Consider the following 69,074-nt stretch of genomic DNA (forward strand, 5'->3'; position numbering starts at 1 on the left):
GCCCCCACAAGGGCTGCGCCGGGCTGGGCACAACAGGGGCAAGGCTCGCACTCATCAGGTTCTCTGTTTCTCTCTCTCCCACACACAGCCTTACCCACACCGGAGACCATTAATTATCACTGAGTGTTTACCGAGGGTTGTGCTGGTGCTGGATTCAGGCCGGGGCACCTGGCCTCTCTGCCTGCCTGCCTGCCTGCCTGCCTGCCTCTCCCCTCTGGCTGGGCAGTTGCCAGGCATTCCCTCAACACCTGCCTGCCGGGGCCAGCATCGTATGATGAAACCTGGGCAGAGATCTGCTGAAGGCACTTTGGGAGGCCACAAGAAAAAGCCCCAAACTCTTGAGGAGGTTTCTAGAAAGGAGCTGAATCTTCAAGGATCATGAACTGGTTAAGTGGAGAAGGGGCGAGAGAGGCTATCCAAGAAGCGGGAGCAGCAGACAGAGGCGCAGCGGAAGGGGCGGGCCCAGTGCGACCCGCCGGTGGGCTGGCAGAGCCCAAGGCCCGCGGAGGTCGCAGGTGTGGCAGAAGGGGCGTGAGAGCAGGGAGCGCCTGCGGAGCACCGGCCTGAACCGGGGAGCAGGCCGAGAGCCCGGCCGCTCTTCCCCGCCATTGAGCCTGCTTCTCCCCTGCAGTGCTCCCACCGGCTCCAAAAGCAACATTTCGTGACTCACGGCCGGCCGTTTCCCAAGGCTAGGCAGGAGCTCGGGAGCCGGAGCCGAGAGGCAGCCTGCTCGCGGGGGCCCCTGCCGTGGGAGGGCGGGACCCCCCACCGGACACGCGTTCTTCTCTGAACGCCCCACCCACCATGCAGCCGGTGCTCCGGACAGCGTGCCACTGACGGAGGGAACGGCCAACCCAAACCAACCACAAAAACACCCGGGTGTCCTCAACCACAGTGACACCAGCCACGGGCTGGAAGGCAGAGACAGGAGAGGTTGGTCTGTCCAGGACTGCGGGGCACAACCGACCACAGGCCGCTCACATTCCTGTGCGCGCGCGCGTGAGAACTTGGAACGACCTCCAGGCGTCTACTCCTGTGACCCTCTAAAGCAGAAGAACCCAGGAGCCAACCCCGGGGAGCCACAGACCACCAGGATCCTCCAACCAGCCTTGTGGCCCCGACCTTTCCAGACGGCTGTCCCCAGCCGCTGCCCAGAGGCAGACGCGCCTCCCCCAGAGCTCACCCTGCTTCCCCTTCTCCCACCCCCTTTATCTGCAGCCACATCTTCCCAACAACTTACACCTTTCTCCCTCAGACATGGGGTGCGAGCAGCCCATCATCCCCAGGATGGCTGCCACGGCGTCTCCTCCACCCAGGCCTGCAGGTGCCGGCCCAGGCCGAGGGCCTCTGGGCCGGTTTCGTTTTCTGGCTAGCATGTGCCTTAATAAACCCTTTCATGGAGGAAAGCTTTCAGCTGTGAAGGCTTTTACTTCGTTGTTTAACAGGGAAGATTCTGTTAAAATTGGAACACATGCCGAAGCTATTGAAGCAGCCAGAACTGCCAACCTTCCTGTCACCTGGCTGAGGCCGGGGTGGGGTGGGGGGCTCTTTGTGGACCCTGCTGGGACAGAGGGCAGCTGTCCCCACTCCAACCCTTCTCTCAGCAAACCTCTGACCCGGGGCTGGCTCTGCCGGCACAGGGTGGGGACCTGGTGGTGCCCTCCAGCAAGCTGGAGAAGTGCAGCGGGGACAGAGGACTCAGCTCCTGGAAAACGTTGAGTTCGCCAGGTCCTGAGGGCAGGGTGTCGAACTCATCCAATAGCCCCCAGCAGATTGGATGTGATCTCTGTGGCTCCAGGGCTCAGGACGGCTAGGAAGGAAAATATCAAGTTTCAAGGAGATGGCTGCAGTTGAATTTAAGGAAGATTCTTTTGTTTTTGTTGAGCACAGATGGCATAGCACGGGGTTGCTTTCAAAAGGACAGGCTCTCTGTCACTGGAATTCAGAGGCTGTCCGAGAGAAGGTAGTTAGTTGGGCACAAGCTTTCCTGCCTGCCCCCCCTCCCCCGCCCCCCGAGGACCCAGGACTGAAGAGGCACAGGCCCAGGCGCCCCGTACCCTTTCTGGACTGGAAGGCAGTGCTCCGGAGGGGAGTGGGGTCCTGAAGATTCGAGCATGTCCTCTGACTCCCCATCCGTTACCCTCCCTTTGACAGGAGCCCACTTGGGAGTCTTGCACCAGAGGAGGCAGCAGTCGGGCCGCCCACCGGACCTCCCTGCCAAGCCTCCCGGCTTCCGTCTGCAAACCAGCGGGCGTGAATATTACAGCTGGCACATGGGAGTGAGGCTTTGTACACCACGCACCTGTCACCAGAACCAGGCACTCACCCAGAGCCCCAAAATAGCAGCTCAGAAGCTTGCTTTTTGCTGAGTCACCCTTTCCCCTTGGCTTCTCCTGCAAATCCTGGCTGTTCTGAGTTTCCTGCAGATCACAACATTCAATCCCTAGCAAGGGAACACTCCTTCTTTGCAAAACGGGGTAGGAGGTGGGGACAGGAGAGAGGTGCTCTTCAGCTACCCCCAGGTTCTGGGGCTACAAGGGTTCAGGTGTATAGGCTGGCCGCAAGGAACCCAGGGCGGGGAAGGTGGGTGTTCTGGGGTCCAGGCAGCTGACCGTCAGAGGCATCATGTGGGCTGCTTCCCAGTGGAGCACCAGCTGTTTACAAGCAGGGCAGGAAGGCACAGGAGAACTTGTCAACAACAGGGCTCACGGGCTCAGCTTCCAGGAAGTGTGGGCACCCGGGTTCCTCCGCCTCCTGCTCTGAGCTGCTGCCTCACTCACCAACACTCTGCTTTTTGGGGCCTCTGACACCTTCCCTGGCTCCTCATTCTGCCCACTTCACACCCCTGCCCGCTTAGCGCCTTCTGCCACCCTGCGTGGTGGGCCCAGCAGCACCTCGCATCCTCATTTCACGAGTGAGGACACTGAGGCCCAGAGAGGGCCACAACACAGGCCCCGGAGTTTCGGTCCCAGTCGTTTCCCCTTCCCAGTGCATTCCCGGATACGGTCTCTAGACCTGCATGGCCGCATGTACCTTGTGTTAGCCGAGGATGGAGGGAAGCGGGAGTCACCCACCGAACACAGACCCCTAGACCCAGGGCGAGCCCACCTGGAATGGCTGTGAACCGTGGCACCGAGGCCCCCAGCCCTGGAGGACACGTGCCTCCCATTTCTTCCAGGGCCTTCGGCCCTGCTGCGTGCTGAACCCCGTCACTGCCCCAGCCAGACCTGGACTCTCGTTCCATGGCCCCACCCACGGCTACCACTAGGCGCCTTCTGCCCCTGCATCTGGTGACAGATGCATCTGCACGATGGCATCCCGATTGGGTGTCGAGTCGGTAAAACTTCTTCCTGCTCTCCCTCCGCCTAAGTCCAGCCTGGGGCTCACCTAGCCAATCCCCCAACCACCCGGCTTCACCCAGGGGACCTTAACTTAAAAGGCCCGCAGGCTCTCACTTTGATCCTCACTAACCGCATCCTCTGACCATGGACCCTCCCCCCAGGACCTGGACTTCAGAGATTCCCAGTATCCCCAACCTCTTCTCCCATTGTTCAGATGGGGAAATGGAGGGACATTAAGTCAGTGGCAGAGAGAGGAGTCGAACCCTGGTCTCCTCACTCCTGGGTCAGCAGTATTTCTCAACTGCACGGTGTGAAAAGCTTTGAGGAGGGAGCAACAATAATGAAAGGAAGCCTGAACTTGAGTTTGAGTTGGGGATGTAGGGGAGTCCCCTGAGCCCCAGGACAGGCAGGGGCCCAACGTGTGAACTCTTTTTTCTCTTTAATGTTTTGGAGTAGCACCTTTTACTTAATATTATGTTTGCTGTTGCAACAAAGTAGTTGTATGTTACTGAATGTAGCAGAGGGTTTTTTTTTTCTGTATAGTATTCTTTAAAAAAAATGGTGGCAGAAAAATACAAAACAAAATTTACCCTCCCAACAATTTCCAAGTGCACAGCATGGCACCGTCCACAACAAGCACACTGCTGTGCCCCAGATTCCCAGCACCCCACACCCTGCCGCTGCACCCACGGAGTAACTCATACCACCTCCGCCCCAGCCCCTGCCAGTCACCACCCTACTTCCTGTGTCTATGAGTTTGATACCTTGTAGGAACTGTACATAGCTCATGGAAGTGGAATTGTGCAGTATGTGTCTTTTTGTGACTGGCTGATTTCACTCAGCAGAGTGTGTTCAATGTCATGCATGTTGCAGTTTCTGTCAGAATCTCCTTCCCTTTCCAGACTGAATACTATTCTGTTGTGTGCATCTGCCAGGTTTTCTTTATCCATTTATCTATGGTTGGATACTTGGGTTGCTCCCACCTCTTGGCTCTAGTGAACAGTGCTGCAGCCAAAGTGAGCACTTTCTGAGGCTGACCTGAGTCAGCAAATAAATGGGCTGGGGGCCCCACAGAGCTGCAGGGAGCTGAGTCCCTTGCAGGACTGTCCGAATTGGGAAGTGAGACGCGGCGTGCACTGTAGCACACACAGTGAGACAGGTGCGGGCTGGGCTCTATCTGTTCTGGCCTCCGCTGTAGCTTCCTTTCCACTGCTCTCACACTGCAGGGGTGAGCATTTTCTGGGGCTGTGGGAACAGTCTTGTGTTGGCTGCAGTTTGTACACGATGGTAAATCCCATGCCAGCACCAGCCCTCTACCAGGACCCAGGGTGGTAGAGGACACAAGGCCTCCCACTGGGATTGCCAGGAAAAATAGAGGATGTGGTGTTTGGAACATATTTGTACTGAAGCATTCTTTGTGTGTGTCCTGTATTTTTATTTGCTAAATCAGGCCACCCTACCGTCTAGCCCCCTGGAGGCCTCCCTGACCAGCCAGCACCAGAACCTCTGTCTCCCGACCCGGGTTCCCTTGGAATGGATGGTGTGGGCGCTTCTGAACTCCAGGCCTGGCTCGGAGCGCTGGGGATGGAGCAGCCCCTGCTCCATCCAGCTTGCCCTTAAGTCACGTGCTTGATGAATCCCTCATCCTTTCCTCTTTTCCTTTGACTCCTGGCAATGAGTCTGCCTGAATCCCCAAGGCTGCCCTAAAATTCATATTTTAAAAGATTTTGTTTATTTTTAGAGATAGGGGAAAGGAGGCAGAAAGAGAGGGAGAGAACATTGATGTTCGAGAGAAACATCAATCAGGTGCCTCTCATGTGCCCCCAAATGGGGACCTGGCCGCAACCCAGGCATGTGCTCTGACTGGGAATTGAACCAGCAACATTTCAGTTTGTAGGATGATGCTCAACCCACTGAGCCACACCAGTCAGGGCTAAAATTCTTATTTTTGAAAAGATTTTATTGATTGAGAGAGAGAGAGACATGGATTTGTTATTCCACTTGTTTATGCATTTCATGGGTTGATTCTTGTAAGTGCCCTGACAGGCAATTGAACTCGAAACCTTGGTGTATCAGGGTGATGCTCCAACCAACTGAACTACCTGGCCAGGGCTCAAATTTATATTTTATGATCTCTCTCTTTTTTTGATTGGGCAACACCACCTGGTGATCACGAAGCCTCATGTGCCTCTGCCTGAGCCTCTCTCTCATCCGGGAGATGAAGAGTAGGTGGCTGGGGCAGACACACACAGGGGGAGGTGGGGGGACTGGATCGGCCGTCATAGTGCGAAGGAGTTGGCCCTCGTGGATGCCCTTAAGAGCCTGGCCAGGTGAGGCTGAAGCGTGCGGGTCTCCTGTGAAGGGGAGGGCAACTGTGAGATCACTGTGAGCAACCTGCTGTTCCACCGACAGGAGTCCTGAGACGGCTCCAAGAAAGGGGGCCTTTGCTGCCCCCCTCTGGCAGCTCTGGACACAGACACAGGTGCAATAAAGGGACCGAGGCTGACTCTGAGGGCCGGGAGCTCTCCCTCTCCAGCCCGCTGCGGACTTCCTGCCTTTCTTTGCCAACTGCGAGAAGTCAGGGCCTGGGTCTCCTTGGCCTACCCACTCCACCCAGGGTGGGCACCCAACAGGCCTCAGTCAACACCTTGTTCTCTCAAGGGCCTCCTGTCCGTGAACTGCCTCCCTGTTCCAGAAGCTGATAGAGAAGACCCTCCTCTGCACTGGGAGGTGCTGGCGTGCAGGGGACCAGACGAGGGGGCTGGAGTTCTGAGACAGGGGGATGCGGGGCTGGCTCGGGCCCTGTGGGCCTAGGCTCTTGGAGCTGGAGGCATCCGGGCTGTGGCCTGGCGGGCGGTAGATGGCGCCCCAGAACCTACTTATCGGAGTTTAGCGAGAACTGGGGAAGGTCAGGGGGCCAGAGATCCCCCCGACCCCTGGCCTTACGCTCACTTGCAGTACAGTCGCAGTGAGTAATTGCAGAGCCTTGGGATGCTCTGGTTCGTCTGCTCCCACACTGGCCTGGTTTCTGCACGGACGCCCGTGGTCATCCTAATGGCTCAGGCACTCGGAGGGCTGAATCAGTGCAGCGCGCCTGGAGTGTGGCATCATGGGTGGGCAGTCCCCTCCGGGGAGGTGCTGGCAGAGACCGGTCCTCAGCAGGGCAGGGGTAAGGGGAGCTGCCTCAACCAGGTCAGCCTACACTTGTGCCATCCTGGGGTCTCACCGGGGCAGGGACAGCAGAGGCAGTGACAGAAGTGAAGGCCCAGGAGCACAATCAGATATGAGACCAAGGTAATCCAGGGGATAGCTGAGCGCACCTAGGGCCGTGCTGCCCAATGGAGAGCTTAAGTACATGGCTGTTGACCTTGAGATGTGACTAGTCTGAATCGAGATGTGCTGTGAGTGTGAGACACACACTCAGTGCAAAGAATAATGTAAAGTAGTTCATTATTTTATATTACACATTTAAGTGATCACAATGGATTTAAATGGATTAAATACAATTATTAAAATCATTTTTCTGAGCCCTGGCTGGTGTAGCTCAGTGGATTGAGCATGGGCTGCGAACGAAAGGGTCACCAGTTCAATTCCCACTCAGGGCACATGCCTGGGTTGCAGGCCAGGTCCCCAGTGGGGGCCACGTGAGAGGCAACCACACACAGATGTTCCTCTCCCTTTCTCCCTCCCTTCCTCTCTCTCTAAAAAATAAATAAATAAAAATATTTTTAAAAAATAATTTTTCCTGTACTTTTTACTCTTTAAATGTGTGTCTACCAGAATCATTCACTGTGCTTCTGTTGAATGTTGCTGCCTCAGATGCACAGGGCGGCAGCCCCGCCCGCCCCCCCCCCCCCCCAGCTGGGCCCACTGTCATGCACAGGTCCCTCCGCAGGCTGGGGGGACCCTGCCTCACTCCTCTGACCACTAGGGCGTTGGGCTGGCCAGGGGAGGAGGGGTAGGCTGGGGTGCCAAGCCAGGGCAGCTGGCCAGAGCTGCTCCACGCGCCGGCGGGATGGGCTGGCTCCCAGGATCACCAGGTTTACTTCCAATGCTTTCCATATTGTGGAGTCACAGAATTTTGGCTCTAGAGGTGCCTCTGGGGACTTGCCACTTACTGCACTGGTGAGGAAATGGGGCAGTTCTCTGCCTTAAAGGACTCAGTGGGTCCACAAACTAGATTCCCTGTTCAACCCTTTCCACACAGCCTCCACTTGGGCTCTGAGGTTTAAGACCCCTCCATGCATAGCCTGGCTGGCCTATACCTGAGCCACGCCCTCTACCAGGAATGCTTCTAGTCTCTTCCTTACACCCAGCTCCCCTAGGACAAACAACTGCTTCCTCAGGGCCCATTGCCTGGGAGCTCTGAGAGCAGGGTCCCGGTGCAGCGCACAGCAAGCGAGCCAACACACTGGCAGAACCAGGTGTATGGCCAATAGATTCCTTGTTGAGTGAATGGATGAATGAATGAATGAATAAATGAATGAACGGTGTTGCATCCTGAGTGTCCCCCCACCCAGACCAGCACAATAACTCCCAGTTCCCTCCTGCCTGTGTCCCTGCTGGACTGGGAGTTGCTGTAGGCAGAGATAGTGAGCTTTCCCACACTTTCCAAAGCCTGGAGTGAAGTTCGTTCTCAGAAATCTATGAATGAAAAACAACCCTGGGCAAAATTCTTCCCTGATGCAGGGACGGATGCCCAAGCTTGCCTACAAACCTTCCCACTGTCCCAGGCAGGTGGTCTATGGGGGTGGCAAGAATCCCACAGTCCTGCCTGTGACGCAGAGCTTCACCTCTTACCAGAGGTGTGGCTTTGGGGACACCCCTCATCTGCTCCGAGTTTGGGGGATGACAACAGTGGGGAGCCAGAGAAACCTGGCCCTTGAGCACAGCCCCTGGTGTGACGTACAGAGTGGTCGCTATGGCCATCACTCTCACGACTCCTCAGGAGGCAGCAGTGGGTCCTGCGGGACATGCAGGGAGCACGGCTGTTGCAGGGAGCCCACTGTCTGGTGGCTGCACAGGACCCTCGGACCCCTTGTCCTACTCAGTGCAATGAAGAAGCCTCACACCAGCCAGCACAGAAAACATTGCTTTATTAACTGCGTTTGCCAACACATTAGGAGTGCAAAGGGCTCCCCGAGACACAGGCCCTGGCAGGCGCCGGGTCAGGAAACCCCAGTGAGTGAGCAGGACAGGATGGGGCTGAAAGCTACGTAGCAGCGGCAACACGGAGTCATGCAGGGCACGGCAGGCGCCGGCCACCCCGGGGCGGCCATACATTCTATTGCTTGTTAGGGGGAGCGAACACGGACAATGTACAAAAAGGAGAAATAGGTCTTTGCATTAATGAAAAATACATTTTTTCTCTACAAAGGAATCTTTTCTAATACAAGAAAATAAATATTGCAACATAAGCCAAAAATAATTTAAAATTGCTCTTTTCAATATATTTTCAATATTTCTCTTGTATATTAACAAATGGCACATCACTTTCTTTGAAACAAAGACAGGAGTCCCCTCCTGTGACATTCATATCGCCCCCCACCCCAAGCTGACGTGGAGCACAGTGCTGCGCATCTGAGGGACAAGGGGGCAGGAAGTGCCCTAAAGAACAACCCAGAGTCCCAGACTCCAGCCCCGGCTCTTTGGCCAATGTGGCCAGATGGGCCAGGGGCGTGGGAAGTCGCCTCCCCAGGGGCCCTGCTGCAGGCAGCCAGGCCGTTCTGCAGAGCTGGGCCCAGGCAGAGGTTGGCCACCCCGGCAGCGGGCACGGCAATGCCAAGTCTGGCCGCTGCTGGTGCCCGAGTCAAGCAGTTGATTCTCTAGGAATTGCCCCAGTGAGTCCCATAGTGTGCTCACCCATGGCACAGTGACACACGTACACTGGACACACGAGACGTGCCCTGGCATGCACACACGCATCCACAGTCCAGCCCCACGTCTGGGAACCGGGGTGGCTTTTCCAAGGAAACCAAGCCCCTCACAGATGCTCACACACCGTCACCAGGTCAGAGCTCATTTAATAAAATAAACCCTTCTACCTCTCTTCTCCTTACTTGTTGTAAAATACATCTATGATCCACAAAAATACTTTCCTTGCACATTATCCTTTCTCACTGTGATGGGGGTGAAGGTGGTGGTGGGCAGCTGGGGTCGGGAAAATGGGGATGACAGCCAGAACGAGTCACAGAGCAGCTTCACCCTCCCTGAGGGCTGGTGTGGTCAAGTGCGAGGTCTGCCCCAGCCTCTGGCCTGGAAAAGCCTCTCCTGTCTCCTTCCCGCCTTTACCTTGGGGGCGGCAGAGCCGTGAACACAGTGGGCAGCGGGCCAGAAAAAGAGTGAGGGGCCGTGGCTGATGGTGGAAGGGAGTGCAAACCAGCGTCCTGTCCTCCTGGCAGCCTGGTGGACACCCTACAGGTGGACAGGCGCCTGCTGAGGCAGGGTTAGGGCCTGTCCCAGGGACAACCTGGTGCAAACAGAGCGAGAGCCCAGATTAGAGGGTCAGAATCCAGAGGCCAACTCGAGCAGAGGCCCCTGGAGAGGGCTGGCTGCCCTGCCTACACCAGGCCCACCGTACCCCCGCCCTGGTCTCTCCCACCCCAGGGAGCCCAGACTGTGCCTCTGGGTGGAGGAAGGGGTTGGGGGGAGGGGACGTGCTGAGTCTGTTGGACCCAAGCCATCCCTGGCCCTGCCACCCTCATGCCCCAGGGAGTTTGGTTGTTCTTTAAGCTCTTCCCTTTTCTCCCTGCGAGGTCAGGCTGGGCATCCAGCACAGACAAGGCTGTGCCCCGAAGCACGGGGAGGAAGGAGGTCTGTTCAAAGGCAGTAAACAGAGAACGGGGTTGGACGCTGCTGCTGATGCTGCAGAGGCACTGGCTGCAACTACGAGGCGGCAGGCAGGCTTGGCTCCACCTGGCGGCTCAGGCCATCCCAGCGCCCGGAATGCTTGCAGCCCACCGGGTCCACTCCCGTCGGACACATCTGTCCGATCCCCTGAACTTAGTCCTTATCTTTGTTTCCTATTTTGCTAAAATTCACATGAAATTGAGTATCGATGACAACGCCACTGTCGTACCTTGATAGTTTTGAAGTCGGGGGTGAGTGTGTCTGCAAGGGGAACCTCGTGGCCAAGACCCTGGCCATGCTGGTTTCGCCGCCAGTGTTCCTACCCCCCGTGAGTCTGAGTTTTGGAAAGCTCGTGGTGGGCCCGGTCCGGGACCTGGAACTCAGCACCCGGTTCCCGGTTCCCACGGTCAAGCGGCAGAACCGCATGCTCTTCCAAGAGCTCGGGCTCATCTCCTCAGTGTGCGCAGCGAACGTGGTTCTGTACTTGGTTGCTAAAGAACTCCATTAAAAAAAAAGTCCAAGTGACAAGTTGTTAGGTCCAGGCTGTGCTGTATTATGGTCAAAATATTCTTTGGCATCCACAGAATGATTCGACTGATTCACTGGACTTTTGCAAGGTTCTTGTTGGAGAATTTCTGGCGTATGACCAGTGGCGGAAGTGACCCAGGAGTAATTCACAAAAGAAAAAAAAGACGTTTTCACTGAATTCCTTTTTTGTTTGTTCCCTGAGCTATCACCCTGGGGCCACTCCACTAAACCTCTTCAGAGCGGCTACCTGGGACCTGGGGCTGGGAGGCTGGGGGAAGGCGGGGTGGGGGGGGGGGTGCGGTGGTGGTGAGTAGGAAAGGCAGGTGGGTGGTGGGGAGGGCACAGCTGGGAAAGGGGGTTAAGGCTCAGAGGGAGAGGAACCAGGAGCCTCCAGCAAGACTCAACCGCCCCAGCAGCCAACATGGCTACCTGGGCCCCGGGATCCCACTGCTAGTTGGAAGGAGGAGTTCCCAAAAGGAAACCAAGGAAGCAGCTCATCTCATAGCCGGACTGGGAAACTTGAAAAGGCAATCGGTCTGGTCTGGGCAGCTGTCTGGGAGTGACCAGACTTCAGCCGGGACTGGCCGCTAAGGAAGGAAGGAAGGAAGTCAGAGCCCCAGAGCGACCCTCTGCAGCGGGCGAGTCGGAGCCCATGCTCTGGTCTGGGCCCTGGCCCTCCCTGGCAGCCCTCCACTGGCACTGGCGGCTGGCTGCTTGGGAGTCCCCTGAGTAAGTGGCACAGCGAGGGAAGGATTCTGGAAACCCCTTCCCAGAGCTGCAGGGCTGGGCGCTGGCAGGGGCAGAGCAGCAAGGGAGTGGAGGGTCGCGGGGTGGGCGGGCAGGCCTTAGACGTGGGTCGACAGGAACGGCTGTGGTTCCCCTGGAACCGGCGGGGCCCTCTGCGCCCTCAGTGCTTTCTCGTATAAGCTCGTTGTGCTTGTGACAGTGAGTAGACTCTGCTGGGTGCCGCTTACATGTACACTTCCTTGGGGGTCAGTGGAATGCAGCAGGACCCCCCAAATGGACTCCAGTAGGATTCGAGGGCAAGGTGGGCAGGCCCTGGCCTGGCCCATCTGCCATGAAATAATGCCCAAACGACAGTCTGTGTTACCCAGTGGCGGTGGGCTGGCGTCCTGCGCTTCCTTCACCTTGCCTGCATCTAGCCGGGAGCCTGGCAGGGCCACAAGGGCCAGGTGGGGATGCCACAGCGGCAGCAGGGGCGCTGCCGGGACCTGGCCCAGCCCTTGCAGCTGGAGCCACGGAAGGAGTCCTAAGGTCCTCAGCCAGCACAGAGGAAAGACAACGGTGTGGGATTCGAAACTCTCTCTATATTAAAAATAAAACCGCCACAGAGTGGCAGCTTCGAGGGTCTGGGACACTCAGCAGGTTGGAAATGGCAGTTGTGTCTGGGCTGAGGCCTCCTCGGGGGACCAGGGCAGGGCCTGAGATGGGGCAGGGAGGACTTAGGAGGCCAAAACTCCCATGCGGACCACCTCCTCAGCCCCTGCTTCCTGGGGACCCCGCTGCACCCCGCTGTCCTGGGCCTCCGTGTCAGAGCCGCTCATCTCCCCGTCAGAGAAGAAGCCGTCTGTCTCAGCGTCAAAGCGCAGGCTGACCTTTGGCCTCTCAGCCGCAGTAGAGGGCGGTCCTGTCCCAGCATCAGGCCTGGCGCCTGACGATCTCCGGGTTCCCTTGCTCTCTCGGGACGGCCGCAGCCGGCCAGAGGGCTTGGGGCTCGCCGTCGGGCCAGGCACTTGGACATTCGAGTCGGCAGCCGTAGGGGCTGCTTCGTCGGGGGTGTCAGGGGCCAGCAGCGGTGGGCTCTTGGGGGCTGCTGGGACGGGACAGTCCCCAGCTGTAGGACTGGATGGCAGGTGAGAAGGCATTCGCCGTGGTGGTTTCCTGGCAAGTGGTCCTTGACCTTGACCCCCCGCATCCTGGCCCCAGGGCTTCTTGGGGGGTTTGTCTGGAGTCGTCCGTGAACCAAGCCCGTCCTGTGGCGGTTTCTTCTTGGCAGGCAGGCGGGTGGCGCGGCCGCGGGCCTTCCTGGCAGGGTCGCCGGGCCGCAGCGAGGGGTCCCGCATGAAGCTCAGCAGCGTCTCCTCGTCTTGCAGCAGCTCCTCTGACAGCAGCCCCGGAGCGGGGTCCTCCCGGTGCCCGTTATTCAGGGACCACTCGCTCATGGCCATGTTCTCCGCTGTGATCTGCACCGACTGCGCCAGCCAGCTGTTGAAGAAGGTGCCATCGATGGGGAAGGAGGTGGACAGGCCTGGCGGCGGGGAGAGAGGGGGACGGTGAGATGCCAGCAGGTGCATGTCCCATCCTCTTTCAGGAAGCCCTGTCTGACCCAGCATGCCACCGGGTACCTTCCTCCCTGTAGGCTCCCTGTTCAGAAGTTACTAAGAATTTCAAGGTGGCCACAGTAGAACATTAAACCAAGCAAGGGCCTTTGATACTGCACAGGTGCACACTCATGAGGCGGGCCCTGCCCACCACCCCCATCGTGGGGTGAGGTGGGGTGAGGGGAGTGGGTGGTGGAGGAAAATGCCCTCCAGCCACCAGGGGGCGCTAGGCTTCTATGAGCATTGCCTCTCTCAGCTTCCAAAGCAAGGAACTGGGATAAAGGTGTCAGGCATGAACAGGGTGGCAAGGTATCAGGGTACAAGGTCCCTCCCAGATGTCAGGGCCTGCTCCAGCCCTGGGCCATCCCTCTCTACTCAGGTCTTGGAACAGCTGGTGAGACTGGGCTTCCCATAGGACACACAAACAGTCCCCCTCCCGGGACTGAGGAAAATGAAAACAACCTGGCGCTTCTGTGCTGTGAGTGAGGGCTAGAAGGGTGCTCCCCTGGGTCCCTGAGAAGTGCCCTAGGGGACGCATCCTGGGAGATAAAGCCCACTGCGGGGGTCCCCTTGAGGGCTGCTTGGCGTAAAGGGGTAGGGTACGGAGGTCTGTAACAGGGAAGGTGGGTTGGGCCAGCCTTTGGCCACTCCTTTGGGCCTCACTGGGTGGCCCCATGAAGGCCCTGGTACTGGAAAGCGGCCCATTCGGAAAGGTTCTGGCAGACTGGGACAAGGGTGGAGAATTCTGGGGCCCTTACTTCCAAGCACAGGGCTCCTAGAAGGGCCCAGATGGCCTGGAGGTCCCTTCAGGGCCTCTGGGGAAGTCTCCCACCCTAGACCCTGGCCGGTGGGAGGGGCAAGTCGTCTCCTGAGCTCTGGGGCACAGCCTCCAGTCTACAGGATGGGAATTTCTCGGGGTGGCCACTGGGCTCTGAAACCCTAGTCACCTTTGTGCCTGGAAGGTGTGAGTCCCCGGGCAAAGAAGAGCCTATTCACCCTCCTGGAGCTCCCATTCTGTGTAGCGGGGGCACTGTGGTCCCTGCTGGCCCCGCTGACACAGGGCGGGGCTGCAAGCGGAGTGACACTGTGAGCCAGGCCGGTGGGCCAGGCCACGTGGCCACCTACTCACCCAGCTGCCCCAGGACGGAGTCAGGCCCTGCCTTCATCTTCTCTTTCTTCTCGGGGCTGCCCTTTGGGCCCTCATGGCCTTTCCTTTTCGAGTCGCTCTTCTTGCCCTTTGTTCTCCTCCCAGACCGCTCTGCACCAGGGGAGAGAGCAGGTGGTTATCCCGAACTGCCCCAGCCAGAACCACGATCACAGCATGCCACCCCAGAAGCGCCCCCTCACCTGGCACCTCACCACCCAGCTCACCGTGCCCTGCCTCCATACCCCAGGCTCAGAGCCTCGGGGGCCCCGAGGTAACTGGGGCTGCAGGGGGTCAAGGGGCACCCAGTGTGGGGGAGAGTGGTAACCGCTGCTCTGGCAGGGCCTGGGGAGGGCACAGGCCACGAGGGTGGAGGACCGCTCTGCAGGGTCTGCGCGGCAGCCCAACCTAACGGCCCACAGGTCCTGGGAGAGCCCCAGGGGTTGGCAGGATGGATGGAGATGAGTGGGCAGGACAGGGCCTTGAAGTCCAGGCCAAGAAGCTGACGTGAAGGTGGACAGAACACCATCAAGAGGCTTTGCTCACAGCCTCCTTTAGCCAGTCTCCTGCCTCGGCCTCCTGGTCTGCTTTTGAGGCCAGACAGGACGTGGGAGCGCTGTGTGCATACGTGGCCGTCACATCCCTTCAGCCCACGGCCACACAGGTCCAAGGGGCCATGGTGAACATGGGAGCAGGGAGGGGCTTGTGTGGGGGAGGGCCAGTGGCCGGGAATATTCTCCCAGCTTCTCAGCTGCTGGCTGGAGGGCTGTCTGAGTAAGGGTTTAAGGGTGTTGGGGGTGTGGCCCAGGCTGTGGAGTCTTCCCAGCTCTGCTGTTGGTTGCCTGTGTAACCTCACACTGGGCCTCAGTCTCCATATCTGTAATACGGGGCCAGTGCAGATATTTTGGAGGTCCCCACTGTCCTCAGTATAGTCCGAACTCCTTCTGCAAGTCCCAAGACCTCGCATGGCCAACCCTGGCAGCTCCTCAGCCTCACTTTCGGTTTCTTCCATCTGCTCTAGCTGTGCCTGCGCTGGCCTCCTTCCCGTTTTTCCAACAAAACAAGCTCCAAAAATGCTCCTTCCTTGTCCTGTCTTTTACTTGGTTCAGTTCACAGCTAAATATCACCACCACCGGGAAGCCCTCTCCAGCCCTCTGGCCAGACAAGCCTCAGCCATATTCCCGTTGCCCACGTCCCACCCCAGGGGTCAAGCGCAAAAACATGGAGCCCTCAGCTTCGGGCAGAGGCAAACCAGTCTTCTGCTCAAGGGTCCTGCCTGCTGCAGCCACTCGGGGCCAGGAGCTGCCAGTGTCCCCAGACCTGATACGGGGCTGTGGGACACCCAGGCTCCTGAATGTGGTTCTGGAGTCCCATGCGGCAGGGCGCTGCACGCCTCGCCCTCTGCCTCCTCGACTGTGAGCCCCAGACGCCACCTCTCACCCTCTGACCCCTCGCCACACCACTGTCTGTCGTCTTCCCAGACAGTGAGCCCCTCTAGGGCAAGGGCCCTCGGTCGTTGAGGCGATAGCAGTGCGCCCCGCAGTGCCCAGCACGGGTCTGGCCTCCCTTCCACGCTCGGTCAGTGCTCACCACGCATCGACAGGTGAGGGGAGCCTGGGAAAGCTCCCGAAGCCAGGAAGCCGCTAGCCCTGGGCTTGGGGGCCCATGCAGAACTCTGAGCTCTGCCGTGACCCACCGTGCCCACCGCCTGCACCTGGCATTCCTGGGGTTGTGGGCCCGGGTGGGTGGTGATCCCCAGGTGCAGACGAAGCAGCCTGGCTCTCAGGCAGAAGTGGGCAGGACCTGGGACTGCCATCTGCTCTGGCAGCAGCCTGGCAGCCCTCTTCCCTGTCCACTCCAGGCCCGGCCTGGCCCAGAGGCTGAGGAGGCAGGAGCAGCCCCTGGCTCAAATCTCTCTCCATTCAGCTCTTCCTGCTGCACGTAACTCAACATGAGAGCACTGCTGTTGGGGACACGCACTGCCCCCCTTAACATGGGAATGCTCCAGGAAGGGCCCCCGCGTCTGGCAGGACACACAACAGATAAAAACGGTATCAGAGCTTCTTTGGCCTTTGATTTCCAGGACTGTTAAAGGCATGTGATGCAAGAGAATATGAAGAAAACACATGGAAAAACTGCCGGCGCAGGCCCGGATCCCAGATTTGGTCTGGAAGTGCGTGCCTGGGGGGCTCTCTCCCCTCACCGCGGTGGCTGCCTTGCTTGAGATCCACACACAGGCTCACGGGGCAGGGACACTCGCGTTCTGGCCCTTCCTGTCCCAGCGCCAGCACTGAGCCACTGGGATGTCTAGTCTGCCTGTTCATGTGCAATTTACTCCCGGACCACCATGTCCCCGGCACACCTGGGTGTCTCTGGCACTACCTGGGTGTCCCCACTGCGCCAGACAGCTCTCTGAGGGCAGGTCTGAGGCCCACGGTCCAAACTCTGACTCCTTGCCTAACAGTACATACCTGGGACCCCGGGGAGGTCCCCATCTTGGCCCAGTAACCGAATGATGGAGGGTAAGGGTGAGAGCCATGGCCCCGGGCCCCACACACATGCCCCCAAACCACGCCCACAGACACGCCCTCCTCGGGAGCCAGCCCCTCAAGAGCGCGCACCCTGAGGTGGCGGCATCCGGAGGGGAAGGCGCCTACCTCGACACAGATCCTGTTCAATAAGTTTCATCTGCAGGTGGAATATCTGCTCCTGGAGTTTGCAGATGGTGTGTTTCGTTCTCTCGCGCCTTGTCACCATGTAGCACAGATTTCTAACCTGGGGAAACACAAAAGAGATTGCCCGCCTTACTCGAGGCTGACCACCCCTGCCTAGCCTGCCCGGACATCCGGGAATCCGTTCCCAGACCCGGAGTGTCTGGGACACGCTTCTCTGATCCAAACCAGGGGGCCAAGCCCAGCCCGACCCTGCGCCTCAGCTGAGCCGGAGTGAGCAGAGCGCGCCAGGTGAGCTTAGGCTGGGGGCCCCGCCTTCCTCCTGGCTGGGTCAGCCCTGCTGCTGCCCTCCCCTAGGGATCTTGTGAGGTCACCAAGTCTATCCCTCTGCCCTCCGTCCAAGGCCTCCTTCCCATCAGAGAAACTCTACAGCCACAGGGTGAAATCCACCTCCTATCCTGAGACACCGAAGGCCACACGCATGGAAGAGAGAGACTGCCAGGACAATAGCTTCGAGCAGACAGGCTACCTGGGGCTACCTCCTGCTCTGGGACCTGAGCCAGCCCACCCCTGCGCCCTCAGGGCCCCTGGGCCCCCAGGGCCACGTTCTCTCAGCCAGAGACAGAACTCCTCACAGGGAAGGGCAGGGGCTCTGACTCGGGGACACCAGCTGGGAAGCGTCTCTGAGGCCTGGGAGAGAGACATGCCCCGCAGCTGGCCTGGGAGCACCTGTGTGTGTGGCACCTCTGCCCAGGATGCCCACCCCCACCGGCCGCCCCCTGGGCCAAGACCAGGCCCCTCCCTGGAAATGCTTCCTGGTTCTGGTGTCATCTTTGGTTTAGGTCAGAACCTCCAGCAGCAGGGACAGCTGAATAGAAGCTGCTGAACTGGACCCCTGGGTGCCACCTTGGTCCTTCTAGCCGAAACTAGTTCCCTGTCTCCAGATGGGTTCCATCTTCAAGGGTGAGCTCAGGCTTCCTGTCTGTGAGCTGCCTGGGAGTGGCCTCCAGCTTTAGAGCCCCAGCCTGTTGTCACAGCCCCACTTCTCCTGGCCCAGGGGGAGGGGAGAGGGGGACTGTGATTAGAACTCTCCGAAGGTGCATCCTCATCTCCTTCCTGGGCCTGGTTGTGAAGGAGAGCCCAGAATGCCTGCTCCAGGCCTGGCCTTGCAGGATGGACTCTCAGTGGCTCTCACGCTGGCATGTGACCAGCAGGCCACCAGAGGGGCCAGCACCTCCCCCAGGAGGCAGCCCTGGCCTGGCCTGGGAGCCCTGCTCTGGCACACTGGGGGCTCTGCGAATTCCTATGTGGGGCCCCGGGCTCGGCTGTGAGTAGCGCCATCCGGGGCCCTTTCCCCTCAGGACCTGACGCCCAGCTGGGCAGAGAGATGCTGACCACGTCCTGGCAGGACCAGAACCGGACCTGGGGGATGAAGAAGGCTTCCTGAGGAAGGGGGCCGCCAGGCTGAGAGGGAGTTGGTCACAGAGAGGGGACAGGCCAGGCAGGGGCGAGGCCGTGTGCGGCCTTGCGGCCAGAGTGTCAGGCTCAGCCAGGCTCTTTCTGTGCAGACTCCTGATGGGGGTGTCTGAGTGCTGAGCGCCCCGAATCACCCCTCATGACGCAGCTCCTCCTCCTCCTCCACCCCCACGGCCGATCCCCCAGCATGCCCGCCAGACCTTCCCGGGAATGTGAGTCCTAACCATCCGCCCCGCACCTCTCAGTCACCCCCATCATCTTCAGCTGGACAGCCAGCCATTTGGACGGACCCCTTGCTGCCCCAGGGCAATCTTCCTGACATGCAAATGTAAGTCCTCCACCGCTGCCAGCCTCCGTACCGGGCTGAAGAGCGGGACTGCCGACGTGCATGTCCGTCCCTCTGGAGCCTCAGAGGTGATCGGTTAAGATAGGGTCACACTGGTGTGAGTGAGCCCCAAATCCAGCGACTCGCATCCTTAAGAACGGCCCCGTGACGACATACAGGGAGGATGCTGCGTGACCACAGGCAGAGCCAGAGTCACGGGCCCACTGGCCAAGGGCTGCCCGGGTGAAGCTGGGAGAGGCAGGGTGGACCCTCCCTCAGCCCCCAGAAGGAATCAACCTGGGCGACTTCGGCCTCCAGAACCGCGAGGAAGCCAGTCCCTGTGTTTAAAGCCACTGCGTTTGCAGCACTTCTTTTTTTTTTTTTTAATATTTTATTTATTTATTTTTAGAGAGGGAAGGGAGGGAGATAGAGAGAGAGAGAGAGAGGAACATCAATGTGTGGTTGCTGGGGGTTTTGGCCTGCAACCCAGGCATGTACCCTGGCTGGGAATCGAACCTGGGACACTTTGGTTCCCAGCCCGCGCTCAATCCACTGAGCTACGCCAGCCAGGGGCTGCAGCACTTCTTTACGGCAGCCCCAGGAAACAAAGACGGCGTCCTACCTGTCGCAGTGAAAACACAAAACACAAAACGCAGCCACAGCCCGAAGCCTTGTTCCATCAACCTGGCCCACTGTCATCTCCCAGCCCATCCCAGCAGCCTCCAGGACAGCACTGCCCTGTCGCCTTCCCTCTGCGCCCAGCCCACTTCTGCCTGGGAGCCTGGGTGTGTCTCCAACTCCTGGCCTGAGATGCTCTTCACCCCTCCCTTCCCAGGGCTGGCCCCCGTCCCTCGGGTCCTGGCCCGAGCACCCCACCCCCCCGCAGGCCGTTGCTGTCTCCCACAGCAGCTGCCCTGTGTCCCCTCCCTGAGCCCTGGTCCGTGTCCTTCTCAGCAGCCACGGGGCCCGGTGTGCACAGGGTCCATGGGGGTGAAGAGAAGTAGGTGGGTTTGTGGCTACTTTGGAGGCTCTCAGAACAAATCAGCCAAGATGTCTAACTGAAAAACGAATCAATTGAGGTCCAGCCTGTATTTTTATTCATCTTCTCTTGCACCGTTCCCTGAAGTCCTGCAATACCAGATCACGCGTGGAGTGGCCCGAGCAAGCTCCTATTCCATCTCCTTGTTCTAAAAGCCCCTTTAACATATTGTGCTTGGATAGAGGATGTATCAGATGTTAAACTGGTAAGAACAGAAACTGCACTTGATCTTAGCCAAAAGGTTGAGAAGCCATAGGTTCCAGCTTTTAAAACTTTCCTAGAACGTGCCACTGAGGAGTTTCTCACCCTAAACTTAACCTCTAACTGTGAGAAGCCAAATGAGGTGAGGCCAGAGTGGCAAATTTCTCCCCAAAAGAACCAAGAATCATACTTAATTACTTCCTTTTAGAACCTGTGTGAAGCGGTTCCCTGGGTTCTGTCTTCCGTGTGAAACTGCAGAGGAAGGGTCCCTGAGGCATGCCCAGATGGTTGCTGGCATCCAGGCCCCCTGGGCGGCTGATTAAAAACACAGATTCCCAGGCCTGGGGGCCTAGCAAACTCTCTCCAATACACACACATCACCTGCGACTGTGGAGTCAGAGCTCCTGCCCCAGGCAGGGGCCTCCAGAGTCAGCTGCCCAGGCTCCTGAGTGAGACAGCTCACCGCAGCCCAGTAAGGGAGTATTAGAACTTCTACTGGTATGTCCTTTGATCCTACTAGGAATTCTGAATGTGTTTGTTTTATAATAAGCAGTGGCAATAGACATTAAAAATACAACACATTACAGATAAATGCTCCATTTTTTTTTTCCTGAGAAGGGCACCCTACACAACTGGGGATGCCTGGAGGTTGCTGCTCCAGAAGACGAGCGCGCTTCCTGCTGAGAAATCCCCAGCGAGGCCAGCCTTCGGTCGGGTCGGTCGGTGCCGCCCGGAGAGGCCGGCTGAGCTCGGCCCACACGCACTGACAGAGAGGGAGAGACAGCTGGGGTGTGTGGGGGTCTGGTCAGAGCGCCGACAGGAAACATTGCTCAGGAACAAGGCACGGCCAACAGCCACGGCCGAGAGGGCCAGGAGATGGGGACCGGGACACGGCCACTGGGCCCAGGGAGATGGAGGCTGTCCGCCCTGATGGAAAGTTCTGGAATGTGGTGGTGGCAGGAGCTTGGCCAGAGTCGGAGGCGAGGACGTGAGAGCAGTGAGGGATGACGGGAAGGACAGTAGGGGATGGGAATGCAGAAACCCACGACCAGAGGGAGACGGGGAGGGAGGGGTCGCGTCCAAAGATAGCAGAGGGTAAAAGAGATGGGACTGCGGGTGGAAGCGTGGAGACCAGGAGCAGAGGAAGACAGACTCCTGTGCTGCAGGGCGGGGGCTGGGATGGGACCCTCAGGGATCGGGGAGCCAGGAAAGCCAGGGAGTGGGCAGAGGGAGCTCCTAGCATGGAGCTGGAGGGTTCTGCTCTGAGGCACAGGATGGGAGCTGAGAGAGAGGGGGCCCTGGGTGAGGTGGGGGAGGCATGGAGAGAGGTGGGGGGTCATGGAGCCCAGAACCTTGCTGGCTTGGGTCCTGCCGAGGCTGGGGGCAGGCACCTAGGAAGGCCCCCCTCCTCACAGCTGTCAGACAGCTCCTGGTGGGCAGAGACTGGCTCCTCCTGGGGGAGGGTCTGCCAAGGGCCCTGGGCCAGCTAATGCCAGTGAAGAAAATGAGGAACATGATGGGCGGGGAGTCTGGGGGGCGACTGAGCAGGGAGACCAGGAGGCTGTGGCTAAGGATTTGGGGATCAGGGCACGTGGAGACTGGAGCTTGGCGGCAGGGTTTGAATGGGTGGGGGGCCCCTCGGGGTTTAGGAAAGTCCCAGAGACGGGAGAGGCAGGGAGTGAGGAGCCAGAGTGCCGGGGGCCAAGGCTGCGCAGGGCAAGTCCGCTTCGGTGGGAGGCCAAGCGGGACACAGTCCAGGCACTGTGGACGCAGCGAACCGGGCGTGACCGACTGAGGAGGAGGCAGATGCTGGTTGGGGGTTGTGGGGAGGGGAGCGGCAGGGTCTCCCTCTCGGGAGAGTTAAGGGAAGGGAGGCCTGAGGGGTCCCTGTTACAGCCCTCTCCTCCGCCGTGTTGCGGTGCGTGCTGAGGGCCGCCCCTGCCCTGTCGCCCCACTCAGGCCAGGCCAGGTTCTCGAATGAATTCCTGGTAACCAGATCCAGGGCTACAGGCAGGAAGCCCCACAGCGGCCTGAACTGCCTTCGCAGCTGGTTGCTAGGGGACACCAGCGCACTCCCTGGGCTGCCGGTCAGCGCTGCAATTTTTCTGACAGCTGTGAATAACTGCGGGAGCCGCAGTGGCCACGCCTTCCCAAGCTGCCTACCGGGGTGGAGGCCCTACAGCCACACGTTAGAAAGGCACATCTTCTCAGCGGACCACAAAATGGGATTCCCTGGTGGCTGCTGCTCAGCCCCAGCTCCTGTGTCTCTCAGCAAAACTCCTGCCTGGCCTGGGGGCAAATCCATCGGGCAGGATGCCCTGTGGTCCCAGGCACTGGGCCTGCCTTTCGATTCCCCGCGGAGCCCACCCTCTGGAGCGGGCCACCCTTCTACAAGCCAGGGCAGCAATGACAACCACCTCTAACAGCAGAGGGTGCTGTGCTAAGCTCTGTCCCCATCCTCACTGTGACCCCAAAGTTAGTCTGATCCTTGTTCCCATTCTACAGACAAGGAAAGTGAAACCGAGAGAAGCAGAAACTGAAAGTCAGAAGACACAGAGCTGGGAAGGACTGGACTGGTGCCCAGAGATAGGCCAGATACTCCTGGCTGTCAGCCCTGGGCCACGGTCGGGGCATGGAGCTCAGGCCACCGGCAGGGGCATAGTTCTGGGCTCTGTTCACTTACTCCAGTCGCCAGCACATGGTTGTGACAGGCCCTGAGGCTGGGCCTGGCAGGGCCGACCTGGCACGTGGCTGCGCACGCCCTCCCTGCGCTCCCAACTGGTGCCACCACTGAAGCCTCACAGACTTAAAGCCAGCCCTGCCCCCTCTTCCCGGAGAAGAGTGGGCTGGCTCACATCGGGCTCTGAAGGACTCTGTCCCCTGAAGAGAGGGGTCTCAGTGGCAGCTCTGGTTGCCCCAGAGCCAGCCTCAGCAGGCTCGCTGGCATCCTAGCCCTTGACAGCCTTGACCTTGGGTGCACCTGTACCAGCTAGCAAGGGGGTGAGAGGTTCAGGGACTGAGAGGAAGATGCTTTGCCCAGGATATGGACTGAATAGAGAATAAGGCAAGAACCCTCTTTCTGACAGACCCTCCCTGCCATTCAATCTAAACCCAACTCTTGGAACACACACAGCTGCCTGCCACTTCGCCTCCCTGAGCGCCAGGTTCCTCGCCCGCTCACTGAAGCTGTGAGTGTCCACCTCTCACCTCTTCTTATAGGGTGATGATCGAAAAGAATCAGTGCCCCCTGCCTCCCCCCTGCCCCCCTTCCCCCCACACACACAGCCTGGGCAGGGCCAGACACAAGGGCTGATGGGCAGGGACCTGGTCGGAGCTGACGGAAACGGCGGGAGTAAAAGCAGGGTGCTTGCACTGGAGACCTGGGGGTGGCCTGAGGACAACTCAGGCAGTCGCTCTGAAAGGTTTGTACCTGAGGGTCCTGCCAAAGAGACAGGAGGCTGGGCTGCCCAGGAAGTGATGACTGCAATGTAGGTGGCCTGGTCCTTGGTCCTTGCTGGAGCCAGGGACATTTGGTGCCACCCCCTGCATACTCTTCCTGGGTGACAGACGCCAAGGCCGACACAGTCGTCTCCCCCTGACCGGGTGGAAGGGCAGAGGAGTGGGGTGAAGGAAGTCGAGTGGGTCAGAGCCTCGCCCACGGCCCAGCACCAGCCAAGTTACTCTGCTCACTGTGCAGATTTGCCAGCTGAGCCTCGAGAACCGAAAAGCCACCGCTTTAGGTCACACATGCCCACGGGACGCTTCTACCCTGGGCTGTTTCCTAACATGGTCTGGGGAGAGGGAGCAGGTGTGCCTGCACTTCCGGAGGACACTGACAGATCCCACGGGCTCTGGCACCCGAGAACTGAATGTCCCCCAGAAGAGAGGCCAGACCAGCACCTGGGCTTCAGAGGATTGAACCAAGGACCCAGAACATCCTGTCTCCTCCTTGGGCTGCCCTCAACTCAGGGTGGTACTTTATCAGCCTGAGGTGGCAGGGGAGGGATGCCCAAAAAGCCAAGTTCGAGAGCACAGCCCACAGAAGGCAGGACCTCCTCACCTTTCTGGGGGCAGCAGGAGAGATTAGAAGTTTTGGAGGCCTCCTTGCTCCAGGAAAGCCACTCTTCCTGCTCCCCAGGCTCCACAGTTCACCCCTTCCTCACCTCATTCAGCCCCAAAGCTGCCACCTTGGACCAAGCCAACATCCCCTGTCTCTCAAGTCACAGCTAGGGGTTCTGGCCAACCTGCTGCCCTCTCCCCACGGGCCCTGTGACTCCTCTTCTGGGGTGTGTCTGGAAGTGGCAGACATGGCAGGACAGTCACAGGAAGTGGCAGTCACAGCAGTTTCTAGGCTGCTTTGGTCCACCCTCCCGGCCCCAGTTCTGGGAGCTTCTTCTCTACACAGGCTGCTGCAGGTCTCCAGCCCCCCTCGCCCCTCTACCCATATCACTTCCTCTGACCGGCGCCCCGGGGAGCCAGATTCACACCAGTCTTCCCTGCCCAGGCCCAGCACACGCATGTCGCACTGATTCAGCTCGGTGGTCATTCCCAGTCGCCCTCCACCTCTGACTTAAAGCAGCAGCTTGGGGACCAGGCAGGGCCCCCAGAGGCCCCCAGTGGGGCCGGAAACCACGAGGAGCTGGAAGCCTGGGCCCTGGCCCCAGCTCTGGTTATCTCTCGGCCTCACGACCCTGGCAAGGCCCCCATCCTTCACCCGGCCTTCGAAAGGGCTGGGTCTCAGACCTGAGAGCTGGATCCTTCCCTGCTCTGCAAAGTAGCAGTAACCTCTACCCTGTCTGAGACCTGGAGGCCCTCAGCCCCTGGCCCAGAGCTCACGAGAGTCCCAGTGAGCCACAGGGGCCCAAGCAGTGACGGCAGCGTGGAAGGCTTCCTGGGACGGCTGCCAGCGGGACAGGGGCCGATGGGAGTACTCACCCTCTCCAAGTCCTGCCGTAGGTGGGTGAAGAGCTTCAGGCGGCGGTAGAGGACGTCCTGCTCCTGCTGCGCCAGGTTGTCCACCTCGTCGGTCTTGGGGGTCAGCAGCGGCTGGTTGGCGTTGGCTTTCCTCTTCAGCTTCCAGTACTGATAGATGAAGTCGACCAGCGCCTCGGCCAAGTCCAGGCGCTCGGCCACCTCGGCCGGCTCCACCAGCTCGTAGAAGTCTTCCTCCAGCTGCTGTAGCCGCTGCTTGCGGAGGGTCACCTTCTCCAAGTCCTCAGCAGCTGGGCTGGGCTCCACTGGCTCGGATGTGGGCTCAACCCTTGGGCCCCCATCACTGTGCTCCTGGCAGAATGACTTGAACTTGACCTCATCATTGTCTGCTAATATAGTCCGCATTTCTAGGCCGTGGTCAAAGGCGCATGTGACATGAAATGCTGTGATACAGGAAGGCATGGAACACTGAGGGGACAGGAAGGGCAGTGTCAGGCGTGAAGCGAGCCCTGACGGGAGGTAAGAAGGTGGGCAACCCCCGGGGCCCCCCAGATACGATGGCATGGGCTCCTAACATCCTGCAGGGTATGGGGTGAGCTAGAGCAGGTAGGAAGAGGGCGCTGGAAAGGAAATAGGGTTCAGCACCTACTACTCTGGGGAGAAGCTGCATGCCTGCGTGGGCAAAATGACTTTGGAATCAGAGGTACTGGAAGAGGCTGGTGATAGGTCACTGCCACCTCTGCCCCGCAACAGTATCTCAAACGGGGAACTGCCCCCCTCCTGTGTCCTCTGGGAAGGGGGTGTGGGACTCGGACCTCTTCCTTCTCCCCTTGCCTGGGCAGCTAGGGCCAACTTGGGGCCCGCCTCTCCCTCCCAGCCTCAGATGGTGGCTGTGGGCAGCTGATAACTGAGTCAGCAACAACCCACCCAACTAGTAGTGACCGTTTTTGCTGCGCTCTGTGCTTACGAGCCATTCTGCCAGCCTTACAAACAGGCAGAGGCAGAGCTGGTGTTTGCAGTGACAATCACTCCCAGAGAGCCGGGGGAGAGAAAGGGTACCCCCACCTCCTGCCTCCGGACCAGGAGCAGCAGTATCACCTGGGAACTTGCTAGAAATGCAAATTCTTGGCTCCACCCCCGAGATGCCGAATCAGGCCCCTGGGCAACAACGATCACTCTAGGATGTGGGAGCCATTGCCGTGGCAGCCCTGCCCCATGTGGGTGGAGAGCCTGTGCCCGGGGTTCCCTGGGCCTGTGCCCTGTACTTAGAGGAACTGGGATGAAGGAATGCCCCCCAGGTGGCATTCTGACTCCAGTCCCAGTCCCAGGCATCTGGGGCCTACCAGTGGATTCATCCAAAGCACCACAAGGATGGGGTAGGGGTGAGGCACACAAAGAGGCAACACCTGGCTCCTGTCTGGGCTCCCGGGCAGCCTCGGGGTGAGGTGGCCACGCACCTGGATGCAGGTGCCTGTGCACTCCTTGCACAGGCTGCAGGACAGGGCCCAGCGGCTGGCGGGGATGTGCGAGATCTTGGTGATGGGCTCCATCTTCTCGGGGCAGCCGATGCTCACCTGGGCAGGGCACAGGGGGCTGCGTCAGGCCTCTTCTCCTCCAAATCCCCAAGTCCCCAAATGGAAGGCTGTCTGCTGAAATCAGGCGGGCGAGGGGCAGACAGGGCAGCAGGAGAGCCCCTGAATCCCGAGTCCTGCCAGTCTGTCCCAAGCTGACTGCTGGGTGACTGCGGGCTCACCTGTGACAAGCCTGCCATTATCTGTGATTGCATGGGACTGTGCACATCAGGTGTAACTGAGTGGGTGTGCTTATGGTTGTGTGGCCCTCGAGACAGATGTTTCCGAGTGTGTGTGGGTCCAGATGAGTACATGCCAGGTGCCCTCCCTTCTGTACCTGAGGCCTTTGTCAGTAGCTTCTTCAGAGTTCTATTCGTAACTTGTATTTACTTTATTAATTTTTCTGGGCATCAAAATAATGGCCTCAGGGTAGCATCTCTTCCTGGAGGCCACCAGGGGCTTTCCCGGCCAATGGGGACGAGCCTTTGTTTAGCCCCTCCTGTCCCTCCTATGGGCACAGAGGCCTACGTCCACATCTCCTGGGCACAGCCTGTGCCTCTCCACAGTGCATGCCTGGGATGGAAGAAGGGCTCCTGCAGTGGGGTCCTTGTTGGTCCTCTCTGTCCCTGCTGTGTCCAGCCCGGGGTACAGTCAGTGGGAGCCCCTGCCTTCCAGGTGCTGATCTAGGAGCAAGCAACAACTGCCGGGACAACCTCTATCATTACAGAAACCTGTAACACGGGTCTCAGCAAGGAACTTCAGGCTGGGAGCCCAGGGCCACCTGCTGACAGGCCCACCTGGCTTGCTTCCGGCCACAGGCAGCACTGGGCTGAGGCTTCATTCTGGGTCCTGGCACACAGCAGGGCTGGGCTGACGCTGCAGTGAGTCCGCATTTCCCATTTCAAACAAAACAGGTGTAACTGCCACCTCAGGGTGGCCCAGGGCCTCTGCCACCTCACTGTGGGCCCAGCCTACAACCCATGGTCCCTCCCCACCTAGCCCAGCCCCGGTAGCAGGCCCACCATCTGACTTTTAATTAGGCTTGCCACCCGATTTCCTGTCCGGTTAGCTCGCTGACTTTTATTTTAAAAGGGCAACCTGACTTTGGCTGGAGCCACTGCCTACACAGGGGTGGACCCACAACCTGTTTTTCCCCTGAGTCAGCTGGGGGACGTTCGTCTGGCTCTCGGACCTACCACTGGGTCTCCCAGGAGCCCACGACCCCATTTCCCCTTGGAGGCCACCACCTGAGTTCTGCCCAAGTCCGCAGCGAGGTTCCCCAGGGGCTGCTCCCCCAGGGTTTCCCAGACCAGACACCTACAGTCCCATCTCCTACAGGTGTCCCCCCCCACCCCAGTGCTCTGTTCCCTGAGCACTGAGTCCCACGCAGACCCACTTCCCCACGGCTGATGCCCAGAGCCACCCACCCCCACGCCTGCCCACCTCAGGAATCCACAGGGCACAGCTGACGTGCACCCACTTGGTCCCACTTCTGGTGGGCTTCAAGGCTCCTCCTCGCTTGGGGCAGAGCAGGCACTTTGGCTGGACACCCAGGGCACACGTCCGGCACAGCCAGCTGCCTGTGGGCACCTTGAGGATCCCGTAGCAGGCCTGGGAGGAGAGCAGGGCGGCCACCGTCAGAGGCGTTGCTCCATGTGCATCTGGTCAGCAGCCAGCAGTGGGGGCTGCCAGCCCAGCCGGGCCGGGAGCTGCCAGGAGGCCTCCTGAGGGGCTGGAACACAGGGCTCCTCCGAGCCCGCATCACAGACCTCTGTGAAAGGGCTCAGGTCTGCCCTCTGCCGGGAGGACACTCTAGCCAGAGGGTCCTGATTGGTGAGGGGCCTCAGAAGTGCCTCCAGCTGAGAACAGTTTTTGGTGTGTCTACTGCCTGAGGGCAAGGAGTGACCTTTCACCTTTCCTCACAGGCACCTGTGGAGGGGGCTCCTCCCAGGCAGGCCTAAGAGCTGCCAGGTATAAGGATAAGGATGAATATGGGGGTACTGAATCACCCCCCAAACAGGGGAGCCCCTTGGAGCTCCCCAGGAGACATTCCAGCAGCAGTGGGGGGGGGGCATCAAAGTCAGAGCCAGAGTGGGTGCACTGTGTCCAGTCAAGTCTTCTGCAAATGAGGCCCAGGGATGCCCGAGACCTAGAGTCCTGGGCCCAAGATCAAGGTTGGGGGCGTGGGCCTGGTCAGGTCAGGCCACATTTATAATATCAACAACAGTAACAAATACTTAGGGCTCTTATGATATCATTTGAAGCAAATAATTCGGACCTTACAACTTACTTTACTGTGCAGTTGAGGAAAGAGAGGTCCACAGAGGGTAAGAAACTTGCCCAAAGCCACAGAGCTCATAAAGAGCAGAGCCACGGTTTGAAACTAGGCAGCCCGGCTCCAGGCTTTGCTCCCCGTCACGACACTGTGTTGCCTCTTTGTGAGTTCAGGACAGTGAGGAGCAGAGGAGGAGGGCGGGGGGCTGGGTGTTCCGTGGGGAGGTGACAGGCGAGGATAGAAGGACCATCCAGTGGGTGTTTACCCAGGTCTGGCTGATGGTGCTGAGCCGAGGGGCCCTATGGGTCCCTGGCACCGAGGGGCACTCAGGCCGTCCCTCCCTCCCACCCTGCCCTCCTCCTTGGGGGCCGGTGCCTGCAGCGCTGTTGCGGTCCTGCAGCGGGGAGCCCCGCCCAGGCAGGGGCCCGGTGGGCCGAGGGTGAGGGCACCGTGTGGAAGAGGGCACTCGGGGGGCTGGCCACCTGGTGCACACAGACGTTGCACTTGTCACAGAACACCATCTCGTTGCCGTCTTCGCCCTCAGGAGAGCGACACACGTCACAGACGACGTCCTCGTCATACTCGATGCCCAGCCCCTCCTGTGTCTCGATGGCCCTCGCCATGTTCTGGTGGCACAGCGTCTCCATCTCCTCCAGCACGCGCTCCAGCGTGAGCTCGTCCAGCTCTGGCCTGTCTGTGAGCACAACAGGGGGCGTGTGAGCAGCCCGGCTTGTGGGGGCAGATGGGTGGCAGGGTTTCCGCTCATCTGCCGTGACCTGGGAACCCAGGCCGACTGTCACGGGCCTCAGCTCCACTGTCTGAAAACCGAATGCGCTGGGCCGTCCAACCCCAAAGGCCCCGAGGCCCGTCGCTGTGCCCCGACACTGGACAGCCTGCCTGTGACTACGCATGCATTACGTGTATGTGCTGATAACGGGGACATGGCTCTGGGACGCGGCGGGCTCTACGGGGAATCCTGCGGGGAGGCCCCTGAAGGGGCCTGAGTACGACAGAGCTGGCCCTTCCTGCAACAGGTCAGTGCCCTCCGGCTGGAGGCCCATGCCCTCCGACGCTGGGCACACGTGTCATCCTCCACCTGCCTGTGTGTGCCCTCACTCCTCACGGGACGGTCTTGTTCACCGGCCTACCCTCAAGGACGGTCAGTCATGTGCTGTCACTGCCCGTGCCTGACAACCACAGAAACTGAGGCACAGCTATGCTGCAAGGACTGCCACCCCGGGGCCACTCGGTGCCAAAGCCCAGTCGTGGCTGCTGTCTGAGCGTGAGGATGCTGAAGTTCTGAAGGACACCCTGCCTGGCCTGCTCCTGACCCCATTCTCAGCCTGGCAGGTCACCTACCCATCTCCTTGAGCTCCGAGTTGATGAGCTCCAGCCAGTAGGCGTCAATCTCGTCCAGGTCATAGCGGCTGCCCCCTGGCCAATCAGGCTGGGAGCCCTCGCCAAGTTCGGAGTTGCTGGGGGACACCTGGTTAGGGGGGCCTTCCAGAGGTGGGAGGATCCTAGGAAATCAAGAGGGGGTGTCATGAGGGGAGAGAACCTCAGCCTGCTACCCTTGCTGGGTCTGGGGTCATCCAGTGAGTTGGCCGGCCCAGCTGAAGACCTAGTGGGCAAGTGAGGCATGAGACTCTGACCCATGCAGGGCCCACCTCCTTTCACTGTCTTCTTGTACTCCCCTCCCCACACCTGCCTGCCCTGCAGTCTCACATGACTATGAGCATGCAGGACAGGGGAGCAAAGGGCTATGGGGCAGCGTGGTGGATGGGAGTGGGGCTGACCCACAGCCCTCTAACATCCATCCACAAACACCCATTCTGCTCAGAGCACACCTTACCTCTCCCCCACCCCCCCACAATCAGGGCACGCGGGCCTTGGCCAAAGCCTCGGGACCTGGATCTGCTCGGCCTGCAGGGGGCGTTACAAGTTCTGTCCTAGGCAGTTTCCAGTACCAGCCACTCCGGACAAGTGGCACAGAGCCACGTGGGCTCCAGGTCCTTCAGCACACACCTCAAGGCCGGGGATTGTCTCTGTGCTCTTGCAGGCCCTGGCCCCTCCTTACCAACAGCCTGAGAAGAACTGAGGCCAGGTCTCCTCTGGGGTGAGAGGAGTCCTCCCCAGCTACAGCACTGCAGCCCAGGGTGGCCCTTTCCACATAAAGAAGGTCTACTGTCACCGAGACCAGTGTTGTCCACAAGCCTTGTCCCTTCCCCAGAAAGAATGCTACCCGAGCAGGGAGTCTGTCTGCAACGCTCCCCCCACCCCGAGACGGAAACCGCCTCCCCTGGAAACAAAGAAGCACCCACTGTCGTCCCAGGATCGCAGGCCAGGAACACCCTCCCTCAGGCCGTGGCTCTGCCTCCGAGGCAGCTGGAAGGGCCCAGGCTGCGGGACGAGGCCTCAGAGCCTGGCTCCACACTGAGTGTGCCTCTAGGCGGGCCACCGAACTTCTCCGTGTCCCAGCGGGCTCAGGAGACAGGGCTCACCTTCTACGGTTGGCGTGAGGAGGAAGCGCAAACTCTCAGGACAGTGCCTGGCACATGACACACCCTGTATGTGTGAGTGTGTACTGTGAGACCTCTGGGTGTCACTCTGCTCCCTCTGACATGGAATACAAGCGCTCGTGGCCCTGGGAGGCCAGTTTCCCATCTCGGTTCAGCGGTGTGCTGCCCCTCAGTTCCCGATACCAGTTCAAAATGCCAGCTCCCCACCTCCCCCCCACTGGTTGCCATGGTTATTGCTGTGGAGCCTGGCCTCCATCTGGCCAGCCCTGCTGGGGCTGAGAGGCCCCTCACTGGCCCGAGAGGCCTCCTGGGGTCGGAGGCAGGGCTGCCAGGGGCTGTGACTCAGCCAGACTGGGGAGAGGAGGGCAGAGCCCTGGACTCCAGGAAATGCCCCGGGCGTCAGCAAGAGAGGCAGGAAGGATGGAGGAGACAGAATGGCCTCCAGGCGGGGAGGGAGGCCCAGAGGCAGTTTCGGGGGTTGGGGGGGGGCAAGGAGAAAGGGAAAGATGCCCAGGTTAAGGAAGACCTGAGGTAATGCCAATGATAATGGTCTCCTCGCATTTCCTCAGGTCATTTCCAATAGAAGCAACACCAACACGCTTACTCCTACAAAATCCTGCCTTTCCTCACAAGGCTCTTATTTGAATACGTTCTTTTAAAGACACAGACTGATTTTTGCAACGACCCTGGCTCTGCCTGTGCCCCCAGTGTGTGCTTAGTTGGGGTTCTGGATAACCTTGTCCGAGTGCCCCCCACCTACTGGCCTAGCTACCCTGGCCTGCGTGCTCAGGCAGCTGCTACCTGGCCGGAGCTCTCGGGGCCCATACCACATTCCTTTCTCTGGGAGCCTGGGGCCAAGGGCTCACATCAGAAAAGGCACTTCCTGGGCTTCCGGGGCCTCTCGCCTTCAGCCGTCTGGCCTCTCTGGCTCTGGCTGCGGAGGAAGCTCTCGCACCAGGCAGGGACCACCCTGACCCTCGGCCAAGGCCTCAGTCTCAGCGGCAGCCAGCTGTGCTGAGGCCAGCTGGGAGGAGGCGGGTGGCTGGGCTGGGAGCTGGGGGAGCTGAGGGGTCTCTACTCCAAAAGACCAGACAGACACCAGAGGCTGGCTCAGTCGTGGGCTGAGTCTTCTGGCCTCACTGAGGGAGCAATGCAGGCCCTCACTCAATTCACAATCTTGGGGCAAGACACATTCTCATTACCTAGATAAATTTCAGACCATGAGGTGGGGGACCTGTCCAGGGCCAGGGCGGCAGGGCAGGGCAGCCAGAGCCAACACTGGGTGAGGAGGGCACCAGGCTCTCTCTGGGCCTCACTGGGGTGAACCAGGGGTGTTCCCAGGGCCTGTGATTTCCTGGCCTTGCCCACTAGGCCCCGCCAGTGGGTAGTGAAGGGAATTCCCCAGAACTTCCCGACTTCCTCATCTATACAATGTGGGCAGTAATATGTGCTAATGTTATAGGGCAAACAGGGTCACGAAAGGAGAAGATGAACGTAACAGCTGAGCACAGCGAGTTCTCAGGAAGAGAGTTCCTGTCACAGTGCAGACTGCAGTGGCCACCGCTCCGGCTCCAGGCCAGGGCCGTGGGAGCACTGAGGACAGAGAGGCTGGGCGGGACGGGGGAGGGGCATGCAGATCTCTCCAAGAGAGCGCCCGGCCCACCTGCAGCCACTCCTCTCTCCTCTCCTCTCCTCTCCTCTCCTCTCCTCTCCTCTCCTCTCCTCTCCTCTCCTCGGAGCTGGCTGGCCAGGCTGCCTGGCTCCCACCAGCTCCCAGCAGCCGTGCACATGCAGGGAATGCACCTAGCAGAGCCAGAGCAGTCTGAACACGTGCCCTCCTCCTGATGTCAACAGATAAAGGCAACCGAAGCCAAGCTACTGGTGTGGAAGCATCTGCAATCAATTGCCCAGGCCAGCGGATGTTTCCGGAACCACCTGACATTGACATCAAGGAGAGGGGGCAGACTGCTGGGCCAGGCTTAATTAGGACTCACCTCTCTCTGCCCAGCTGGCGGCCAGACCCTCCCCTCCATCACTCTGGGCCCTCGGCCCATGTTTTGTCACTCAGTCCTCAGCACCACGCCATCAGGCAGGTACCGTTCTTAGGGGAGAAACAGGCTCCAAGAGGGCAGACAATGCCTCAGTCTGCAGCGGCGAGGGTGTGAAGCTGGCTAGGAGCCCGACTCTCACGTCTGGCCCTGCACAGGGGGTACGGAGTATAAATTCCTTCTCCAAATGCCACATGTGCTCCCTTCCAGAAATCTGGAGCTCCCCGGTTCTCACAAGGCCTACAACCAGCACTGGTGGGTGCTCAGCCCTCAGCAGCTGAGGGAGGATGAGCCCTGCCCAGCACCCAGTCCTGACGGAGAACCCAAGCAGGGATTAGCCTGCTTTGCCTCTGTAATCCCAGGTCCAGCCCAGGCCTGGCACCAAGGGGGCCCCGGGTGTCTGCGAGCCAGTCACGGGCGTGGCTGCCAGGAAGCAACAGTGCCAATGTCACGGGAGGTGACGGTCGTGATCTCTGCCCCAGGCCTGGTCCTATGGGCCTAAGCGAGAGCCATGGGGCTGCCAAGGACAGGAGTGGGCTGCCAATAACACGGGCTGCCCAGTCCTAGCAGGCTGGTGGGCAGGGGCGGCCAGGACAGCAGGCCCCTCTGCCCCAGACGTGACTTGGACAGTTTCCCAGGATGCAGAGACAAGCACTTGGCTGAACTCTGCTACTGGAGGCGAGGCCCCTGGCCATGAGGCCACCTCCTATTGAGAGCACCAGGGGTCTCTCTCTGACCTGCAATCCCAGAGGGGACCCGGCCCTGACCCGGCCCTGACCCAGCCCTGGCAGGGGGCCCCCTAGGAGGCCGGTCACAGCAGCCGCTTCCTGAGCACCTGTTGTGTGTACACGACTCCCTCCCACTAAGAACTCCTTAAAAAGGTTTAAGAAGTCAAGAGCACTTGACTTATCCCTGTCTTATCCCTGTCTTAAGGACTCAGTAAAAGTCTGAAGACTTCCCCGATTAAGATGGGCTTGTGGGACCCAGTCTGGATGACACCAAACCTAATCTACGGCCAGTTTCCACTGAACACTCGAGCGCCAGGCCCCGTGCCCAGTGCCTGTCACACACCATTTCCCTACGTTATCTGGACTGCCGTAGGAGGGAGGTGTCATTGTCATCATTCCCACTTCACAGACAAGGCAACTGAGGCCCAGGGAGATTACACTTCTGGCCCAAAGTCACAATGAATGTGAGTAGCCATTGGAGTCCACGCTGCTTGGTCAATCGCTGAGCCCGAGACCAAGGGCTTAGCCTCAAAGGTAAACTGCCAGTATTTCTGGAACATCTCAGTGGTTTATGGGCCAAAAAATCAAACAAAAGAAAGCTAGGCTAGAGAGGAATCCCAGGACTGGAAGGTCCCCTGCTGTGTCTTGGCCTCCCCGCACCCCCCGGCCTGGGCCCCTAGCCTGGGCTGCCCAGCTCACCTCACCACGGGCTCCGGGATGGCCTCTGCCCCGGCGGGTACCTGCACACCTTTCTCCCACTCCTGTCGCCACGGGTCAGCCAGGATGTAGTAGTCATCCGGGCTGAGCTGGTGTGAGTCTGGGATCTTCATGGCTGTGATCAAGTCTGTCCGGAAAACCTGTCGGGAACAAGGGCGGGGAGCTTGGCTTCAGACCACCTCTGGGGGGGTGGTCTGCTCCACAGGCCGGGGGAGGGAACGGCAGGTGCAACTTGGGTGGGCTTTCCACCCCTCAAAATCAGATGCCCACGCAAATGCAGTAAGCACAATAACGCGTCTTCTCTGAACCCCGCACAGTGTTTTTTGCACATAGCAGATGTTCAGTAAACGTGCTGAACTGAATTCACATGTGCTCTGACTTGTTACAGGCCAGAGTGACAGATGGGGGTGGGCCTCAGAAGGAAGAAGAAAGGCTGGGAAAGGCACAGAAGAAACAGGTCAGACAGCAGAAAGGCCTCTGTGAACGCAACACCACCACTAAGTGACCGTTCGGGCAATTTCCATCGAAGGCTTCAAATTGTATTCAGTAGTCGCAACACAGCGCTGCAGGCCCAGTGGCAAGGTAAAGAGGGCAGGGCACCCACCCCAGGTGCAAGAACTGCAGGGACCTCGTGCAGACTGTGGAGGGGGGCAGGGCTTGGGGCAGCCTGGAGGAAGGCTTCCCCACAGGTCCAGGTCTGCAAGGCCTGCTCAGCAGGGGTCCCACTGCCCTGCCCTCTGTGTGTGATGGGTAGGAGGGTGGGGTGGAGTTCCTTCTCAATCAAGCCCATCCAAGTGCCCCCAGAGCTGGGCCCGGGAGTGGGCGTACCCTAGAGCTTGGTGTTCTTCTGGTCACTCAGGAAACTATTCTTCCCAATGTTCTGTCTGTGGCCCCCCCAGGCTCCCCCCAGAACTACCTCCAAGCCCAGCCCCTGGGCCACCATCAGTGACTCTTGTGCCCTGTTGCCTGACCCCACTGTGGCCTCCCAGGAAGGGCCACTGGGGGACTTGGTGACAGCTCCAGACGACATGCCTTGCTTAGGTACCAACGTCCCCAGTGATCCTCCATGAGAATCACAAGGTAAAGACAAGGCGGCATCACTGAGACCAGAGAAACCAGTTTGAGGAGCGCTCTAGACTCGGAGCAAACTCCAAACCCGCCCCTCTCTGGAAAAGCCAGCATCTGCCGCCTTCCAGAGGCTCGCGACACACTCACTCACGGCAACCTCGGCCTGACGGGGGCCCAGCGCACTGGCTGTGCCTGTCTCGTTCGAATCTAGCGCCAGGACAGCAAGAAAACAACTGAAATGGCTGCACCAAGGGGGTTGGGGGCAGCATCTTGCAGAAATCTAATTAACAGCTGCACCTAGCTAGAGAGAACCCTGGCTTGAAAAAGGTCAAGTTCCTTGAAGACTCTATTTGCCAATATAATTTAAGCGTTAAGACGAATACCCTAACATTTAATTAGGGTGCCAGTGTGAAAAAATTAAAATGAGATTACAATTAAATGCTAATTAAACAGAAGATGGAATGTGGTAGAGATTTTACAGCCCCAATAATTTGCATATCTTATTAGCAAGCAGTGAGCCGCAGACACAAGAACACAAACTCAGGCACTCAGTGCTTTTGTGTGGGCCTTTCCCGGCTGTGGCCTGGGCCAAGCAGGCGATCGCAGCCCACAGGGGACTCAGCACTGCCTCCAAGTTCCCCCAGCCCAGGCAGGCCAAAGGGACATGCCCGTCAAGCCCCGGGGCTCTGCCACCATGGGGAGCCACCCATCCTGTCAGCCCATCTCCCCACCCCAGGAATCAACCCTTCAAGAGCCCAGTGTCACTCTGCACCCTTCCAGGGAGGCATGGGTGAGTGTGAAACCTCTCACTGTTCCCTCACCCTGGGCTGCAGCTTCAATTCCACCTCCTCCGGGATTCCTTCCCTGATCACGCAACCCAGGGAGCACCGACTGCCAGATGGAGCCACTTCCCATCCCATCGTCCTGCCTCACCTCTGGGCACTCTCACTTCTGACGATTAACTGGTGTCCCCATGCTGCTCATGTCACATCCTCTCCCTGCCACACCTGTCCTGTTCTCTACTGCATGCTCAGTGAACAGGGACTGGCACATAGTAGGTGCTCAGCAAACAGTGGCTGAGCAGCGAATGAGTGAAAGGGCTTCGGTGATGAACTTGAGGCCCCCAGGCGGCTCTTGGGAGTACTTTCCGAACGCCCGTCAACAGGGCAAGACACCTCGTAGATACACCCAAAGCTGAAATCCCCAAGCACATGGACCCAAAACAAGCAACACACAGCATCTGGCGTGCAGGGTTCAAAGCCTAAGGACCAGGGTGCTGTCCATGCTGGAGTTGGAGAGAGCAGAGTGCCAACCACACCAGCTTGGAGAAGTGACCCTGACCTAGGGACAGGCTTGGCACAGAGGACTCAGAGCAGGAAGGGTCTCTGGGCTCGACTTGGCCAGGGGGATCCAGGAGTGAAAAGTGTGGTCTCAAGACAGTTCCAAGTTTCGTCATAGGCCGCTGAGGGAACAGGTGGCAGATGGGACACCAGCGCCCTCTCGAGTGGGGACTCACAGAAGCACAGTAGGGCAGCACTATCGCATGGTGCCAGGCAACACTTCATGCCCAGTACCAACTGCTCTTGGGTTAACTTATTATTAGTCTCTCTACACCAGTTCTGAGGGAGGGGCTGCCATATCCCTGTTACCGTTGAAAGCCCTGGGACTCAGTTGGGTTAAATAGCCTACACAAGGTCCCACATGTCGGAAGTGGCAAAGGAACCCAGGCTGCGACCACCCCATAGCCCCTTTTGGCAACAGGGCTCACTGTCACTTCTGTCAATTCCCTTGAGTTAACCCGAAGTCAAATCAGGTGGCTTCTGCAAGAGCTGTACTATGCAAATCAGACAGAGGCTTTGCAAGTTGCAACTGCCCTCAAGTAGAGCTGCAGGGGAGCTGCACAGCGTACCTCACCAGCCCCGAGCCCTCTCCCGTGCAATATTCAGAGCACTTTTCTCTGCTGGCACAGGGAAGGGGCCTGCTGGGACACTGCCCCTTGCCAAAGCGGAGCCGGCCTGCCTCAGCCTCAAGGTCTCAGTCCAGCCCACATCTGCTCTGGGAAGACTTCCCCAATGCCAGGCTGGGTTCCGGGTTTCCTCGGAACTCCCACAGCCCCGGCGTGGGATCTCCTGGTTTCTGGCCACATCTCCCCAGGAGAAGGCCATCTCAGTGAGGTCTGGCCCGGCAGCAGGCTGGAGCGCAGCGGTGCGCACAGGGCCTGGCAGGTGCTAGGTGCCAACACAGGCTGAGGGACTCAGGAGCCTCCGGGGATCTGCGCCACCTTCCTGGGGTGCAGCGGGGCCACTGCCGGGCATGCCACCTTTCAGAGGAGCCTCTGTCCATCCACGTCAAACCTGCCCACAGATCTGGCAACTCACTGTAACCCAGATGTCTCTGTTTTGAGTTGCCAGAGGTTAGGCTGGGAAAAAAGGCTTGATTATTCTCCTAATATGTCTCTAAATGATTTATGAAAACTAAATAAAGAATAAAATGGACACCGACGAACTGGAGGCCTCGCTGTGGCAAGAAAGTTAGAAGCTGGAAAACAAGCAATTTTCTAAGAATGTGAGTGTTTACTATTTTTCTCTTTTTGGCAGAAATGGACAAATTGTCGTTAAAGGCCTGTTGCCTAGCAACCAAGTTCTGCTGAGCTGCTTAGGAGATGTTAATTGTAGCTTCTTCAAACGGTGGGAAGAACGTTCAAAGGTCTAAAATTCTAATGTAATAACCCATCTGAGTGCCAGAGGGGCCGGCGCAGCTCTGGTGGGAGCTTGTGGACCCTGCTCCGCCTGGAGTGAGGACACAGTTCATGGCCTGGCCCTTCGCAACCACCAGAGTCTGTCTAGCTTTCTGCCCCCATTTCTGCAGGGAGAACCCAAAGCAGACTCTGGGTTCTCCCTGCTAACCCAAAGCAGACTCTGCCTGAAAATACCACTGCAGTCCGACATGACCTCCAAAAGCAAATAAAGACAATGACAACGGGCAGCGTTCACCGTGCCATGTAGTGAGCTCTCAACTATGACCACAAGACTTGTGGATATTATTTGAATACTTCATCCCGGGACCTTGGACTCTGCTTCCTTTTCTCCAGGGTGAATTACTTACTATATCACAGTATTCAGACCAAGAGGAAGTCAGTTACTTATGGAAAGGCCCCGGCACTTGCCACAATCACTAAATATGATTGTGTCAGTATTTGTTTGGTGTCCGTCTGCTCTGATGACCGAGTTGGGAGAGGCAGAGCCTCCACCTGTAACTGGTTGATCAGGGTGCCGTGGTGGCGCAAGCCGGGCACGCTGCAGGGGTTCAAGAAATGCCTGCGGCACAAGTGAGAGGATCAGCAGATGAGCCTGGATCCACCTGAAGTGTGGCTATACTCGGAAACTCCCTGTCCTGCCTGGCAGGTGGGCTGTCCCAAGGACTATTCAGTGGGCTTCAGGAACGGGTCTTGGTCACTGTCCCCAAGCCAAGGGAAATGGAGCCCCAGTGCAGAGCTGGGAGTGGCACCCTCCCCGCTACCCTCCTGAAGATGTCTGAGGGTCTGTCCTGAAAAGTCGAGAGAAATTCCTACCAGATACCTCATTTTGATCCATTTTTTCCTGAGCACCTCGTCTCACCAGAAACAATGGTTAGTGGCGAGGAGTGGCCGCCCTGCGGTGACAGAGCAAGCCCTATGCCCCGTGCCTTGCTCGGCGATCTCGCCTAACTCACAGCGCCCCTCCCACAGACATGCACACTGAGATTCACAGAGGGAGGTTAATGCTGCTTCCAGGTCTGCACTGTGCTTTAGCCACTGTGATGCTACCTGCAAACCTGCCAGGTATTCGCTCTTTAAATAAACCTCCCTCCTGGGCTGGAGCCTGATAATGAGTATCTCGGCCAAGAGCAAAGTTAAGATACTTAAAAATTAGGCATAAAACACCAGCAGAAGAAAGGCTCAGTCTCATCCAAGATACCACATTTGGTCACACACTAAAAACACACAGACACAAATACACATTCTCTCTCTCTCAACATCTCTTTTTCTCTCACAAGGGTAACAGCACTTCCTGCTCTTAAAAGAGAATTTATTACACACATTTCTTTTGCGAGACAAGTCCCAGAGGCCAGGAGGCCTTTCCAGTTGGCGGGAGAAGCACCGTTTCTGACTACACGAGACCCAGAGGAAGGCAGCGGGAGGCTCGGAGCAGGCACTGAGCTTGGCGGCGGGGCTCTCCCCTCACCGGCGCCTGCTCCGGGCAACACAGGGGCTGCAGCTGCAAACAGGGCTCGAAACCACGGGGGAAGCCCAGAACCTTTCTGGGCATTCTCCTGTTTTCTCTCCCAAGTTGGTGGGCACCTGGCGTGTCAGCACAACATACACCGTCATTGTTTTAACATGAAATAGGTTATGCCCAGCATCTGGACACCAACTCTGCTCCTCCGGGAAAGCATCATACTGATCCCGTGGTCTTGTGCCCCAACACCATCGGGCCACCCCTGCCTTCCCCCAAGCCAGGAGGATCTCATTTGAAAAGCAAAGGTCAAGCTAATGACCTGCATTTTCACCCTTCACTTGCTGAACTTTCCCCAACACTGGGGGTCTTGGGGACACCCCAGTGTGGGCAGAGGCTGTCCATAAGGATCACCTCTTTCTCCCAGGCTCGGCCCCCAGGGGCAGAGGCTGAGCAATGGTGAGCCTGCAAAAAGGTCCCATTCCCTTGTTCAGAGATGTACTAGTTTGTCATCAGGGCCTACAGAGGAACTGATAAGACACTTCTCCAAGGAGGACATACAGATGGCCAGTAGACACACGAAAAGATGCTCAACCTCCCTCATCATCAGAGAAATGCAAATTAAAACCACAGTGAGATACCACCTCACACCTGTCAGACTGGCCATCATCAATAAATCAACAAAAAACAAGCACTGGCCAGGATGTGGAGGAAGGGGAACCCTTGTGCACTGTTGGTGGGAATGCAGACTGGTACAGCCACTGTGGAAAGCAGTATGGAGATACCTCAAAAAATTTAAAACGGATCTGCCTTTTGACCTAGCGATTCATTCCACTTCCAGGAATATATCCGAAGGAACCCAAAACACTAATTTGAGAGAACATAAGTATCCTTGTGTTCATTGCAGCATTATTTACAATCGTCAACATATGGAAGCAGCCCAAGTGTCCATCAGCAGATGAGTGGATAAAACAACCATAGGACATTTACACAATGGAATACTACTCAGCTATAAAAAAAGAAAAATTTTACCCTTTGTGACAGCATGGGTGGACCTGGAGAACATTATGCTAAGTGAAATAAGCCAGTCAGAGAAAAACACCATATGATTTCACCCATATGTGGAATCTAATGAACAAACTCAACTAATAAGCAAAACAGAGACAGACTCATAGATGGAGGGCAGATGACAGCCAGTGGGGTGGGGAGGAGGTTAGGAGGTGGAGGGATTGAGCAAAAAGGAAAAAGGGCTCATGGACACGGACAACAGTGTGGTGATTGTGAGGCGGGGAGGAAGTACAAGGGGGTAAAATGGTAATGGAAAAATACAATAAAAATATATATAAAAAATAAGATCAACTTAAAAAAAACAACACAGGAGCTGAGAGTTGGATGCCAGCTCCCACCCACCCTGCTCTAGGACCACCCAGGTCTCTGTCCCAGGGAGGCCAGCGTCACCTCCGCTCACTCCTGGTTCGCCCCCACCCACAGCTCCGCAGGTCCCAGGGAAGGACCGTCACATCTACAGACCAGAAAGTCCATGCAGGCTGCAGGGCAGGACTCTACTGATGACAGTGCTGAGGCTCAGAAAGAAACAGTCATTCACCCAAGGTCACGGAGTTCCTCAGTGGCCAAGCTGGCTGCACCCCTCATAACGGGCACTTTCCTGTGTGGACACCTGCATCCTGCTGCAGCCGGAGGACGAGCTCCCCGGGGACAGGGCCGGCTGTGAGATGCCCCTGCGTGCGTGCTGAGTTTAAGCAGTGCCAGGAGCCCTTGGGCCCTGAAGATCCATGCGCCTGCCCATGGGATGAGTTCTGACCCTCTGACTTCCTGAAGACACAGCCTTCTACTTCAAGCAGACTCCCTGGAGGAGACCTCCACCGTGTGGCTGGCCCCCCACCTGCCGCTCTGCCCTAGCCCTAGGGAGACAGCCTCACAGCTGCTTCCAGTTCTCTCTCTCTCTCTTTTTAAAAAAGATTTTATTTCTTTACTTTGAGAGACAGGGAGTAGGAGGGAGAAAGAGAGGGAGAGAAACATCAATGTGTGGTTGCCTCTTGTGCACCCCACACTAGGGACCTGGCCTGCAACCCAGGTATGTGCCTTGACTGGGAATTGAACCAGCGACCCTCTGGTCAGCAGACTGGCGCTCAATCCACTGAGCCACACCAGCCAGGGCTGCAGGTCTCTTCTTGAACTGCCCTGCCAGGAGGAGGGCTTGGCAGCAACCCGTCAGTCCCCTAGCCTCCAGGGGCGTGGGGCTGAGGTGGGGGACTACCCCCACCCACACTCTCTGCCTTTGTTTAGGTCACTGCGACAGGCTAGAAAGCCTCCCCTCCTCCCTGCAACCTCAGGATCTTCCAGGAAGGCCCAACCAGGCTGCAACTCCTGTCTTAGCAAATTAAGGAAAAAGTTCTATGGCAGTAGTTCTTAATCCTGGCTTCTAGAGGGAAGGCTTTAAAAAAGCATAGGTATCTGGGCCCCACTCCAGACCGTTTAAGCCAGAATCCCTGGGGGTGGTCTGTGATCTCCATCAGATTCAGACAGATGTGACCCACAAAGTGTTAAGCACCAACAACCAAATGGTGACGCCATTTGGTAAGACATGTCAAGCCAGAAACCCAAGGCCTCAGCACGATTTCTACACCGATGCCTCTCAGGGCCAGGCTAATAATCAATCCCGTTTCCTCCTTCAGGCCTGGCCTGGCCGACTTAATCCCCGAGCAAGAGAGCTCAGCTTTGTTGGGATGCTGCTGGCAGGCAAAGCAGAGGAAGGCAGCTGCCTGTGTCCTCGGGGTCGGCCTCAAACTCGGTGGACTTCCATCAGAAACCCTGGCCCAGGTTCCCAGGCCCCCAGGGCCCGTCCCGACAGCCCCCGGGGCCTGAGGCCTGCACCCCCCTTTCACTCCGGCTGAGGAAGGCCACCCACTGGGGCTAAGGGTGGATGAGATTCTGGGCTTCAAGGCCTCAGCCCTGTCCAGGGTCCTGACTCCTGGTCCTCCTGGTCCGAGCACTTCGTCCCGTCTGGTCCCCTTGCTCTGGTGTGGAGGGTGTCCCTTGATCTGCACCCTCAGGGTGCACTGGGAAAGGAGGGCCTTGGCAAGTCACCACCACAGGGACAGCCCCTTAGGTCTCAAGGAAACCCAGCCCCAGCCCTTTCCGTAGCTGCTGACTTCACTGTGGGCCGTGGCACTGCTGCGCTGAGTACTGTGGTCCTCAGACAGCCCACCCCTCCCCATTCAGAGGTGAAGAGAGGAAGTGAACCATGTGGCTACCAGGGAGGGGGTCCTGCACCACCTGCATTACTCTGCAAACATTTTGGCTGGGAACTTGGGCCAGACTGGGAGCAGACCCCGTGACCAGCCTGACGGCCACCCCATCCACAGGCCTCTCACTCTCTCGGGGACAGGGCCCTCAGCCCCCAGGCCCTGCAGACTGGAAAGGCCCTCCTCTCTACACCAGTCACAGAAGGAGAAGGTTACAGCCCAGCGAGATTTAGTGCAAACATTCTCTGCCGCCAAATCCTCGCTTTCATCTCTGCCTTCTCATGAGCCAAATAATTTGGAAGCTTTCATTGACGGTTTCCTCTCCGCCCTGAGATAGCTTGGAATTTATGGTGGCGATGGCTCAGCCTCCTCACTTAGGGGACGAGGGAAACCTCGAAGGCTGCTCTCCAGCCTCTGTGGGAGGGAAGCTTGTCCTTGGCCATCATTCAAGGCGGGGAGGGCTTCCTCGGCCCTCCCTCCCAGAGCCCAGGACCTGAGGGTGGGGCCTCCTGTGCTCCAACGCAGGGCCACGTGTAGCCAGCCCCCAGAAAGGGCCAGCACCAACACCCTCACGACGGCCTGGATCTATTTTTGGGTGGAGAAAGGTTCAAAGGCTCTGAGCTGGAAAACCCGAGAGGCAGGGGAATTTTCAGCCCCATGCAAATCACTCTTTCTCCTCGACCTGCATTGACACCTGTTTCCTCCCCGCCACCAGCCCGTCCTGGGTGTCAGCGACAACCCAGCCCCCGGGATTTCTGCCCGGACAGCTGGCCCCTCCTCCCACTGGTGCTGGAGGGAGGATGGAGCTCCCCAGAACTTCTCCGCCTTTCTCCAACCTGAATAGCCATGGAAAGCAGCGGGCAGATTCTTCTTCTCCTCCAAAAAGGGCATGACAACCACTGCCTCCAAGGACCAGCAGGGCACACAAAGGTAGACATTGTTTTACTGTTTCAACCATAACAATAGGGGAGCCCCTGCAGGTCTCCAGATGGGGGCAGGAGGAAGAGGGGTCCTCCCAGGGGGCTAGTCCAGGAGGACACTAAGCCTCAAGAACAGAACCCTCCTCCCAGCTTCCGGTCCAGTCCTGACTGCATTCCTAGAGGTACCTCCTTCCATCTCCACCCCTCCTCCACCGGGCCAACAGGACAGCAGGTTGGGGGATGGGTGCGGGAGGCATCAGGTCTCAAAGGCTCCCCACTCCCCACAAAGGAAGAGTCCCAGGGTCCGCCAACCCTAGGAGGTGGGAAGTCCTTTTTCAAATGCAAGTTGCTGCGGAAGACCCTCCCCCTCCCAGAGGCTGGCTAATGACCCTTCGCACCAAGACCCCTCCTGGGGTGGAGGGAGGGGAGAGGAGGGCCCAGGCTCAGAATACAGATACCTCGCCCCCGCCCCCAAGGGCCTTCCACCCTGGGCACTGTTGGCCCCCCAAACTTCAGGTCTTGGCTATATAATTTTGGAAACCTCAGTTTCCCCATTATAACAGGACTGAGAACTCTGGGCCGGCACCTTTAAGGATTAAAAAACTAAAACCTCCAGCCCAGTGCCTGGCTACTCTGCATGTAGGCTGCAGACAATGCCTCTCTTAGAGGCCCCATTCAAAACCCCCACCTTCTCAGAGACTCAGTGCTCCCTCGGCCTCTTCTGTGCCCAAAGAAAGAAAGACACTGAAGACCTAGGAGGGAGCGATGAGGCCCTAGGTGGAATTCTAGGAGCCCCACCCCCACCCCCACCGCTCGGCAGCTTCCGAAGCCACTCAGGTCTGAGTAAGGAAGGCTTAAAATGCAAACGCATGTGAACTGGGCCCAATAAGGAGCAGATAACTGGGTGATTCTGAAGATCCATCCTTCCGCCCTTCATCCGCAATCCCATCACCCTTGATCAGCTTCCAAAGTGTCCCGACTCCTACTGCATCTTACTCCATGGCCCCCGCTGGGCTCCAAGCCACTGTTGTCCAACTGCTGGTCAACTGCAACAGAAACCTTTCTGCTGCCACCCGTGTCCCCAGAAACCCTTCTCCGGCAGCCACTGGGACTTAACTTTCATTAAAACATCAGACTATGTCATTACCCTGCTGATGATCCTGGAAAAGCTTCATCTCTTGCTCAGATCAATAGAAACATCTTTACAACTTACAAGGCACCACACTCCCCCCATTCATTCCATTCAGCCACACTGGCCTGGCCCGGCGATGGCCGTGCCCTCTGCCAGGAGTGCTTCCCCCCCTCATCTGAGAAGCTCGCTCCCCCCAGGTCTTGGCTCCTTGGCCTCCCCATCCCTGCTTCACCTTCCTCTAGGACCCTGGTCGCTACCCACCTCCGAGGGCTTCTTCTCGTTCTGCCGGGACCAGCCCGGCTTGGTGCTGCTGGGCAGTTTGGAGCATCTTGAGGCGGATGTAGTGTGACCTGCAGAGAGAACACAGCCCATTAGGGGCCCCGGGAAGGCCAGGACCACCACCCACCCATCCCCAAGGCCAGCAAGCCTGTCCCTGAAGGTGCGGGAGGTGGCATCGCTGTGAGCAGCTGGTGGCCTGTCCCCACCCTGGGCCTCTCCGATGATCCACGAGGATGTAACCTCCCTTCCGCTTGCCAACCAGAAGGGGCTAGGGAAATAAAAGGCAGTGACTGGCACTCAGTATTAGCTTCCTGTGTGACCCACGACAAGTCCCTTGCCCTCTCAGATCCTCGGCCTCCTCCTGGGTATGATGCCTGGTGGACAGACAGAGGCAGTGTGGAGCCGCAGACCCACAGACCAGGCCTGAGCCTTGGCTCAGCCACCTACTAGCTTGTCACCCTGGGCAAATAACAGCTTCTCTGAGCCTCAGTGTGCTCTTCTATAAAATGGGGGGCAGAAGACTGACCGCATGCCTTCGAAGGGTGGTCGTGAGAAGCAGAGGCTATCATGCCTGCAGTCTCAGCACGCAGTGCTGCATCAGCTACTGTCCCGAGGGCCTAAGGCCCTCGCTGAACAACAGGGCTGTGGCCTCCATCCTGTGGGTCAAAGGGGCAGCAGCCATGGGTGGGCGCAGTGGTGGGGGGCTGCTGAGAAGAGAATGTGCACCAGCCTGGCCCGGATCTAATGTGGCTACAGGGCTCAGTGGCCCAGACGCCCACCCCTTGCATGTGCGCGGCCCTCACGGGTTCCTCTGCAGGCAGTGACGTTGAGAGGATGCCGCTCTTCTTGGCTCTGCTGAGCCAGGCCACAGGCAGTGCGGTCACAGCCACAGACGGCGGGATGCTGCGATCTCCCGCCACAGGGAGGAAGGGCTGGCCAGGTTTGACACCAGAGCCAAGCTGAGCCAACAGTCCCCAGAGGACAGTGAGTGAGACCTGAGCAGGGGGCAGGGACTGAGACCACACTTGCCAAACTAGTGCACCTGCTTCAGGCCTTTGGGGGGAAGGTGTGGATCTTGGGAGCTCTAAGGGTCCTCAGCGGTCTCCTTAATCCCGGGTGCTCACCACGTATGTCAACAAACTGAGGTCTGGGGAGTTGGGGCTCCAGGCCCCGCCTCCCTGGCCACACAGCCTCTTCCTCAGCCTGGGCTTCCACAAGCTCCCACCGCTGGGCGGGTCCTCCTGGCAGCGAGTCTCTCCTACACAGGGCGGTGTGGAACTCCTCGCTCCCGGGGCAGCTGAGAAGAACTGCCTGCTACTACTAGAGAAAAGCTCTCACCTTATACTGCTCCCGCAAATCTCAGAAGAGGGAGCCCTATTTTCTCCCCGACAATGTCCCCCTATCCCTAGACATCCCAAGGACACCCTCAGCCCATACACTAGCCTACCTCGGAGAGCCTGTCACAGAGACCCCGTGAAGGTCAGACCCCTTCACTCATCTCTTCAGCAAACACTCTCTGGGCACCTGCAACGCGCCAGATCCAGCTGGGGATGAGGAGCGAGCAAGACTCGACCTGTCTGAAGAAGGAGCTTACCAGTTGTTAGGTAACCATACTTATCAGGGAATTATGACAGAGACGGGTTTTCTGTGGGCCATGCAGAGGCCTCCTCTAGGGCCCCGACTCGACAGGGGGGCCACAGGGAGGGGACGTGCCCTGGGAGCCAGAGCCACAGAGGCAGAGTCCCAGAGGGGGCAGGTCTGTCCCCACCAGAGCCAAGCAGGTGCGGCTGAGACCGCCAGGGCAGAGGGAGTGGAGCGGAGAGGACCACGAGGCCCCGGGGGCCAGGGCGGCGTGGGCACTTTCCCAGGAGCAGAGGGACCTGCTCCGATGTGCGGTGCCTCCCTCCCCACCGAGACCGCAGCAGCCTCTCCCCATTCGGGCTGTGGGCCCGGTGACTGCTCACGGGCTTTCCCCGGAGGAGCCCCAAATGGCAGGCCTTACTGTCAGTGGTGTCAGAGTTGTCGCTGCTGATGGAGTATTTTCGCCTCTTCTCTTCCATCTGTAACGAAAGGCAGACCCCATTGTACTCGCAGGCAGCTCGGAAAACCCTCGATCCCCCTGAAAATCACCAGAAACCTGCCTCCCCACACTCACCCTGCCCCGGCCAGCCCCACCACCTCCCCATCTCCATGGGTAGGGAGGGGAGAGGAGGCTGCACCTCCCAGCTCCTGAGCCCGGACCCTCAGAGGAGCAGGAGTCTGGGACGAGGGGACTTGCCCAGAACCAGCTTCCTTTCGAGGAAACCCAGGCCCATCAGAGAACCCACCCCCATCCAAAAGCTGCAACTGGTGCCTTGCTGGGTGCCAAGGAGGGGAGGGCAGAGGAAACAAGATGGATTTTTCCAGGAGGACCATGCTGCCTGCGTTTATGGACAAGCCATCTCAGTCAGCACCAAGGGCACGTCCCAAAAGCGGGGGGACAGGGAGGCTCCAAACTGAGTCCCTGAGACACACCAGGCCCAGGGGTGACTGGTCCTGGGCACCCGCTTGCCCCCCGGGCCCTTCTCCTGGTAAAAGTACAAAAGTACTCAGTCGTATGGCGACTGAGGTATTTAACTTCAGGCTAAGAAGGGCAGCTCTCCCACACTCAGCTCACTCCTCTCCCCACGCTGCCTCAGCTGCCTCCAGTCTCTAGCAACCTGCTGAGTTGTGAGCTATTAGCTCCGTTTACTGGGGAGGCTCAGTGCCTTGTCCGGCTAGTAACTGGCTGAACTTGGATTTGAATCCACTTGGCCTGATCCCTAAAAGCCCGCATCAAGCTGCCTTCATCAGCTCCCACCTACTGGTAGTGCTCCCCCTCCCCACCCCCCTCCCCGCCCCCGCTATTTCCTCTAATCCTGCAGAGACCTGGGTGGCTGAGCCTGCTCCTGTGCCCTCTCGGAGGGGAGCACCCCGAGTGGCTGGTTAACCTGCCCTGGGTCTCAGGCCCAGAGCACTTTCCACCCCGTTCCAGTCTGGAACCCTGGCCACCTCCTTGCTCATAGCAAACGACAAGGAGCGGGTGTCAGTAGGGAAAAGCCCCACTGCCCCGCCCAGCCGAGGGCCTATCAGGCTCCTGGTCCCGCCTATGATCCTATCTGCTACCTGCCAACACCCCAAGTCTGTCCGTGCCAGGCCTGGGGTTCCCCTTCTCCTACTGCATATAGCCATGCAGACCTCTGAGCTGACCGGGAGGCCCACCTGCCTTGGACTAAACCTGCCACCACGTCACCCAACAGCGAGATCGGGATGACAGGAAGGTTCCCTGGGGCTGTGTGTGGCCCTGCTCTGAAGGTAAAGATGAGAGCTCTGCAGAAGGGATGCAGGTACGGAGGGATGCCCGGCAGCATGAAGGGATGCCCGGCAGCATGAGCTGCACAGGTGGCTGGGAGGTGGGGACAACTGTGCCCCGGGTGGCGGACACCGTGGTACATGGGGACCTCACGAAACCCCCAGAACAGACCCTGGGTACAGGTGGGCATGAGGGCTGCTTCCCTTTTGCAGACAAGGAAAACAAAGCAAAGAAGTGAAGTGACTTGCCCAAGATCGCAGCGCTTTTAAGAAATCTGATTTGAGAGGCCCCGCTCTTGCCCTCTATTCCTCTCCTTGCCTCCGTGCAGCGGAGCGCAGGCAGGCAGTGATGCCCTACCACCCACAGCCACCTGTCCTCGATGTCCTCTGGGGTCTGAGAATGAGTTTACACAAATCCCTGACTCTAACCTACACCTTGTCTACACTACTGGTCAGGCAGGAGTCAGGGAGAGGCGCTACCAATGCACCCACCCGCTTTCCCCTGCAGCGGGCTGTCCAGGAATTGCGTTTCTCTTCATTTCTAGCAAAGAGGGCACTTCCAAGCCTGGCTCTCACATAGCATACAAGCCACCACCCCTCACCAGACCAGAGACCACGGGAAAGGCATACCTCCCCGAGGACACACACTGGATCTGGATTTTTACATAAATCTCCTGAACTTAAAATGTTGGCAACTGATTCAGAACTTTAAAAACACTTGGAGAGGGCCAAACTAAACACATCTCTGGGCCAGAATCAGCTGGTGAGAGTCAATGAGAGCAGCAGAAAGCCCTGAGCACAGTGGTTGGCTCTCCACATAGGTGTCGGTTATGAATACCACGGCGGCCCTGGGCCAAGTAGAGACCTCCTACCGGTGCCCACCTGGGGGGCTCCTCAGAGGCAGCAGCACGCTGCATAGTAGGGCAGGTCCTCTAGACGAGGACTTCTGATGGCCAGCACTCTTCCCGTAATGCTGTGTCCTGCTGCCCAGGACCTGCCAGGGTGCAGACCTGCACCCCACCCTCGGCCAGTGCCCGTCCACCCTGCCCTCTGTCACACAGCCCAGAGTCCTCCTGGGCCGGAGTTATTAAGGGCGCAGATCTGGTAGTGGCCTGATTGAAACAATAACTAGGCTTCAGAAGAAAGTCACTGTCGGTGAGTGAAGCTTCTTGCTTTTGAACCAAGTCTGTTCCAAAGGCCTCCCTGCCTCAGGTGAGCCTCCGCAGTCGGTGGCTAATGAAGCCCCAGAGGAGGCCTGGGCCCCTCTGCGGGACAGCCTTTTGCCCCATGAACCTCCCACCATCCATTCTAGCAAGGGGAACAGGGAGGGCTCCTTCACCAAAGCAGAAGTCTGAGACTGCAAATACGGGTGGGGGCTGGGGATATTGAGACTTGACCTTGGCCTCTGGGTTATCCCTCTCCACTGGTCTCTCCAAGTTCTCCCCAAGCCAGGTCTGCTCCAGGAGGTGTGTCACAAGGCACGTTCCTCTCACCTACAAGGGAGACTCAAGGAAGGAAAGCTCCCTTTCCTTCCGTTTGCACCTCCCACACTGTCCCCAGCACGGAGACACAGATAGGAAGCTCTCCTTTGGGAGTGTGGGTGTCAAAAGGTCACCCCAAAGCAGCAGCACCCCCACAGCCTCTCTGTGCATCCCCTACCCCATAGTCACCACCTGGCCAGGCCGGCGGGCTCTCCCTGCAGACACACCGTGAACCCACCCACCTGCCCCCACTTCTCCTGCCAAGAAGCGGGTCCAAGCCCTCTTATCTGCTGCCTAGACTCCTCATTGACCTCCCAGCTTCTACTATTGCTCCCTCACGATCCAGGACCCATGCAGCAGCCAGAACGATCTTCAAAAAGTATAAATCGGACCATGTGATGCCCCTACTTAAAACCGTTCAAAGGCTTTCTGCTGACCAAAGGGTACCACTTAAGCTCCTGACCCCGAGACCGCCCCTAACCTTCACAAGTGCACGCTGGGACCCCTACACAGCCCGTGTGCCCTCTGCCTGTAATGGTCTCAGCAGCCAGGATATGTCCGACTTTCCATTTCTCAGGCTTCCGCTGAAATGTCACGGGCTCTACGCAGAGTGCCTGTTATTCGGCGTCTTTGGGGCACCCACCCAGTTTGTTTGCTGAGCTACTTGTTAAACCTCCTCCTCCTCCTGAACGGACGGTCCACGAGAGTGAGCCCTCCTCGCACGGCACCCAGCACGGGACAGGGGCTCGATGCATGCAGAGTGCCAAGGATATTCTCATCCCCTCCCTCTAGAAGTGCAGGGACCACACAGCCCAGCGGGCCTGCCTGGAGCTCGCAGGAACAAACACCCCGGCCCGGGATTTCGCCCTGTTTTCACAGCCCTCTTCCCTATCCTAACCTCACACATTTTCCAGGGCTCTTTATTTGGTCGGGCTCTTGGCTAACGATCAGTGCCAACTCAGTAATGGGGCAGCAATTTGGTGGCAGATGTTTTCTTGGCAGCCCTGGTCACTGGTCTTAGTGGGGGCCCCGGGTCTGGACTTGAAACACCAATGCCCAGTGCCAGCCCCCTTTAAAGACCTCTCTGCAAATAAACTCAAATAAACACCCTGGGCCTCCATTAACGCCCTTCCAGCTGACCCTGGGAACAGTGGGCCTTTCAGGCTTGCTACTGCAGCCGCTCCCCGGGCAGTTAAAACACCCCAACCTGGCCTCCGGCCGCTCCTCTCTGGGGGCCACCAGGCCTGCCCTGACCGCCACCACACACAGCAGGATTTCGTCTTCCTCCTTCAAAAAAGGGGAGTGGGGGAGGCTCTCAGGCAGGCAATTTACCATTCCAGACACAATCTTTCAAAGAGAAACAAAAACTCTCCCTGTCTGAGGCAGACCACTAAGGCGTGTGTGTAATAAGATGCTAATACAATTTAATGATATTTCGGCTGGAAAACCTGTCCTCAGAGCCTCCTTGTGTCGGGAAGGCCAGACATTCAGAAAACAAGAACTGCTAGTCTTAAACGGCTTTAAACCGGGGTCAGGGCCCCGCTCCTTCCTATCTCTCATTAACGTTAATGCCTTCTCGGGGGCAGTAACTGCTGCTGCAGAAATGATTGTGTACACACAGACCCTCACACTTGCTTCTCTGGGCACAGGGGAGCCCGACCTCTCCTCCGACACCCATCATCGCCCACCTGCAGTTCCAAGTGTCCCACAGTGCACCCAGCTCCCCTGGAGCATGCGGCCCGCGCCCGCCCTCCAGGCCCAGTTCTGGGGACATACCAAGGGGATCCTGGGAGAGTGAAAGGGGCTTTGTCTACTTTGTCCTTCGGCACCTCTCACCCTACTCTCCACCTCAGAGAGGGCAGAGCTCAGTCCGCTTGCTCCCACAGATGGCTGCCCACTGGCAACTGCAGGGTCCTTCTGACCCCTTCTTCAGAGAAGGGGGTTGGCTCTTCGGCCAAGCCTAAAGGGGAGAGATCAAAGGTCAAAGCTGCATTTGGACCCTCTCCAGGTCATTAATAATAGTAGTTAGAATGACTAATACTAATCAAGCGCTTACCACATGCCTGGCTTTGGGTTTAGTCTTCTTTATGGTAGGTACTGTTATTAACCCTATCTGCAGATGAAGAAACTGAGGCACAGATTAACTGGCATGCTGGTGACTGCACAGCCAGTGTTCAAAGCTAAGCGGTCTGATCCCAGATGGGGTACCCCATCCCACTGGGCGACCGTGCACAGGATGACCCTTCCTGAGTGCGGCCGCTACTCCAGGCTCTCCTGGATTGTCTGAGAACCCTCCTGGAGTCCTCAGCTTTGAGCCACTCGGGAAGGGTCCTAGGTAGAGAGCAGGGAAAGCGAGCTGTACCCCCCTCCTCACAGCTCTGACCTGGCCCTCCCTCAGAGAACCTAAAGGGAGAAGCGTGAGGCCCACTGGGAGCCTGCTGCATGAACTGGGGCGAATTTGGAGTGGAGGCCTCCGACCTGGGTCTCGGGCATAAGACAGCCATTGCCCTGGTAACTGGAACATCAGTTAACCAGAACACCCTACCCCCAACCTCCAGGATGTGGAAGTTGGTGTCAAAAGTGTCAAAGGCCTGACCTCCACTCCGGGTTGAGCCTGGGGCCTGGGGACCAGCCATCCTACCTCACCTGTCATAAAAGCTAAGTGAGATTTCTGACAGGCCCTTGGATCAGTGTTACTGGCTGTTCAGCCAGGCAATTTAGGGAAAGGAAAAGCCTGTTGGATGGGAAACGCTCTGGAAACATTTGCTGCATCTCAAGCCCAAACAACTTTATCCTTAAACACTTCATCTCCAAAAGTGCTGGGGAGACCCTTGGCCAAACAGTTTCACATCCAACATTCCCTGCAAGTCCTGCTTGCTGCCTGGGGCGAGGACTTCCCTCTGCGAGGCATTTGCTGTGGAACCAAATGCTTTTCCACTCTAAACAACGGCCAACAGCACTTCGGACAACTAAGAGGGCTCCAGATCAAACAAACAGCCCTTTTTTTCTACCATGCAAACTTTCTCAATAAATTATTCGCCCACTTCGGATCAAAGCCTGTTTTTGCAGCCTGTGACCTAAAAAGCAAATAGCATCTCTTAAACATGAAAGCCCTCCTCCTTGCCTGGGTAGGCTTCATTACTCATTCCTTCCCCTTACAGTTATTCTGTTGTTATTTCCCTCCTCTGCTGGCGGGTCCCAACCTGCCCCAGGAAGATGGGACAGGAGGGATGGATGGTGTGTTCACTTGGGGCCCTGAGGTGAGAGAGGAAGTCAGGGTAGGGGAGAAGCCAGCACCCTGAGAACCCAGGAAACAGGGCCAGCCCTGGTTGGCAGCTCCCTGTCAGGTCCTTTTGCCAAATGTCCTACTGGGAATTTTACCAGTGCAGGGAGTTAATGCCACCCTGGGAAGAGGGGCCAGGTGGCCCTACCACCACCGGGGCCCGGGACTCAGTTTGCAAGCAGAACCGCGAAGGGGGCCTCCTGACAGCTTGCCTGGGCTCAAAGGTCAGGGATCCTCCCCTTTCAGCAAAGGTAAGAGGGGAAGCCAGGGACACCTACTCAGCGCTTCCCCACCCCCTTCCGCAATGCTGAGTGCAAATATGATGCCCCCTGATGACCCCCCTGCAGAGTTTCAGCCTCTGGGTGAGAAACTCTGTCTCAGAATCCTGCACACGAGAAGGGGTTGGGGAGGGGGTGTGCTGAGTGCAGGGGCAAGGTTTGGAAATCTGCAGAGAACAGAGTTTCCGGCTGCAGCGTGCCCTTGGCACCGGGCAAAGGGAAACATGGCCCTTCCCGCCCCCACCAGCCCGGGGCACCAGACTTGCAGCGAAGACAGTAAGAAAAAAAAAAAAGAAAGAAAAAAGAAAAAGAAAAGTCAACTGCCCCGGCGGGTGGCAGAGGCTGGAAGAGGGGGCGGGGGGAAGGATGGCATGCGCCTCTAGCCTGCCCCTGGAGGAAGTCCTCGGGACGGCAGGCTGGAGGCGCGCCGGCGTGATTCCGACCGCGGGAGCCGGGAGGAGGAGCCGGAGGTGGCTGCGGGGGGCTCCGGCCCAGGCCAAGGAAGGGCAAGAGGCGGTTGGGGCCGAGGGCAGCGCCGGGAGGTGGACTGGACGCCTGGGGCAGGGGAAGGGGTTTAGGTAAAGCGGGTAAGGGCCCCGCGCCCCTTGGGAGGCGGACAGCTGTGTATGATAGGGAACTGGGTGTGTGTTTGGGGTGGGGGGTGTTCTGGGCCTCTGGAAGGTACCCTGAAGCCTTCCTGCCTGCCTCACAGACATCCCCATCTTCAGACAGAACAGCTACTAATTGTCAGGCTGACCCCCTCTCATCCCTTGGCCTGGAGAAGAGGGTGTGTTAGGGCCCAGGATGGGCGGGAAGGGACCGGAGGGAGCCACAAGTCTGCACACAAGCGGGAGGAGGCGGGCGGGAGCCGCTCCGCAGGCGCAGGCGAGTGGGTGGGAAGGAGGGAGGGAGAGGAAGAGAGGAAGGAGGTGAGGCCGGGAAGATGCCACTGCCGGGGGCGGGGCCGGGCCGGGGATCCGGGAGAGGGACTGCAGCGGTGCTTGGTGGGGGGCGGGGGCTGCAGTGTCACTCATTTGGGGGTCGGGTGTGTTAAGTCCAGGCTGGGGCTGCCACTTGCCTACGTCTTCCCGGTACCACCCAGGGCGCAGGGGCGGAGGCGGAGGGCCAGGGACTGCAGAACCATCCCCGGAGCGGGACGCGAACCGGCTGAGTTGGGAGAAGGTAAACAAGGGCCACGCCCCCTGCCGTCGCCCCGCGGGCGCGCACCCGCCGCTCCGGCCGCCGCGGGTACATTTCCACTCTCCCAGCGCTTCTCCCCCGCTGGACTCCCGCGCAGCCCCGGAGGGGGGAGCTGCCCCTGACCCAGCCCGCATCCCCCGGGCCGGGGCTGCACACCCTACATACTTACCTGGAAAGGGCGTCCCCCACCCCTACAAAAAACTGTTTAATTTGTGCAGAGCCTCCGCGCCCGGGAGCTGAGCATGCTGCCCCCGCGTGCAGCGCCCGCGTGCACCCAGCCCAGAGAGGGGGCGACAGGGCGGAGGCGGTGGCCCCCGGAAGGTGTCTGGGACCCGGCCGGCTGCACGTGAGCCCAGCGCGGGTCATGTGCACCGGCTCAGCCCGGTTCGGCGCCCGGACGTGCTGCGTATCAACAAAATGAAACTCGGGGCGACAGGAGGGCAGTTGGCTCTGGTTCCTCCAAACCCTGGTCCCCGGCCGCGCGACCTCCCCTCAGCACTGGTCTCCCGCCGCAGCCCCTCGGCCCGGCTGGAGCCGCGGGGCAAGTTGCAGCCCCGGCGCGCCCCCGCCCGCCCGCGCCCCCTTGCCGGCCCGGGGGCGCTTTGCCGCAGTCATTAATAAAGAAGGTCGCCAAACTCACCCTTCTAAAAGTTGTTGTTGCATGCGCCCCTCTCAGCCTCCCCGCAATGTACTCTTTAAAACACGACTGACCAACATGCGCAATCTCTCTCTCCTGTGCTGTGCATCCCCCCTCCCCCCGCGCGCTGGCTTCCTAGAACAGGCAGCCAGCAGGAGAGAGAGGGAGCGAGCGAGCTAGAGAGAGAGAGAGAGCGAGCGAGCGCGCGCGAGAGAGAGAGAGAGAGAGAGAGAGCGAGCGAGCGAGGAGCGCTGGCAGATCTGTTGCAAAAACACAAAATAACGCTGTGGAGATGCGCAGGGCCCATAGCCGGGGGATGGATCTTACCTTGCTCCGTGGTGCCCTTCCGAGGGGCGCTGCCCTCGGCTACGCGCCGCGGCAGGGGCCGGCGCGGGAAGGATGCTCCCGAAATCCGGAGCTCCTGGGGCCGGTGCGGACGGGCGGGGGGCGCGCATCCATCCGGGGTCGCGGCGTCCCCGCTCCCGCACCCCTGCCGGGGACGGTTCAGCCCACGGGACCCAAGCCCTTGCCACCTAGGAGTGGGCGCAAAGTAACTCCATGGACGCTACTCACCCTCCCCCCCCAAATAGCCTCCAACTGCGATGGCCGCGGTCGGCACCATTCACCAAACCCCTGTGTATGTTTCTGTTTCTTTTTAAACCAAGACTTCCTTGTGATCTCTTTAGAAAAAAAATGTGTTGGGGTGGGGGTGGGGGCAGGCGGGAGGAGCAAGGGAGGGGGAGTAGCCACTTTTTTCTTATTCAGTCGGATCTCCACTCCTGACAACCCCCGTCGCCCGCCCCCCCCCCCCTCCCTGCGCCCAGTTGTTTGGCTTCAACAGCGGGTCCAGGTAGCGTTGCAGGCCTCGGGAGGGAGGGTGCCCTGCCGGGCCGCTCGCTTGCCTGCACCTCGAGCCCGGACTTCCCACGGGCTCTGGGGCGCCCCCAGCCCGCCCTGTCCCCAGGGCCGGGCCCGAGCGGCGGCTGAGCCCGTGCAAGTCCCATCAGGTCTGCTCACACTTCACACACTCACACACATACCCCGCCCCTCCACTCTCTCACTCACACTTTCTGCTCACACCCCGCCCCCTTCTCGCCTCAGACCCGGGCGGCGCCCCCCGCAACCTTAAAAAAAAAAAAAAAGCAAGCTTATACTTAAAAAAATCTTTTGGCGCCATATTAATGACGTACTTAAAATTTGCCATTTTTTCCCTGCGTCAAAAAGACGTTTCTTTGCAAATAGCCTGAAGGCGACACTCGCGGAGGGAACGAGGTTTGCACTGAGCACCCGCCTCCCGGAGCTCCAGCGCTGGAAGACCCTCGCCCTAGGCCCTGCTCCTGAATCGCTGGTTTAAAAATGGGAATCGAATAAATCGCGTGGCGTTTTACAGCGCCAGAAGTGAGAAGAAAGTGCTGGCAGGAGCGGAGGGGAGGGGCGCGCGCGAGTCTGGGGGAGGGGGGCGCGGCCCTCCCCCCTCCCCTCAAGCAGCTGGAAACTAACATCTCGGGCAAGGGAAACTCGAAATTGTGGGCGACCTCGAAAAAGGAGGGGCAGTCCATGGGGAGGGTCCCCCTCGGGTTCGTCGCCCCCTCCTCCCGCCCGGGTGCCTCCTGGCACCCAGCTCTGCCCCGCATTTCCGGGGGGTGGGGAACGCAGTGATGGGTGGGTGGCTGGCTGGCTGGCTGCACGTCCTGGCCCCAGAGGAGCTTCCCCCTTGGTTGTCCTTCCCACTCCCCCTAAAGGGTTAAAAACCGAGGGGCAACTTCCAAAGGCTGGCATTAGGCGAGGAAGCGGGGCGCCCCTCTTCCCCACCCTTTGCCTCCTCGCCCCTCCTCCTCCAGCTCCACTTCCCGACTTGACCTTGTGGTGCACAAACAGTACGCTCAGATCCTTGCAGTTTCTGGAAGAAGAGCTTGCGCTCGCCCAGCAGGCGGACTGTGGGGCGGCTCGCGGGCGGTGGCGGGACCTTGGGTCTGTTCCCGGAGCCGCGGGCCACACCCACTCAACCCGTTGTGCCCGCCGCGCTCACCTTCTCTCGAGGAAGGAGCAGGGCTGGCCTCCTGGATGGGGAGGTGTGAGAGGCAACTGCAGCCTTGTCTGGATGCTCCCAGCTGGGCAGGAGGTGGTCTGGCCTCAGGTGGGGTTTGGGGGTGGGGGAGACCTGGGAGCCTAGCCCAACGTCCCCAGGTGTCATTGCCAACTTTTTCTTCCCCTTACCTTTTGGCAGCCCTCAAAGATTATCCAATAATTTTTTCAGCTCACCTTTGACTCTGAAAGCACATTGGCTGAGTTATGAACTGGGCCAGCAACCACCTCCCCTCTCCAAGACTGAAGGTTGTTTATTCTTTCATTGCCCTCCACCCCCTTTCATGGGAAGGTAAATATTCCATTTACATAAGGTGACATTTATGTCACAATTAAGAAGATTCCTGATGTCGTGAACACATTTGCTTATAGGAGAAATAAATCTAATAATAAACTCAGAATAGCACACATCTTCTGAGGGGTTGATTGTCTACACAACAAAGAGGGGCATGATGGGTCTGAAATAGCACTTTTTGCAACAAGAAAGAAACAGAAGCTCAAAGGATGTCAGTGCAACATTTCCCTGGCCTTCACTCACAAAGTCTGGGAAGGCTTGTCTGGCAAGAGGGAGGGGCTGAGCATCACCTCTGGGGTAGACCTCACTCTTGCTCTCTGTAGCTAGTTGGCAGGATCTGCCCAGCCCCAAGCTCAGTGGCTAGAGACAGAGGTGGCAGGCATTGACCAAGTAACAAAATGGTTAAATACTTGGGTTCTAATCCTGACCCTTCAGTTCAGCAGCTGCTGATGTGGACATCAGTAGTAAATTCCTCTCTGGCTCCCTTTTTCCTCGTCTGTGGAACGGAGTGGTGGCTGGGTTCCCCAGGCCATGTACGTGTGCATACATGTATGTACCACATGTACACATGCATGCTATATGTGTAAAACAAGGCCCAGCTCAGGGTGCACAGTGCACATTAGCACCTTCCCCAGTGCCCACATTTTGGAGGAGAGAATGTGCAAGCTCTTTACCTTGGAAACCTGGAGGTCAGTGATTTCTGTCTCGCTGTCTCTGAGAACAAACACAAGATCTCCCAGTGTGGGCAAAAGGAAAATGTGGGAGAAGAAACTGACAGATGGTGGGCTTCTTGGTCATGGTCCGGACATCAGCCTCAGCCACACATCTGAGATGGGAATGAGGGTACCAGTTTAGGGGGTGCAGTCCAAGGACACCACTCTGGTTAGGGCTAGTTGCAGGGCGTTTACATGCAAGGAGCAGACTGGACAGGCTCCTCTTAGCCATCAGGATCCCACAAATCCTGGCAAGCAGTGAAAAGGTGTCCTAGAGAGATGGGAGCGGGAGGGAACGCCATTTGAAGAGCGCCTGCTCTGGCTGTGCCCTGTGCAAGTCGTCCCATTTCACCCTCTTACTATTCAGAGCAGTGTGGTAACTTACCCCCAGTCACACAGCTAGCCAGTGGTACAAAATTGGCACCTAGCCCAACTGACCTTGAAACCCAGGTGTTTTCCATTTTACCACACTGCCAGAAATAAAAAGTATCCGTATCGTTGGATTGATTGTGGAGGGGAGCCTGGTTGCTGTATAGGTAAGAAAGAATTTTATGGGCAGCACTTTGCTTCTGAGGTGCTTCCCTACGTTTGGGTATGACCCATGTCCCCTAAAAAGTCCTTGGAAGATACTTCTTGTTTAGGACTGGAAGCTCCATCAAAATCCTTGGCTTTCTACAGCTCTCTGCTACTGTTTAAGGTTAACCTTGGAAATGTTAACAGAATGATAACTGTAAAGCTAATTATAACTCTTTAATGTTTATTAAAAGTCTCACAAATCATTAACTTTTCACAGAAAAAAAATGGAAAGCATAGAGTTCTTAGAGATATAATCAGTCTTTTTTTTTTCAACAAATATTTATTGAGCGCTTCCAGTGTGCCCAGGGTCATTTGTGTGCTGGGGACACGGCACACAGGTACCACACGAAAGTGCCCACTCTCATGCAGTCCACTTTCTAGTGCAGGGAGCTACACATTTTTTTAGAAAGTAAAAAAATATATTATATTTGGGGATAATTGCTATGGAGAAAAATTAAGTGGGAAAGGGCGATGAGGGATTGTGGGGATGCGATTTCAATACAGTCCTCGGGGAAGAGTTCACCGGGAAGGTGGCTTTTGAGTAAAGGACGTGAATGAAGGGTGAGCTGTGAAGGCTGATGGGGGAAGAGCATCCTAAGCCCAGGTTCTCAACCTGGAGTCCACACACCCCCCCTCCAGGGATCTGTGGATAGAATGCAGGGGGTGGTGATCTTAGAAGGGAAAAAAATATTTTCACTAGTGAAAATTCAGCATGTTCTTCGATTATAAATGCAGACCGCAAATCACAGGGATGTTAGTAACACCTGTGACATTGTTGCTAGCAGAAATCACAGATATTGTCATGTCACATTACAGTTGTTGAAAATATCTTAAAATATCATTATACTCCTCACTGCTTCAAAGTGCTGCTAGCTCTTGTAATTTAATGTTAATAAGAAACATATATTGCTAATTATACATTTTAAAATATTTTGAGAGTTGTGTTTCAATATCATTCGTTTCCTTTATTATTTATATGTCATTTTTATGGGTTTGATGACATTATACTCAGAAGGAGCCCATAAACACCCCGGACTACCACGGGGCCCACGGCGCACAACGAGAGGCTCAGAGCCCCTGTGTCTACAGAGACCAGCAGGTGCAAAGGCCCTGAGGCAAGAAGGTCCTTCATATGTGCCTGTACAAGGAAGAGTTGTATAAGGCATTATCAGCCCAATGATTAGAAATTAGGCTTTTGCGAGGAGTAATATGGAGAGTTTTGAGCAGAAGCATGGTGTGATCTGTCGCTGGAGTTTACGGTTACTCTGGTGCGAGATGGGGGAACGGGCTGAAGCAAGACGACCAGTGAGCAGTCACTGAAATGAGCCAGGTAAGATGTGACATTAACTCGGACCACAGTGGTAGCAGCGCCAGTGGTCAGCTCCTGCGTGCATTCCGAGGATAGCTCTGATAGGGTTTGTTGATGGGGTGTGAGAAAACCAGAAGTCAAGGATGAGGACAAGAGTTGTGCCTGGGCCAATGGAAAGATGGAGCTGTCATGCACTGCGATGGGGAAATTGTGGAAGAAGCAGGGTTTTGGGGAAGGAGATTAGGAGCTTGGTGTTGGACGTGGTAAGCTCAAGATGCCTGTTAGACATCTAAGGGCAGCCGTCCTGTAGGCGGCTGGAAACAGCAGCCTCAGCTCAGGGGCCAGGTCTGGACTGGAGGTATCATTTGAGAGCGGTCAGCGGGGATGCGACTTAAAGATACACGGCTGTCTAAGGTCACTGAGGATGTGAGAGGAGAAAGGGAAGCGGTCCAAGGTCCAAGGATGGTGCCCTTGGGCACTGCCAGGGGAGGAGGAATCAGTGTGATGCTGTTGAAAAACAAGTATTCCGACATCCCTCCAGAGAAGAGATACGAACGGCCAATAAGCACACAAAAAAAGATGCTCGACATCACTAATCACAGGGAGATGCAAATCAACACTACGGTGAGGTACCACCTCACACTCACCAGGATGGCTACTGCGAAAAAACAAACAGACAAAACAAGTATCGGTGAGGGTGTGGAGAAATTAGAACCCTTGTGCATTGTGGGTGGGAATGTAAAGTAAAACAGCCATTCCTCAAAAAATTAAAAAACAGGATAACCATATCTCCCAGCAATTCCATGTCTGGGTGCATTCCCCCCAAATTGGAAGCAGAGTCTTGAAGACGTATCTCCACACTCGTGTCCTCAGCAACATCGTTCACAACAGCTAAAACTTGGAAGCAATGCAGGCGTGCACTGACGGACAAACGGACGAGCCGCATGTGGTAGATACATACAGTGGGGTGTGATTCATCTTTGAAAGGGAAGGAAACGCTGCAGTATGCCACAGCACTGAGGAGCCTCGAGGTCCCCGTGCTAAGTGAAATGTCAGTCCCGAAAAGACAAATACCGTACGATCCCTCTTGTATGAGCTATCTAGGGTGGTGACATTCGTAGAGGCAGAAAGTAGAGTGGCGGTTGCCAGGGACTGGGGGCGGGGGGTGATGGGGAGTTACTGCTCCATGGAGAGGGTCTCAGTTTTGCCAGATGAGAGAGTTCGGGGGGGGGGGGGTGATGGCTGCACAGCAGTGTGAGTGTGCTTAATGCTGTGCAACTGCACACTTCAAAATAGTTACAACAATAAACTTTATGTTCTGCATATTTTACCACAGTAAGAAAATTGGGGGATGGGGGAGATAAAAAAAGAAGCAGCAGCATCCAGAGAGATGGGACGAATGTGCTGGAAGCCAGGTGAAGGGAATTTCAGGAAAAGGGAAAGCGCTGTGTCCCACACTGCCAAGGGGTCAGGTGAGGTAAGAGCTGACAGCGGATCATCAGGTTCGGCCAGGCTGAGGTCACTGGTGGTGCTGACAGCAGCCTTGTCGATGGAGTGATGTGATCACAAGCCTGACCGAGTGGGTTCGAGAGAAAGGAGGGAGGTTGACAGTGTCACAGCCTGTTCCAAGAGTCTACCTGAAAATGAGATGTCCTCTGTGTGTTTATGTTAATAGAGACAGGTAATCATGTATTGGTAGAAATTCCATTCACATGATTTGTGTTGAGGATCTTCTAGGTGCTAGGCGTGGTGACGGATGCTAGAGATACTGAGATGAAACACATTTGCTGCTTTCCAAGAGTTCACAAGAGTTCACAATATAGCAAACTTGGTGGACACGTGAGATTCACACAAATATACAGTCAGCCCTGGCATCAGTTTTTCCATTGTCAGAGACAATGTGGTTAAAACTGTGGATCCAGCCCTGGCTGCTGTGGCTCAGTGGACTGAGCACCAGCCTGCGAACCACAAGGTGGCTGGTTCAGTTCCCAGTCAGGGCACATGCCTGGGTTCAGGCCAGGTCCTTAGCTGGGGGCATGGTGAGAGGCAACTGATGGAAACATCTCTCACACACTGATGTTTCTCTCCCTCTCTTTCTCCCTCCCTTCCCCTTGCTCTAAAAATAAATAAATAAAAATCTTTAAGAACCCCCACAAAACCATGGATCCGGTACTGGGCAGTTTTGGGTTTTGAGTCTGAGTCCTATCTCCACCGTTTACCAGCTCTGTAAATTTGCAAGTCAGTAAACCTGTGGTATATTTTCCTCTGTAAACTGAGGATGAAATAATTTCCAAACTTCAGTGTGCCTGGGATGTGTGTTAGAAATGCAAATTTCTGCCCTGGCTGGTGTGGCTCAGTGGACTGAGTGCTGGCCTGTGAACCAAAGGGTCGCTGGTTCGATTCCCAGGCAGGGCACAGGCCTGGGTTGCGGGCCAGGTCCCCATTTGGGGGCGCATGAAAGGCAACCACACGTTGATGTTTCTCTCCCTCTCTTCCCCTCCCTCTAAAATAAATAAACAAAATCTTTAAAACAACAACAACAACAAAAGCAAATTTCTGAGCCAAACCTCCAAATATTCTCGATGAGCAGGTCTGGAGCAGGACCCAGGAATATACATTTTTTAACAAGCACCTGGTCATGCTTGATGCCTTTGGCCTTGAACCACACTCTGTAAAAGACTGAGAGCTTATCCACATAGTACATCATTGGCCTGCACTCAGTAATTGCTCATTTAACAATAGTTGTTCTTTCCCTGGCTGGTGTGGCTCAGTGGACTGAGCACCAGCCTGCAAACCAAAGGGTTGCTAGTTTGATTCCCAGTCAGGGCATATGCCCGGGTTGTGGGCCAGGTCCCCAGTAGGGGATGTGCAAGACATAACCACACATTGATGTTTCTCTCCCTCTCTCCTTCCCTTCCCCTCTCTATAAAAATAAAAATAGATAAAAATTTTAAAAAAATCTAAAGTTAAAAAAAAACAGTTGTTCTTCTAGAGGTCCCTATTGGCAACAAAAATTCTTTCCAATAACTTGTAATTTATGTCCAGAAGCAGAAGTCCAGCATGCTAAATTGAGAAAATAGCACAAAAATCATTCAACATGTATTCATTGAATATTTACTGCATGCCTGTTATGTTCTAGATAGTATTCAAGGGCTGGAGAGACAGAAAATATGTGACTTGGTAATTTGTCTGAATCGTCAAGGTGGACAAATGTAATTTGCCACACTTTCTAGCAGCCGATCTCTGTTCAATCACTAGTTGCTTAAGGCCACAGCTGTCCAATGACAACATGCCCACGGTCACCTGACGTCTCATTGAAGTGCAGATTCTGATTCATTAGGTCTGGGGTGGGGCATGAGAGTCTGCATTTCTAACAAGCTCCCACGTGTTGCTGACGCCACTGGTCCACGGGTCGCCCTTGAAATAGAACAGGTTTCGGGGGTTACAAACATTGGATCACTTGTCCTAATGTTAGAGCTCCCTGAGAAACCTGGGGAGTCCCGAAGGGAGAGAACGGGACCTGGGAAGATTGCACAGATGCAGCAGGTGTGGCTTGTCACACTCTCTTCTGTCTCCCACATAAGGTCTGTGGCTTCAGGTGGCCTCTTCTGAAAAAGGGAGAATATTCTTTCTGTTGGTCGTTCAGTAAATATTTACTGGCTGCCTATTCCATGCAAAGCACATAATTTAACATTCAAGAGAGGGCAAATCCATCCGCTTCTGCCTCCTAGTCTCCAGGCAGGGGCAGCAGCGAGGGTTTGGGATCAAGGGAAGAGCTGCCCAGGGCCGTGTCTGTGGCTGCAGACGCTGCCCTAGCAAGACCGAGCCTTCGCTGTCTCTGTGCGCACTCTAAATGCACGCCTGGGAGAGGCGCCCCTCCAGAGCCCGTGCCAGCTGGTTTAGAGGTGGTGCTGACCAGCCCCAGGAGATGTCTGGATGATGTGCCAGCCAGGCCACCTGTCTCTCCTCAGAGTCTCAGACCCGGCCCAGTGGCCACAGATGGCAGAAGGCAGTGCAGATCCCTGGGGCCTCCAAATGCCTCCCCGGAAACTGGCAGCAGACGGTAACTCCAGCCAAGTCAGAGGCCAGCTTGGCGAGGCTCAAAGTGTGAGACGCCCCACTCGGAGCTGAGGGGCCTGACCGCATCCAAGAACCACCAAGAACCAAAGGCACTGGCCCCAAGTCAAGTTGAACAGTTCAAGCAAAACCCTCTCAACTCTTTCCCAGGGTTTCCGATGAATCAAAGCAAATCCCCCCGTCTGGCAGTCTACAAAGACCCTTGCCTTCGTTTGCTGAGTTTGTAGTGACACGGGGGCAACGTGGTTTTATTAAAAATAGCATGCATGTAACAAGCTCCTGTACGAGCAAGGCTTGTCTTAGGGCAGTCTGTCTTCGAGGGACTTCGGCCCCTTTAGGAAGATGAGTCCTTCAGCCTGTGCAGGTCAATCAAGGTCAAACAAGCCATCTTAGGAGCCTGTGGGGTGGAACGGTCAAGAAGGTTTCTTGAAAAGGCATCTGGATGCACCTGCAGATAGATGGCAATTCAGGTGTGTGGGGAGGTGGAGGATGTTTCAGGAGATGGGCGGGGTCTGCCTGGGCCACAGCTGTGCAGGGGGCTGTAGAGCCTGCAGCACCTGGCTGGTTCTAGGGCTCTTCCTCCGGAGGGGACCGCCCTCTGGACAGAAAAGTGCACTAGTAAGCTGCGGGAGGCTGGAAGCTGAGCCCCTGCCGCTGCCCCAAGTCGAAGGAGGAGACAATGCCCGACAGACCCTCTGACATGGGCCCGAGAAGATCTGTTCTGGAACTTCGTCATCGCAGCAATGGTGGTAGCAGCGAAAAACTGGAAAGAGGTTGAACGTCCACCACGTGCAAAGAGAGGACAACACAAAGAAGAATCATCATGTGGTTTTGTGTGTCTGATGCACAAAGAACCCCAGTAAGAGTGTGCGATGGAAAGCAAGTTTCAGAATATACAAATATTGAACCACTTTATTGTACACCCGAAAGTAAAGCGAGTTTCAGACTAATACGCACAGTATGATCTCATTCACATTAAAAAAAGACTTACGAAAGTCTATATTTTTATCCTGAGACAGACACACAGCTATATGTAATGTTACGGAAAAAAACAAAGTGTGTGGGAAGAAACCCGTCAAGCTAATGACTGGCTGCCTGGGATGGGAGGGCCGGGGGGGGTGGGGTAGGGGCTGTGGAGATGGGGGACCAGTGGGGCCCCCAAAACCCTTTGCAGTTGAGCAGTGCTGGTTGCCCCAAAGGTGCTTGGACTCCGCAGGGACAGGAGCATTGCTGGGGTGGAGGGACACGCTCCCCAACCCAGGGGTGGGACAGAGTGTCACCCTGGAGGGCAGGAGCGAGAAGCCTGCTGTCTGATCGAGCCCCAGTGCTGACTCCGGGGTGGCCTGGAGCCCATTTGGCCCTCTTTGGGCGCCCGTGGAAAGGTCCCCTGGGCTTCTGTAGCTGGCCCAGCCTGATATTCCAAGTCCAGGTCAGAGCCTTCCCAGGGAGGCTGAGATCCAGCAGGGCGTGGAGACCCCCACTGGGCCTTCAGTCTGCTGGGACGTGGGCGTGGGACCGGTCGGGGTGGGAGCCAGTGCGGGAAGAGAGAAGTTTCCAAGTAGCCCAGCCTCCAGTGCAGCGTCCTCCTCCAACAGGTGAGTGCCGTCTCCTCCCAGGGCATTTGGCTTGAGGATGACTGGCCTAGCCTGGCCTCTTCAGGCAGCAAGTGTGGAGATAATTCATCACCTGGTAGGCCCTACACAGTTCACAAAACTTACCGAGTGAGGGCACTGGGTTGGGTGGCGGGGCTGGAGACTGTGTGAGGCCAGGGCTCTGGGCTGGGGATATTGGTGTGGACTGTGTACCGGTACAGATATGTTCTGCACTACTCCCGTGGCTGCTTTGGGTTAGCTTCGGGCGACGGAGATGTGTTGGATGAGACCTCTGCCCTGAGGAAACCATGGGCTGGGAGAAGGGCACACCTTGGATGTGCATGGGACCAGGTATACGGATAGGGACCTGGGCACAGTAAGGAACCAGAAGCAACAAGGCCAGCTGGCCCTGAAATGCCTCACCCCAGTCAAGGCTTCCTCAATGGTGTCCTGGCCTTGACCAGCCTCCACGGTTGGGATGTGGTTCAGGGTGCAAGGTGTTTGCCTTGGGAGCCTCCTGCAGGCAAGAGTGAGCAAGCCGTTCCTCCCTTAGGGCTGTGGCCAAAGTGACTCGTGAGCCTGGGTTGGTCTTGGGCACTGCAACTGCTGGACCTGCGGCTCTGGCAGGCGGTAAGCTGCTGCCCGATGCGCTGGGTCTCCAGCCAGGGCCCTGGGGAGAGGCTCGGACAGGAACTGGTGCTGGAGGCCTGTGCAGTGGGGATGCTTGGAAACAAGGGAATTCTCACCCAGCTGATCCCCAGCCAGGCCACCTCCAGGCAGCTTGTCCAGCTGGTGCAGCTCCTCCAGGAGAGTTCTACCTCGGAAAGCCCTGCGTTACCCTGGCATCCAGTTGGAGCAAGAGAGGCAGGCTCCTTGGGGGGTGGCGTGGGGGCTTCTCTGGAGAGCTTCTGTTCCTGGGCATCTAACTTCTCACCTCCCTGTTCCCCAACTACCCTCAGAGTTCAAGGAAAGGCCAGCAGCTCTTAGGCGTTCATTCCTCTGGCTGGCCAGGCTGCCATAGGCGTTCATTCCTCTGGCTGGCCAGGCTGCCAGGGGTGGTGTGTCCAAGAAAGAGCAGGCACCACTCTTGCCCCGGAAGACCTCACAGCCCAGGTGGGGAGGTGAGATTCTCAGGCTGGAAACGAGGTGAGGTAGGTTGTGAGTCAGTGCTGAAGTGTCTGCTTTGGCCCTAGTGGGGCGTGGGGGGTGGGGGAGAAAGGAGGGGCCAGGAAGGAGCCACTACGAGGAGGAAGAGAGAAGAAGCAAGGGCACACGTGTGCCTGTGTGTGCCCACGTGTGTGTTGTGTGTCTGCATGTGCCTACACATGCCTGATGTCATATCTCTGGAGTCCCCATCTTCCGTGCTATCTGCCCAGACAACCTAAAAATAATTTCCATTTAAATTTAGGGTTTGTTACTTGATGCATAAGATGGTTGCCAGCAGATATATTTTTCTACCCACACTTTATCTAAGACCAAGTTAAAATAAGTCTGCATTATTTATGCATACACAGAACAGCCTGGATTGGGCAGGAAAGTCCATAAAGGAACGGTCCCCATGTGGATAACCAGACTGGACAGTGTGCACAGACTGGCAGTGATGGCGGTGGTGGTGGTGATGATGGTGATGATGATGATGAAAAAGGACCCACTCTGGCTCCTGGGGCGGTCATCAGCCCTTCATCATCATCTGTCTCACCCACATAGGACACAGAATCAGGCACATGGCAAGCACTCAGGGAGTATTTATTTAATTTATCTGTACCTTCAGGAAGAATGTCCACATGTGGCACGCGTACAGATGTGGAGCCAGATGACCAATAATTTGTCACAGACAGGGGACAACTGAATGACAGGCTGCATTTCCAAGTCAGTTTATGAGCAGACCGAAGGGCGATGTAATGATCAGACTGAAAGATTAAAGCCAGGAAGAATGGTGGATGGATCAATAACTTGTTCATACTTGAGGAAGAGGTAGGAAGAGAGAGAAACTGTGGCCAGAGGAAAAGGTCAGCAGATCCACATAAGCAGGTAGATAGGAAAACAGAAACGCACCAACTGTGAGAGAGAGAGATGAGACGGTGGGAGAGACGCTAGCAGGCAGAGTACCATCCCCTCCCTCAAGATACTTGTGCTGTGTGCACAGAATGAGGGATGTGTTAAACTTACACACAGCAGAGCGGCTTTGCAGGTATGGTTAATTCAAGGATGGTGAGATGGAGGGACCGTCCCGGTTACCCAGTGGGCCCCATCTAACCTCATGTCCTATCGCTGGCCTCGATTTCGTCCTGCTCCCGCCTCCCCTGCCTTCTTTTCCCTTCTGGATCATACCGAGCTCATTCCTACCTCAGGGCCTTTGAACCGTTCCTTCTGTCCGCTCCCTTCATCACTCAGATCTCAGTTTAAATGAGAGTGGCCTCCCTGCTTCCAGATTTTTGTCCCGAAGCCGTGAGTACACTGTGTTCCTGGGGACTGGGTTGGGGCAAAGGGATGTCCAAGCTCCTAGCCTGCGCCGGCTGGCACTGTCCCCAGCCCTGGGTCCCGCCCAAGGCTGCGGGATGGAGCAGTGTGCATGAGTCATCGAGCCACAGACACAGTCCCCTTGTTGGAGGGACCTGCGCAGTTATGTTGT

General features: G+C 57.4%; 1 protein-coding gene, 1 long non-coding RNA gene and 1 other non-coding gene across 7 annotated transcripts in view; all 3 read right to left on the minus strand.

Moving 5' to 3' along the window:
- Window positions 1-8,420: 8,420 nt before the first annotated feature.
- Window positions 8,421-57,748, minus strand: JADE2 (jade family PHD finger 2). 5 transcript variants are annotated; one of them, XM_045819289.1, is made up of 14 exons: window positions 57,656-57,748; window positions 56,123-56,328; window positions 52,174-52,357; window positions 47,589-47,646; window positions 45,569-45,657; window positions 34,690-34,847; window positions 30,055-30,215; window positions 29,178-29,389; window positions 27,864-28,031; window positions 26,307-26,423; window positions 24,853-25,317; window positions 16,862-16,979; window positions 14,190-14,318; window positions 8,421-12,987 (listed from the first exon to the last, which is right to left on the minus strand). In XM_045819289.1, the coding sequence occupies exons 4-14, from the start codon at window positions 47,644-47,646 to the stop codon at window positions 12,182-12,184; spliced, it is 2,481 nt and encodes an 826-aa protein (XP_045675245.1). In that variant the 5' UTR covers window positions 52,174-52,357; window positions 56,123-56,328; window positions 57,656-57,748; the 3' UTR covers window positions 8,421-12,181. The 5 variants fall into 5 exon arrangements, with proteins under 5 accessions (XP_045675245.1, XP_045675227.1, XP_045675235.1 ...); XM_045819271.1 differs by lacking the exon at window positions 57,656-57,748 and having other exon boundaries at window positions 56,123-56,437; XM_045819279.1 differs by lacking the exons at window positions 56,123-56,328; window positions 57,656-57,748 and adding an exon at window positions 55,799-55,945.
- LOC123813270 lies at window positions 19,781-19,970 on the minus strand. The gene has a single exon (XR_006784709.1). It is a non-coding gene; the product is annotated as a U2 spliceosomal RNA (small nuclear RNA).
- A 10,027-nt stretch (window positions 57,749-67,775) lies between the features above and the next one.
- LOC123811219 overlaps window positions 67,776-69,074 on the minus strand; it is a 3,731-nt gene continuing 2,432 nt past the window's right edge. The window contains exons 3-4 of the long non-coding RNA XR_006784366.1: window positions 68,789-68,914; window positions 67,776-68,352 (exon numbers count right to left, since the gene is read on the minus strand). This is a non-coding gene — a long non-coding RNA (uncharacterized LOC123811219). The remainder of the gene's footprint in view (window positions 68,353-68,788; window positions 68,915-69,074) is intronic.

The sequence above is a fragment of the Phyllostomus hastatus genome, unplaced genomic scaffold (assembly GCF_019186645.2).
Source record: "Phyllostomus hastatus isolate PE091 unplaced genomic scaffold, TTU_PhHast_1.1 phas_contig_150, whole genome shotgun sequence".
In the NCBI taxonomy this organism is placed as follows: Eukaryota; Metazoa; Chordata; class Mammalia; order Chiroptera; family Phyllostomidae; genus Phyllostomus; species Phyllostomus hastatus.

Bases quoted from the DNA above. Each gene is read 5' to 3' on its own strand.
- JADE2 (XM_045819289.1), bottom strand. From the start codon at position 47,646: ATGGAAGAGAAGAGGCGAAAATACTCCATCAGCAGCGACAACTCTGAC. The intron at 34,848-45,568 runs GTGGGTAGCGAC...TGTTCCCGACAG, and splicing joins ACGAGAAGAAGCCCTCGGAG to GTTTTCCGGACAGACTTGAT. The intron at 30,216-34,689 runs GTGAGCTGGGCA...TTGATTTCCTAG, and splicing joins ATCCCGGAGCCCGTGGTGAG to GATCCTCCCACCTCTGGAAG.